The 60948-nt window shown below is 42.1% G+C and overlaps 1 protein-coding gene across 1 annotated transcript; it reads left to right on the plus strand.

The window, feature by feature from the left end:
• Nucleotides 1–23448: 23448 nt before the first annotated feature.
• Nucleotides 23449–59206, plus strand: NXPH2 (neurexophilin 2). The gene is made up of 2 exons (XM_063161581.1): nucleotides 23449–23574; nucleotides 56399–59206. The coding sequence occupies exons 1-2, from the start codon at nucleotides 23521–23523 to the stop codon at nucleotides 57140–57142; spliced, it is 798 nt and encodes a 265-aa protein (XP_063017651.1). The 5' UTR covers nucleotides 23449–23520; the 3' UTR covers nucleotides 57143–59206.
• Nucleotides 59207–60948: the final 1742 nt, after the last annotated feature.

Below are 60948 nucleotides of genomic sequence, written 5' to 3' on the forward strand. Positions count from 1 at the left end.
GCAAATGAAATTTAATTATTGTTTAGACAGAATCTGAACACATCCTCAAGCAAAACAGTACAACCAGCAATGGCACAACAATTTGACAGCTCCCTGCAGCAGTACACAGAATCCATCCAGAATTGGATTGTGTCCCAGCGTGCTGCAGAACTACACTTTGCTGCCTCTCCTTGTGCTATCAGACAAAGCCAAGCCAGCCAAAGGATGAAATGGGGCAGCTGTTGGTGGAATTCCTGTTTCTCCCTCAAAGGCAGCACTCACATACTCACAGTGCCTTAGGAGCAAGCCCAATTCCCTTCAGGGGCACACAGGGAGGAGGGTCTGTGTCCCTCCTCAGTGAGGGAGAACTGAATTACCTGCCAGAAGGAAAGCAGCACCTGCAGGATCAGAGGGAGGAGGGTCTGTGTCCCTCCTCAGTGAGGAAGAACTGAATTACCTGCCAGAAGGAAAGCAGAACCTGCAGGATCAGAGGGAGGAGGGTCTGTGTCCCTCCTCAGTGAGGGAGAACTGAATTACCTGCCAGAAGGAAAGCAGCACCTGCAGGATCAGTGGTTTGGTAGCAACCAGGACACCCCAACATCACAGGGCTTGTGCAATGCAGGTCACAACACCCAGCTGATGTTTCACACTGCCTGAGGACTCAGGTTGGTATCACAGCACCAGTTATGTCAAGATTAGGCTCAAAGTGGGGAAATCCACTTAATTTTGAGATGTTCTTCATGGCTCCTTTCAGAGGAAAGAAGAGTTCTTTCAAATTCACCAAACACTGTGCCCAGCCATGACATTTCTGTAAAGGTTGCAGGAGTACAAACAAGAGCTGGACTCAGCAGCTGCCTGCCATCTATGCCAGCTCTGGATGCCAGCATAGAAGACTGATTTAAAATTGCATGATGTGGTACATTTGAAATGTACATCAAAAACCTGAATTTATACAGGCTGGATTCATCCCTAATTTTATAAGTACATCGTGTCACATTTTCCAGGCAGCTTAACCTTTTGAAACTACTACCTATTAGTGGGCCAAAACCATCTTTTAGCTTTAGAAGGGGTTTTAAACTCAAAATATACTTGGCACTTCTGTTTCAAGTAAAGATTAAAAGCTGGTGGAAAAGAGTCTCACACTGAGCTAAACCCACCCCAGAATGGTGTTATAAATATGCAGAGGCTACAGGGAATAAAAACAAAAGAAGACCTTTATTTCAGCAAAGAAATCTGCTTCCTTCTCAGGATCAAATATGATCCAAGAGAAAATGGTGAAAACTATAAAAAATTACACAGAATGAGAGTCTGCAGCAAAATATAGAAATATTCTACAGTAATATGTAAGAGAACAAGGAAATAAGCATCAATTTATAATTCTAGATTGACACCCAAGTTAATCTCTGAATACTCACCAAGATGACCATACTCAAGGTATGAGTGAAGACATTGAACTGCAATGAGACTGAGGAATGGATACTACTGAACCCAAAGAGAAAGTAAAGCTTGATGTTCTCAATTCCAACATGTCCAAAGTCACCATTAATAAAATCTGATAGCATGATTTCTCTAACAAACCTAATTTAGGCTTGAAAAAATACACTGTGTGTGTTTTAAAAGGTTGAAAGGAGTCACTTGGGAGCTACAAATTCATGAGTATGACCTCAGTAGTTTGTGAATCTTTAGAACACAGCCTGAAAGGTTTGATTTAATGCAGGTAAATAGAGATAAAAAGGATGACCCTGTATAGTGACCAGAGGAGTTTTTACTTGTACCTTTTCTCAAGAGAGAAAATACAAAGGAAAAAAAAAAAAAAAAAAGACAAAGAGAAAGAAGAAAAAAGGAAACCAGAACAAGGCTCCAGCCATATTTACAGGCAAATGAGCATATGCAAGTGGAAGGCTGAGCCCTGGTGCTTTCTGTAATATTCCATGTGCAGCTGTGAATGCTTGCACTAATGCCAGTTGATCTGCAGAGCCATGGGCTGGGGGAAGGCAGAGTTGGCCACGGCACTGGAGCCATCTACTACTCTTCAAACACTGCAACCCAATCCTTCACATCCTCCTGGGCTCCACCAGCAGGGAGCAGATGGAGCCTCACTAAGCTGCTCATTCAAACACAAATGCATAATCAGGCAGTAAACATTGGGGTTTGACACAATACCAGAGCAGAGGAACAGCAAGAGTTTTGCTAAAAGTGCTTCTCACTCAAACCTTTCTCTGATGCTTTCAGCAGAGTGAGAGTTCATGGCTTAAACCAGGACTAGCAGCATACAATAAAATCTGAGTAAATAGATTTATATTGTTTATATTAAAAATATTTAAAACTAAAGAAAAGACCTTTTGCAATGGCACAGTCTGACTCTGCTTTTATGTGATGCACCAATTTCAAGCACCTCTGCAATTTGTTGTTTGCATCCTTGCAATTAAGGCTCATCCATGACATCCTGCACTAAGAGGATGCCTTTCAGCTTCCTTTTGGTTTTTTTGGTTTTTGTTTTTTGGGGTTTTTTTGTTTGTGGTTTTTTGGGGTTTTTTTGAAAGGTCTGACAATTTTCTCTTTCATTCCTACTCCAGATGAAATATGGAATTTTTTTTCTCTTTCTAGCAGTCAAAGTTTAGTGAACAAATAAAACGAGGATGAAAAGTTCTTCTTGGACAGCTTTTTAATTTAAAGGTCTTTCTTTTCTTTTCTTTTCTTTTCTTTTCTTTTCTTTTCTTTTCTTTTCTTTTCTTTTCTTTTCCTTTCCTTTCCTTTCCTTTCTTTTCTTTTCTTTTCTTTTCTTTTCTTTTCTTTTCTTTTCTTTTCTTTTCTTTTCTTTTCTTTTCTTTTCTTTTCTTTTCTTTTCTTTTCTTTTCTTTTCTTTTCTTTTCTTTCTTTCCTCATTGAAATCTTAGGATCAGTAGTAAATGTGCCATTCAAGTATCTGTTTTTCCTGAAACCACGGCAGAAACCATCCATCGCTTTGGGATAAACAAGCTGAAAGGAGACTTTCTTTTGTTCTCTTTCCCATGACTGAAGTGAAATTGCTTGCACCACTGGATATAACTTCATTTTAAAAGACTTTTCTTAATAAATGCAAAGTAGGATTCAGACTAGACAGAAAGATAGACTGGACAGAAAAGGATAAGGGATCCAAAAGAAGAAGAAACCTCAAAAGAGTTTTCTCCTGCTTTCTGGATATCTTAACCTAATTTTGATATCCTTCCTCCTACAAAGCAATTCCGACCTTTTCAAACCTTCTCTTTCGAGTTGAGGAACATTTTCCCATCATTTTGTGATCTGATGCATTCCAGCCACTCACATGTGGCCTTAGTGTTTTGTCAGGATGCATTCCTGTCTCATTTTATTATATCTTGAGGATAAGATTTGTTGCAATACAGTTGGGCAAAGAAGAGAATGTGAAACAAAGTCTTGATCCTGAATTCCCTGACCAATCTTGTCATTCAAATAGAAATAAAGAGTATGGAATAAATCCAAAGAGGAGAAGGAGAACACAGTTTTCTGTGCTTATTCAAAGGATAATGATGTCCTAGGGGAGACAATAAAAGAAAATGAAATTGTACAAAGGACACCTCCAGTGCATCTGGTAAACCTTGTAGGAAAACATAACAACAAAATCAATAATAAAAACCTATTTGTGAGGATGCTAAATAAAGCAAACCTGGAACAAGACCTCTTAAATGCATTTATTGTAAACTGAGTTCTAATACTTCAAAATAATTATTCCTAATCCAGGTTGAGATTCAATAAGGATATTTACCCAGTGCTTACCTCGTCTTTTGTGCAACCTGGCTTCCTATAAATGATCAGGAAAAGGGGAACATGGCAAAGCTCTTCAGCACAGTGCACACCATGTACTGTTCTGCTCAAAACAATGCCTGCATTTGCCCAGAAGTTGTGTGAGTGTTTAAGGAAGATCATCCTCGTGCTGGTTTGTTCTGCATGGATGGTTACTCCTGTTAAACCTTGCTGATTTTTATGTAAGAACAGCAAAATGAAAGTGCAGAATACCAGAGTCCCATGCTGCACTGTTTCTAAATATACTGGGTACACAAAGTCCAGCAGCATCCCAAAACCAACCTTTTGTAGCAGGTACAACAGTGTATTTTATAGATTCTCCTCATTTAAAAGGGATAATCAGATTTCCATCAGATTATAACAATCATCTCTTTGTGCTGAAACTAAGCACAATGAAAATAGTCTAAATGGATTTTGGAAAGAGTGGGATAAAGTCATTGAGTGAACTGGAGCAATGCTTGAGAGAATGCCAGGAAGGAATCTACAGGTTTGCTGTAAAGTATATGTATTAAAAAGAAAAGAAACCAACAAATCAACCTGAATACACACATACTTCTAGCCCAATACTTCAGCACATAAAACAACTTATATTCATTAATGATCACAATACACTCCTCTCAGTTTTAAGAGACAAGTTCCTAAATCCTTATGCAGTGCTTTGAACTCTGAAAGTCTTTTAATTGAAAGAGACCTGCACACTTCAGCAGTACTTAAATGTCTTCAGGTAATCCAAAATTCATCTGAAAGTTCAAAGAGATTAATTTATAGAGTATTGGCATTTCAAATGACCAACTCTTAGCCTGTCAAATGATATATCTTAAAAACTGCAGCAAAAATCTCTTTTTAGAACTTTGGTCTGGTCGTGCATTGCAGTTTATCAATAGCAGTAAAGCTTGGCAAATACAGAGGCTGTGGTTGAAGTTCATGTCAATATAGCACAAGGTCCAGGAAAGACTTGCTGTCTCACTAAAAGCTTTTCTAAAGATTTAACTAGAAAAATGTTAATGCTATTTAAGATTTCTCTGCACTGCACCCACATTCACCCTGCAAGAGCTTCCCGCACATGGTCACAGATATTAAGCATAAATGTAAGTAATGAATATAAAACAAAAAGTCCTTTTGCACTACTACAATAAGCACAGCATTTATATTTCAGGAACTGCTGAATGATAACAATCATAACTCTGAAATTATTTACTGTGAAATGTGGGCCACTGAAATAATTCTATATATGCAATTATCAAGTACAGGAAAAGTTCAAGGAGAAAAACCCTTAGTTCTTATTCTTGCATCATATATTATAAATTAAAAATTAGCTGTATCCAAGTCTTAGAACATTTAATAATTACATTTCCATCTTCTATTTTTCCCTTGAGGAGTGCTTCATTACACAGGTGCACAACTGAGTAGGGATGCTCTGACTGACCTCTCCGTTCTCTTAAAAGTCCAAGATGAATTCCTACTTACTATAAATGATCAAAGTTTTATGGACTAATGACAGTTTAAAATACTTTTTTCCCCCCACTTTTACTGCAGTCCTGTCATTAAGACTAACAATCTAAAGTAGCTAAGAGAATGAGTAAGCAAGATGATTTACACAGAAGATAGTGCAATGGTAAGAAGTGGGGAAAGTTCCTTTCAGATTTTTTTTTGTAGCTGACGCATTAAAAAGATTTACACCAAGGTCTTTAAGTGAAAAGAGAGCGTTGCCAAAGAGGTCTGGCAAGCTCTTCTATCAATAAAATACCCTGCCCCATAAATTTAGCCAAACTCTCAGCTTAAAACCTGATTAGCACTACAAAGAGCTTGCCTTGTCACCAGTTACCAGCCCAGTATCCAATCTGATAGAAACCCGACAAGCAACACTTCTACAAAATTTTCACCACCATGGCATCTCTCATACTTTTTTTCCCCCATGATGCCACATGCAAAAGCTGATGAAATATTTAGCACGAGAAAGCACAGGCTCTAATACAGAGCAAAGTCATCTTGAAATTACTTCAGGCCGGGCACAGCAGTAAAGTTTCTGTGCCTGGCTGATCTGTACCTCTAGAGCCAGACTTACAAGAATCATGGCATAGAACATCTTTCAGAATGTTCTTCAGTAAGAGGTCAGTGCAGACCAAGCTTTTATCTTTTTCATAATCCAACTCCTACTATTTTTGTTCATCAGAAATAGCCTGAATCAGATCTGAGTTTAGGTGTAAGGCAGATTCAGATCAAGGCTTAATTTTATGACTGTACCAGTACATGCATTTGACATTTGAAAGCAGCAGTATTTGATACATTTCACAACGAAATTTCAAGACAAAATCACAGAAAGAAAACATGAGGCTTGCTGTTGCTCAGTATAACATTATTTGTTTGGTGCTAAAAATGGGCTTAAGGTTGTAAGCCATGACTGTTTTGACAGTCCTTGCTTCCAGATCAGCTGTTCCTGACATTTCCATCAACTATCAACTTGGATTGCAGCCCATCCAGATCTAGAAAACAGGTGCCATCCACTTTTGGACTTCACCCAAAAAGAGCAGGGAAGATACTCATATGTCCTCACCCTCACCCTGAAAGTCTGAATAAAGTGATAAACTTTATATATAGGGAACTCCAACAGTCAGATCCTAGCAGGAAGAAAAGCAAGGGGCCAAAGGGGTGGGTACGCAAAAGGGTCTTTTTATATCACAGCAGTGGAGGCATCTCTGCTGAGGGCAGCAGGCTGCCCTCATTAAGACACCTCTGAGCCAAATTCTTTAACCCTCAAACAGATACAAACAAATACATAGAAATCCACTGAGATGGAAGCCAGGTTTGCCTTCTGAGCAGTCCACGTGTCCTGTGCAATTCTATTCTGAAACTGAATCAGGACACAGCCTTGGATAACTGGTCCATCCCAGTAGTCCTGAGTTTCTATGGGAAAGTTTGATATCATCCAGGAATTGTTGTGCTCCTTCAGCCAAACAAGGGTGGAAGAGAAAGCCATCAAAAAGGGAGGAACCTTCCATAACCAGCACCTTTCCCAGCTCACTGCTGTGCGTTGGCAGTCTACAGGCAGCCAGAAGTGTCAGGAATTTAAACAATTCTGGTTACACAAAGGTCACAAACCTTGCTGGCAGCATTTAAAAACACAGAAGGAGGCAGATCCCATTCCTCTTCCTGCTCAGCCTTTTTTCAACCAAACTTTGAGCACTTGCAGGTCCAATTTCCAATTCTCCAACTTTCACCCAGGTCTCAGACTACTACTGGACACTATCAACACCCAGTTGTAAAGGAGTGTCACAAAATCCAGGTATTAGCATGGTAAAATAACACCAAAATTTAATAGGGAGCAAACATGCATCAAAGGAAGGTGAGCCTACAAGTCTTATTCCTAATCTTTAATCTGCATCAAAGAATTTACTCCTCTATCCAACCACAGATATTATCTATGGCTGTCTAAAATACAGTCAGTATTTGTAATGGTATTCTGATTGAGATAAGGAAAAAAACACTGAAGGTTACTCATGAAAGTTCTTGCCAGTGTTCCTCATTGGTCAGAATTATAAGTTTTAGCAAATAAATTCACTGTTTCAATTATAGGAGAATCTGTGCCAGGATTGCATGTATTCATTCAAAAACATACATTCACATGTGCATAGGAAGCTCCAAAAAATGGATATGTCCTAAACAAGACACAGGACAGAATGTGACCTTCCTGGCAACAAATATTCAACTAAACACAGAGATTTTAAGCTGTTTTAGGAAAATGCTTGTTTCACATTCACCAATTTGGAGAGGGATTCCTCTTCTGCAAATGCAACTACATCAGCTCTCCAGTAGCAGATGGCAGGAGTGATCATAAACAGGATGATTTTACTTTCTGGTCAACATCCACTTGTCGGGATTTTTATATAGGTTCGTTTTTCATTGAAATGAAGGAAGAGCTGCATCTATTTCTTCATTCACATACAAAATATTTAGGAAAAATTAGCAGGAAAGTCTCATAGAAACACAGAATCTTCCCTCCCACTCCCTGCCTTAGAATCTTGTACAGCAGCCTGGGAAACCAAAGCAGGTCATGCATTAAAAACCAGTTTTCAGAACAATTCATTAAAAGCACTGAAGAGTGCTTGTTGCTTTCATGTTCTCCCCAGATGATGTGTTGACTGCATATCATGTTTGCAAGCCCTCATTCCTTGCAGACCTGCTCCCAAGAGAGAGTTAAAAGTGGGAAGACACATTACTCATCCAAGTATGAGAAGTTAAAATCGTTCAGAGGGGATTACAAATGTCATTTTTCCCACTGAATCTCTTCCACTCTAAGTCCTGTTAACTGCACACATTCTCACAACCATTCCCTTTGAACAATTGTAGATCCATCTCAAGCTCAAGTATCTTCCTTTAGGGAAATGCAGAACATTTCTCTTGTTTTCAGTGTGTTGGGAAAGACACGAAACTCATTCATAAAGAATTTGTTTCTTCTCACCCATATTTTTATTCGCACGTGAACTACAACTTTTACATCCTGCATATATAGGAGTTGTGTAGAATTGTGATTTATAGCCCTTGTTTCACCCATTTTCACTGCAGTGTTTTTTACTCCTTTTTTTTTGTTGTTGTTTTGTTTTGTTTTGTCCGTCTTTGTATTTACTGGGTTTATCTCCTACAGTGCATGAATTTAAAGAAGTTATGGAGTTCTGAGACGCTGTTGAAGAGGTCTGTTGTCAGTAGATGGCAGCATGTGGCTGCTTAGCACAGACTGCCAAAATTCTTACAGAGGAAACAAACTCCCAGGCAGAAACAGCTGGGTCTTTGTAAACCCCTATCCCTACATATCTTTCCCAGCAAAATACTGCAGTCATGTCTACACAAAATCCTTCAGGGCCTGAGTCAACTGTGAAGCTTTCTCTGATTCTGGCTTTGGTGTTTGGTTGAGATTTTATTTTTTTTTTTTCAAACAAAAGCACAGCAGAAATTAAAATATTTCTGTAAAGCAGAGATAATCTAGACAAGGTCTCTTGGTACAGATACTCAGAAAGGTTTGTAAATGTTTGGAATTCCAGCCCTGTATCTGAAGTTCAAGACATCAGTTCTGGCAACAAAATCGATTTTTGTGTCCCTGCCTCTTCACAGTTCTTGACTACACAGGGTACTTTCCTGTTATCAAACAATACACACACTTATACAATATTTTCTCTCTTTCCTATCCATATAAAAGGATGCAGCAGTGTATCCAGGAGGATACACCTAACAAAATTTAAAATAATGAATCCCAAAATATACTCCTCTCTCAGGTGGTTTTCATATGATAATTTAAATGGAAACAATTCCCAAGTTAGTATCATGAACATGTCTTATTCATTCTAAATTCATAATTCTTTACATTCCCAAAACCAAAATGGGCTTGAGAAAATGTACACCGCTATTTGCACTTCCAATCTACAGTTTGCTTCTCTGAGTAAGTAATTATATTAAATGCTGTGGGCAACATAAAAAGGTGTATTTCGGTATGCAAGGTTTATTTCCATTTATGTGATGTGGTTCTTTCAGGTTAGCAACTTTAGGGTGTATTTATAACAGAGTTTTCACAGTGGATAGAAACTTCCTCTCTTCTGGCTGGATATATCTCTTTCACTTTCTGACAGCATAGAAGCTTAACAGAGTATTTTTCTGAAAATTTTATACAAGTGCTGCAAGTCCACAAACAGCTCATGCATCTCTTTTGTCGTGTTGGTTCTACAGCCAGAATTACTTGGGCATTCCAAAATAAATGCTAAAGAAACAAGAACCTATTTTATGTTGCTGGTGTGTTTTTCTTACCTGACATGATTTCATTAGCCTCATTCTGTCCCTCAGAAACAGCCAAAATTCCACTTTTTCCTCGTTGCAAGTAGGAGCTGCCTCAGCACTGTGGGGAAAGAAAACCCTTTTGTCAAACAACACAGTGCTTTTAAATTGCAACATATCACACAATTGATCTTAATAAAACAAGGCCTCAGAAGGGCACTGCAGCACGTGAGAGCTCGTAGATGTTTTTAAAGCAGCAAGTCCATTTGTTTTGAGCCTGTGAGGACAGTGGCCATGGCTCCCATGCCAGAGGCAGAATAACTGGAGGGCACAGCGCTGATGGAAGCACTGCCTGTGAATCCTGGGCTCCTGGAGGGGCTCATGTGCTTGACCACAGGTTCCTTCAAGCCTCTGAGCTCTGGGCACTCAGATCAGGGCCTCTCCCCAGCCAGCCCTGCTGCCCCAGGACTCCCAGGCTCCCCCAAGCTTCCCCCAGTTATTTAATCTCCAAAAGTCCATCTGGCAAGGAACAGAATTTGAAACCAGCTGCTCATCCATGGAGAGCATCACTTTGGATTAGGCAGTTATTGCCACAGACTATCTCAGAAAGTCCAAATTTCAATATGCCTTTGAAATTTGGGGCGCTTTGAGTCGCAGCAGATGAGCTACAAAGAAGGCTGCAAAAATCCTTTGTATTTCTAAGCAGTATTAATGGAGTAAAATGATGATGGGATTTAAATATCCCAGGGTAATGACAATTAAAATGGCATCAATTATAGCAAAGAATGGCAGTAAAAGTTCTGCATCAACGTAACTCCATAAATACAGGGAAACACAGGACATTTTCCACTTCTCCAGGTTCTAATGCTTCCACATTACATCCTACTTGTAACTATTGCTTGGCAGTTTCTGAGCACACCTTATAGGCAACATGGCAACTGACAGCACAATTCTTTCTGTCTTTGATAGCCTTCCCACACTTCTATTTCTTTTTTATGACCTCTTTTTCCTTATTACCCTCACCATTAATCTCTATTTCCTCCCTGACTTCTCTCTCCAGGTGTTTTCTCCTGTATTTCTTCAGATCTTAATAAATTTGATGCATAACACTGGGGGGAAGGGAAGGATCTTCTCTGAAGCAGCATTTAACAAAGATAAGGTTAAAGGAGGGGCAACAGGATCTAATGTCATTATATATTTAAATAGTGCTAATAGTGCACGAGCAGGCATGCCAGAATTCACCAGCTGTCCCTAAAGGTACAAGCCAGCTTTCTGCCTCCTCACATGACAGCCCAGTTTAACCTCTGCTGGAAAATAGCACAAATAGATTGCAAAACCTCCTTCCCTACAACCAGTCTAATTTATCTGCCTTCGGGAATGTTCAGAGTTTTCTGTAGAGTTGGAAATTCAAATATTACACTCAAGGAAAATTAACACAGCAGAAGTTTAATAGTAGAGTTAAAGCAGAGTGGATAAAGTAGCATAACAGAAGTTTCTTCATAGATATCTATATGTATATGGAAGATATATCTCTGTATATATAATCTAAATATTATATATATATTTATATATATATACATACATATATATAAAATAAAACTGATATATAAATAATATTTTCTGTATGGACAAACTATGATACCATCAAAATAAGCAGAATTTGAATGGGAATTCATACATGGGAAAAAGTTCTGGACATAAAAACATGCAAGAAATTGAGGGACAATTTAGCAAAGGCAACAATATAATTGGGCTGTGTCCAGCTATAAGAATGGCCTTTGAGTTGTAGGTAATGATATCTGATCTAGACAGTTTCAAATGTTTAGGTTAATTGGCACCTAAATGCAGCTAGAAAACAACAGATCAAAATCTATGAGGAGCCATATTCTCACTCTCTGACCTCACCAATAAGAAGTAAATATAAGACCTATAAATGAGAAAGAGAATGAATATCCAGAGAAGTGCGTGAATAGGAAGAATATATTTAATTTTGGCAATGTTCATATGGATGTGCAACTTTTAGTGTTTTCTATCAACTTTTTCAGGCTACAACATGTAATTTTTTCTTGATTGAGTCTGTGTCTGGAAAGGATTTAGTCTTGTCTTGGATAACCTTCTGGGACAAAATGCTCTCTAGCAGGCTGCTGTGCCTGTATCTCCCAGTTTTCCTTCAGACCTCCAGCAAAAAAAAGTTTGTAAAAAAACATTCTCTTAAATTCTAAATTCAGACAAGCTGGTATTTAGTTAGGGCTTTTTCTACCCATGAGAAATTATATGACTGCTCACTTATAAGCACCCTTCAGCTTCAGAGGCCTTATAATTTGTTTAGGTTAATATCACATATCATGTATCACACCTTCAGTGAGCCTCCATTGCCATGCCAGATGCAGCAGTGGAAGATTTGGGCAATTAAGCACCCTCAGTTCAGCAATCCAGACACAATAGTGAGTGCTGTACTGTCCTGATGAAGTCTCTGTTACAGACACAGAAACCTCAGGCAAGATTTGACTTTGGAAAATTGTTGGAAACCTGGTTTGTGTGGCAGTGCTGGAGGTGGAAATGCACTTTATACTCCATACACTATATAGCCAACATTACCACAGCTAGAATGTTGGAGCTGCTCTACATCAGGAACAAAATACTTCACTCTTCTGTTTAAGCCTTCATAATTTTACTGTCAAATAAAATGTCTCAGGTTTCACCCAGTCTTTCATAGAGTATTTTCTGACACTGCCTGTATTAGGCAGCCCTTGTCCTTATGCAAGTTCCTGTACCTACAAAAATATTTCATTTAACTGTTTATAAAACAATTTCTCAGCTCTGACACCACCAGAAAAGTTTCAAATACAGCACCTGTCCCTCTTGTACTTTCCCTGCATCCACCAATGCTTTGGAAATGAAGCCACATCTCAAAAATCAGGCCTGGATTACACAGAGGCAGTGCAGCTGCAGAAGCCAGCAGGGCTGCACTGAGCTTCAAAAGCACAAAAAGTCTGAGATTATTTTTAATAACCTGGCCTCAACCTGAAGGAGAAATAGGAATTAAAAAGGAGAAAAAAAGATGAGGCATGAGATAATCAGCTTAGATAAAGCAAAGGCATGATTTGATCAGTTTTGCTCTGCAGTGAAATTATTTGGTACATAACACTCACATCCTGGGTCACTTTAGACAACTCCTAACAGGCACAAAGAGAAGCAGGGGACACTCCATGGAAAAGTACAAACCAGTTCATTACTGTCCAATACACAAAAACAATTGCTAGGAATAATGAGCTACCAATCCAACCCTTGAGAAGTTCACTGCTCCAGAGATGACTCCAGATGACTGCTCCAAACAATATTTGCCAGCCATGAAGATCATGTGAGGAGGCTTTTCTCTGTTTGTCCTTGGGATGGACACCTGATGTCACCCTGATATTTTCTGAAAAATCCCTTTGCCAGGATTTCTTCTCCTGGAAAGATGAGAAGCCTCAGCTTCTCCATGTTTTGCTGCTCTGGAATGTGGCCTGGAGATTCTTTGTCCAAACATGTGAATTGTTTTTTCTTACTGGCCAATCAGCAAGCTGTGTCCGGACTCTGGTCAGTCAGGGGTTTTTATTATTCATTCTTGTTAAGCCTTTTGATGTATCCTTTCTCTTTCTTTGGTATAGTTTTAGTATAGCATCATATCATATCATATCATATCATAATAAATCAGCCTTCTGAAAACATGGAGTCAGATTCTCATCTCTGACCTCGTCCTGGGGACCTCACACACACCACACCTTGGTGCTGCAAAGCTGCCATCTTAGTTCTTGTTTTCTTCTTAGGACTTTTCCATGGTTTTTCCATGTTTGTTTTTTTTCCATTTGAATCCTTGAGCTGCCAATTATGTCCTTTTCACCAACCTTATTTCTTCAGTTTCACTTTGTTTCTTTGCACAGCTCTGCTCTGTGTAGGCTTTTCCAGCTCTTGCCATCAGGTCAGCAGGTTTCTCAGAAGTCTGAGCTGGGGCTGCACAAACATTGCTGGATCCTGGATCACAGACACCTGAACCACTGGGAGGAGGTTACAGGGACAAGAAGCTATTCTGGGAAACTATTGTAGGAAGAGCCATTGTTTTCATTGTCACATCACATTTCTGTGAGGAAGCAGAGAGCAGCAACACACACTTAATAAAATAAAAGAACCTCTTTGCATCTCATTCAACCCTGACACAGCAGCGAGAGCAGCGGAGGATTCACACAAAAGCAGACAGAAGTACATCACAGAGCTCTTCATTTGCACTAAGAAGTTAAGCAACAATAAGCCTACTTAGGCCTGCAGATGGTTCAGTGCCTCTAATGCTTGGCTTGGGTTTTAATGCAGAAATATCAAAAGCTGTTAGTGGCAATGCTGAATGACCTCCTGCCTACAGTCAGTGATTTGCTTTTAATACCGAACACCATCTACAGAGTGACTGATCATATTTTGAGTCTCCTTAGGCAGTCACAAATGGGAGGGAAGAGGCACTAGCTAACTCTCTCTGCCCTGATGAGCAATAGCAGGATAAAGCACTGCCAGCCCTCACAGATCAGAGCCTGCACGCTCTGGGGATGCAGCAGCGAGAAAAGTTTGGTGTGTGCAAAGAGCCCAGGCAACATGTGCCAGATGTGACACTGCAGGAGAAGCACAGGAAATAAAAAAGTCATCACGGATGTAACAACCTCATCTCTGGCACTCTGTCTCTCTTGTGAGATGAAGAAATTTCCATATCCTAGCAGGCAATCACATCTAACTGCATGACCCCACTGCTTTGTTCAGTTGAACAGCTAAATAAGTGTTTTCCATCTTTTCTCATATGGAAGGCTCCTAAAATGTCACAACATTCCAATACTGTCAATGTTAACCAACTTATAAAAAGTATATTATCCAGGCTATTCTTCTTGACCCCTGAAAAGAATCCATAAACCTCTGGACAACAGGTCAGACAAACAGACCAGACACAAGTCTCCTCACTAAAACTATTTTTATCTCTTTTTAATGTCCCAGCACCCATCTACTCCTTATAGTAAGTCTTGCAAAACTTGTCTTGCAAAACTTATTCTGTTAAGCACTTGTATCAATTGATTTTATTCTGAATATTGGTTGTCATAGAAAATTAACCATGGTAATTGTTTCTAGAAAACTCTTACAAATGCTGTCAGCTTGTGGAAATTGCAATTACTAAACAAGGATCCCTGGTAACTTCAAAACTTTTGGACATAACTTTGAAGAAGTCTGTGTATGTCAGATTTCACCTGTCTATATTTATATCCACTATTGCCCTGAAATGACTGCAGCATCAGTACTGATGAGAAAGAACAGAGTATAAACTACCTGTTTATACCAATGGGTTTGATGCCTATGATGAATTTTGAAAACATTATTGAAAATTTCTACTTACTACACTTAAATATTTGCAATCTGGCTACAATGTGCCTTATGTGATGTGAGAATAAGGAGGGAATTATATGATGGCACAAAATCCCAATCTTTTTATAAATTACTTAATCCCACAAATCATGTTTTCCTTAATTCATTACTTTATTGACTGGCTGGCTGAAAAGTTATAGTAGCACTTGTTTCCACTAATCATCAGATCAAAGAAATCTGTTGAAGCTTTAATTTTGGGAACATTTCTGAAGAATGTCTTTTGTTTTAAGAAACCTAACTTTTCTCATCCACCTAGATATTTTCTTGTCTTCCCTCCTGACTCCACTCTCAAAAGAAAAGAAAAATTGATCTGTCAAATCTTTCTTTCTATAACTCTGAAACTTTTAAAATTGGCAGAGGCTTTCATGGGTCTTTTCAACTTAGTTTTACAACCGTAAAAAATTGACAGATGTCTGCAAGAAAAATGAGAGCATGATAGATTTGTCAAAGACTGAGTGGATAAAAATGAATGCAACAAGACACATATATGCCTCTTTCTGCTGTAAGTGAAAGGAAAGCTCTTCAGAGTCAGCAGCAGGAACACTCTGTTCCTCATGCCCCAGTCACACCAAGTTTACAGCTTTGTGTCCCCATGAGCAGAGGGGGGATGTCTCCTGCTCAGTCCAGCAGCACCAGGCCTGGTGATATTGGTGATACCCCAAGGTGCAATTTTGGACTCCTGTACTCTCAAGACCAACCTAGGCTGATTTCTGCCACCCCCTTTCCAGGGCTGAGGAAGCTTGTTCTGTTCCAGTTCTCTCAAAGGTTATGTAACTTTCCCTGCTGGGTTATAATTTTCATGCAGGTATCTACGCCCTGAGCTGGATGGTGAAGTCTGAGGTCAACACAGAACAAACTGGTGTGACCTTACACAGGAATTCAATAGGTCCCTCAAAAATCACTGCTGCTCTCCTTATCACTGCACCACTTTTAGACATCTTGCCCTTATTGAGATGGGTTTCAGAGCAAAAGGCAAAGCTAAGCAGCATTGACTGGAATACATGGCAAACTTAATTGCAAATTCACGCTCCTGTCCTGAGTTTATGGTCAAATAAAAAACCAAAACAATTCCTCCAAGGCAGGCTTCCTCAAACCCACATTTATTATTTTATTTCAAGCACCAGGTCTCTAGAGATGCAGACTTTTAAAAAAATATCCCAGCAAATGAAAACCAAAAGACAACACAAACCACCTTGTTTCAGGGAAGACTCCTGAGGCCCTCTGATTTATTCCAGTGCTGAACAAACAGAGCACCTTTGCAGCAGCTTTGCCAGTTCTCCAAAACAATTGTGCCAGAAACAAAAGTTTGCTTTTCTCATTCTCTTCATCCTTAGAGGGAAGCTGTTTCTCCAGAGGGTCAAAGCACTGCTTCCAAGTTCCAAGTTCCTCAGTGGTTCGGGTCTGGATTCTAAAGAAAAAGAGGCTTGTGCTGATTTCCCCACTACTGAACAAACCTTCTAAAGGCAATTCCTTCCTCCCTCAAGAGCTCTGACCCCACCTGGGTAGCAATGAAAGGGAAGGTGGAAGGAACTGTGCTTACTCTCCACCTCAGCCTCCTGGAGACAAGATTACAGGCAGCATCAGGGAAACACAAATTCCTTCAAAGTGGCCTGACATGAGAAAAGCTCAAAAAATTCCCTGTTTCTCTGGGGTACAAAACATCTTGTGAATAATTGCTTTGGCTTTGTGGAAGATGATAAGGAAAATCAAGAACTTGTGTCAATTTTCAAAAGTAACCAATTATGTATCTAACCTAAGAGCTCGTGCATTTTTCAACCTGCTCTAATTGTTCTGATAACAGAAGGCACGTCCGGGATGTTTTATGAACAATTTTATCTCTCAAGGCACCAAAGGCCACTGGGACATGTGCTGTGCTCTACCCTGGGTAGATTTAGAATAATAAAAAAAGAGTGACACAATCTGACATCTGCTGATAAACAGTGTGAAAAGAAACGCAGGGCACAACGTCCCCATCAGTGATTCAAGTCACTTATGCTGGAAATTATGTAAATAAAGACATCCTTATTTTGGCCAATTTGGCCAGAAAAATGATGGGTTTAAAAACCACAAGGGGCCTCTTTAAGGCATAATGTGATACATTTCTCTCTATCTCTGGCAAAGTTCACTTGGGCATGTTATCATCCCTTTAAGCTATTTATATCCCTACCTTGCTGAAACTCTTTTAAAAATATTATATTGGAGTTGTCTTTTAGAAATAGCCAGAGTTCACCTTGATATTAGTAATTGTACATTTTATATGGATATTTCCTTATCACTCCTCAGATGAAAGATGACAGTAAAAACAATGCATATTTTTATATAAAGGTTATGAATTAGAAATGTAATAAAATGAAAGGGAAGTGGATTTGGAAGCATCTGCTGAACAGCACTTTTTTTCAGTACTAAATTAATGCAACAGCAAATTTAATCTCCTGAGTCACAGACAAAATTTTAGCACAGCTCTGGGACTTTTTTCCCCATATTATAAAGTTGGATTTTTTATTTTTTTTTAATAGAAGTACACAGCAAATATTTTTGTCGTAATGCAGATTTGCATCTTTTTTCTGTTGGGTTAAATACAAAGCACACAGCACACATTTATGGTTTATACATATTCTATGGGAAAATAAATAGTTAAAAATCAGATTCTCAAAAAAACTCTGAAAACAAAAACAAAACTTAAAACTAAAGCAATTTTAGAACTAGAATCTTAGAGATAAATTAAACAGGGCAGCCACAGCATAAATGAATCTCACATGAGGGTTCATTATAAATGAGAAAATGTTCCTTTGCAAGAAATTAACTGATTAAATAATGTATCAATTTCTGATGAGCAAAACATATTAAAAATTTTGAAGGTAGGGAAAAACCCCCAAGGGTGTTAATGCAGTCACTCTGACCTCAAATGCTGTGATTGCTTTCTTTGAATATTTAGTTCTGCAATAACTCTAGCTACTATGACTTTTAAAAACAATTTTATTTAATAGCTCTCTTTAACCAGTTACAGACAAGCCATTTTTCTTGCAAGCAGATTTTCATCATTACTTTTTCTCTTTAATGTACCTTGCAAAATCTTTCCCATTTGCCTGTTTTGACATTTTTTAAATAGTTTGTAAACTCTAGAAGTTTAACTTGGCTTCTTGATGTCTCAGTGCCAACTGTGGTGGGACTATCTAGATAAAAAATAGCTTAGCATTTAAAGATAAGCACAGAACACCAAAATAAGGCAAAATATTGACAACAAATTTAATGGATTTATTAGAGGTCAGAAAATGTAATAAACTGAAAGCCATAAAAGATTACATGAAAAAGTAGCCAGGACTCTTCAGCCTCACCCAAAAGTACATGGAAAGGAAAAAACCCAAGGCATTCTCTCTTTGGAAGGAAATCAATCTCCCTCAAATTAACCTTCTACTTTAGCTTTCAATGTGAATGAATATCCTGAATCCTAGGGCAAATATTACTAATCAAAGGGCAGGAGAAAATGTTTGCAACACCCTGGGTAAAACAGAATTCCAAAGGCTGATGTGCTCAGACAAGCAGAGATGTGGAAGTGGACAACTCTCACTCCTGAATCTGAAATAACCAACGTGGGAAACCGCAAGTCAGAGAGAGCAGATCAGTAATAAAGCTGAGAAATCAGCAGTGGGGAACAGCAAATGGGGAACAGCAAATGCAAATCTAATTCCTAAGAATATGAAGAGAAACACAGTATCAGCAAATATGAGTTTTAGAAATATGCAAAGCTGTTGGAAGCCACCTGAATGAGGAGAAAAAAGGCTTGGAAACACAGAGAAATAGAATATGGAATAAATTCATCTGGGTTTTGGTTTGTTTTAAGTTTTTGGTTTGTTTTTTTTTTTTTTTTTCAGATTGTTCTAGGATGACAAATATTGCATTACCACCTGCCTTTGATTAGGTTACCAATTTTATAGACAAAAGAAATAGAGTCATTTATCAGCACTTCAACCAAAATATGATTGGATGTCATGGAGGGAAAAACAAATAGGCTGGAGAGGACGATTAGCAAAAAAGTTGTGAAGAGGATAAGGTATGGTTTAACAGAGTGTGTTCAAGGCCTGGGAGGAAATAACTAATAAGGTTCTTTAAAGATTGATCTTTAGGGCCACTGGTATTCAATAAATTAATTAGCTAGTCAATAAATTAATTAGCAATTCCAGCTAGGTAGGAATTGCCATTGAAATATGCTGCTCACATAGAAGCAGCGTGTGAAGGATCTGGATAACACATTGGAACAACTGGAGCAATCCTGAGAAAATATAATGGGGATGCAGTCTAGACAAGGAAAATACTGCCACATGGTGTATCAAATATTCTCTTTTCAACAGAGATAAATTAGGCATTAATGACATTCCACAAGACTCCAGCATTTAACTTCAAATGTTCACCCACGTTTTTTAAAAAATATATTTATTCCAATGGGAACAGATAAAAGAAAAGTTTTACTAGACTAATACAGGAAATTGAGTGCTATTGCCTGAGAGAGACTGCCTGGCTCACATGATTAATAAAATTTGAGAGGAAATCAGTGCCTTTTAAATTTTTTGGGCTACACATTATAATTAGGAAGAAGAGCTCATTAACATAAAGCAGTTGACTGTAAAAGGATCCAGCTATCAAACACAGCAAATTTGAAAATTAGAGGTTAAGAAGAGGTTTTCAAATGCCAGAGGTGTGAATTTTTGGAGCATGAAATTCCCCTACTCCTAACTAGCTAATTTTAAGGAGGATCTTGAAGACTTTCCAAAAACCCCACACTTCACAGTCTGCAGTGAAGGGAGATGGACTGAATGACACAGACAGCTGGTTTGTGTGGACAAATTACTTGATAAAGGAATAAAAGTTATTACTGACTTTGTGCACAAGCATTAGCAATCATGTATTAATCAGGTATTTTTCACTCTTTTGAAGCAGCCAAGATGGTTTAGCAGGATCCTGAGTTTTTAGTTTATTTTTTTCCACAGCTGGCTCATTAATCCATTTCTAGAGAGATCAGGATTACTTCCTGCAGTATACAACCATTATTTCCTGAGATGAACCAACTATCAGCCATTGTGCCTTAAAATTAGACCAGAAAATTTGCCCATCCCCATTTAAATGAGGTTTAAAGATCATGCTAACATGGCAAAGACATGAAATGCAAAGCACAGGCCTTCCATTCTCTTCTTAGCCAGCACTACTGTGACTTTTCTGGCAAATAATGCAGATAACAACAATACTTAGCACTTACTGTGCATGATGCTTCTCATCTTCAAAGCACTTTACAATTATTTACTGCCACTTAATCTGGAAAAAGCATGATTTCAGGCCGGCTTCTGGCAGCTTGTGTGACAAAGTTAATGTCATTTGAATCAACTCTGTTTGTATTTAATAGGATAGAACTGCAGTACTTCAGCTCCAACGCTATTATTCCATTAAAAGCCAATTACAGAAATTCAGCTTTCCCTGAACTTATAGAGCACAGATTTTTTTTTTTTTTAATTTATTTTTTTAAATACAGACGAGATCTATCAAAACACTTGATCCGAGTTTAGCCTTTCCAACTCCGACATTCGCGATTGCCCCGAGCGGGGCCGCGGTACCGCCTGCGGGCGGCAGAGGGCGCCCGAGATGTGTCCATCGGCCACCGCGCCCCGCGGCTGGGCGCAGAATCCGCGATTTGGGCCCCGCAGAAAGTGCCATTTGTCACTGCTAAACACACGCGGAGCAGCGCCTGACTGCTCTCCATCCGCGCCACTTTGGGGATTTAAACCCTAATGCTGGTAAATCCGAGCGTATTCTGTTCGGGCCGTTGTGTATTTAACAGGATGGCAAATGGCGGCGCTAAAATAAAGTCGGGGCAATGCCAAGCATAAGCGCAGGCTGGGTGGAGAAAGGATCGAAGGCACCCCCAAGGAGCTGATGAAAAGCTCAACATGAGCTCTGGCAGCACAGAAATTCTCCTGTGTCCTGGGCTGTCTCAAAAGCAGCAGATTGAGCAAGGGGATCCCCCCCCTTCCACTCTGGTACCTCACCTGGTGGAAGGGGGAGGATCACCTCACAACAGCCCTGTGTCCCCAAGGAACAAAGGACATGGAGGTGTTGGAGCAAGCCCAGAGAAGGTCACAAAGATGCTCTGAGGACTGGAGCAGCTCTGTGCTGGAGCCAGGCTGGCAGAGCTGAGGGTTGTGGTCTGGAGAAGAGATGGCTCTGGGGACACCTCAGAGCCCTTTCCAGGGCCTAAAGGGGCTTCAGAGAGCTGGAGAGGGACTTGGGACAAGAGGAAATGGCTTCAAACTGAGAGAGAGCAGAGCTAAGAGTAGAGATTAGGAAGAAATTCTTCTCTGTGAGAGTGGAGAGGCCCTGGCACAGGTTGCTTAGAAAAGCTGTGGCTGCCCCATCCCTGGAAGTGCTCAAGGCCAGGTTGGTTCGGAGCAACCTGGGATAGAGGGAAGTGTCCCTGTGCAAGCTGGAACAGTATGAACTTTAAGGTCCCTTCCAACACTCTCTTCTGAGAGTCTATGATTCTATGAAAAAAAAACTCTTGAACTTTTTCCACAAAAAGTAACTCTATTAAATTCATTATAGTACATTGACTCAGTGACCATCACTATTTCAGTCTTCTCCAAGTCTTTGAATCTACTGCAAATGAACTAATTTTAAGTTGTTCCCTTAATAAGTAGCTCCTTTTGCTATAGATAAAGCATTTTGTCCAAACTCAAATGAGTGATTGTGACTTTTGGCTCAATCACATCCACATGAAACCTTTTCAAGCCACCTTGCAGCAGAGCTAGGAAGGGAACAAGTGGGATGTAACCAAAAAACAACAATCACCACCTGGTAAAATCATGGCTGCTCTCAAGTGCCACAAGAGGGATTGCAAAGCTGTTTCCACTGACAAGGATTTTAGCAGTTGAATAAGGGTTGTCAAAATGTAACCTGAATACAGACCTAGTAAGCAGATGAGGCTGAGAATTAAGAGGAAAGTAATCTACAAATGGCAGGCAGGGTTTGCAAACTGAAACCACGACTTGCACTTCAGCCCAGTGGCAGAGAGCTCACATATCACATCATGGAATTATTGATGAGCAAACACAGGCGCTGCCAGGCCTGGCACAGGTGTACCTGCTGTGGTGGCACTGCTTCAGCCCAGGCTGTGTGTGGTACATGTGCTAAACCTGGCTGGGGTTCCACCTAGGCTTCCGCACCCAAAGCTTTATTTCCCCTTTCGAGGTTGCCACCTTTCACAGGTGTCACAAAAACAGAGGGACAACTTCAGCCTGCTCACGGCTATCTCAACAATGGATCTGATGAATATTCATTAAATTCTGTTGTTAAACGGATCTGACACCAGTGAATTCTTTGGAAATGGGTCCTGTGGTCTTCCAGGCGCCCCACAGGCTCGCACACCATTACCCAAACCCTGCAGCCCTGCACAAGGAGCCAAATTAAACACGACCCTGTGCCCGTTCGAGTGTGCACCAGCCCCAGGTGACAGGGGTGTGGTGTCCCCAGAGCGGGCCTCGGGACAGGTTCGGTGTCCCCGGGGCAGCTTTGGTGTCCTTGGGACACTCTGAGAGTCCCCGGGGCAAGTTCAGTGTCCCGGGGCAGGTTCGGTGTCCCCAGGGCAGGCCCAGTGTCCCCGGGACAGGTTGAGTGCCCCTGGGGCAGGTTTCGTGTCCCCAAGACACTCTGAGTGACCCCGGGGCAGGTTCGATGTCCCTGGGGCAGGTTCGGTGTCCCCGGGGCAGGTTCGGTGTCCCCAGGACACTCTGAGTGCCCCTGGGGCAGGTTCGGTGTCCCCGGGGCAGGTTCGGTGTCCCCTGGACACCCTGAGTGTCGCCGGGCCGCCCCACCGTGCCTGCTCACAGCACAAACACGTCGGGGTTCCCCACAAGCCCCGTAGCGGCCCAGCCGCCTGTGTGTGCCGGGGGCAGCCACCCCCGAAGGAAGGAGCGGTGACAGGAGTGCCCTATAAAGCCGGGACCAGGGCATGGCCGTCGAGTCTGTTCACCTTGCCTACAGCGGCGGGGCCGGGCAGCCCAGGGCGGCTCCCAGAAGCGCACCCAGGCTCGGCAGGGCGGCCGCGGGCGGAGGAGGGGCCGCCGCCTCTTTAAACTTGCCGTGAGGGCCGGGCCGCCCCGCCCGGGGCAGCGGGGTCCGCTCAGCGCCCGGCGGGGACGCGCCGCCCCCGGCACCGCTCCCCTCAGCCGCGGCCCGGGCGGGTCCCTCCGGCTCGGAGGACGGCGGGGCCCGGCCGCGGGCTGTGAGGGGGCCCCGCCGTGCCCCGCGGGGGGGGCCGGGCAGCGCCGCCGCCTCCCGCCCGCCTCAGCCCGCCTCCCGCCCGCCATGGCCGCCCGCGGAGCCGAGCGGCGCCGAGCCGAGCGCCGCGGCAGTGCCGGGGTCTGGCCGCTGCCTGGCAGCGCCCCGTGAGCGGGGACGGCGGGCGGCGTGTCCCTGCGCTCGGTCCTGCCCCCCGTCCTCCTCCCGGAGCGGCGATGAGCGAGACCCGCGCCGGGGGAGTCGCCGCCTAGACCGGCAGCCAGGATGGTGCCCCTGCAGCCCCTGCCCCTCGTCGTGGTCCAGGGCGTCCTCCAGCTCGTAAGTCTCCATCCCCGCGGCCCCCGGACTCTCACGGGGGGCTTGGCGGACACCGCTGCCTTCCTCCGGGAGTGCGGCGGGCGCGGTCTCCTCTGGAGCCCCGTTCCCCTAACCTGCCTCCCGCAGCCCCTAACATATTCTTGGTTTTCTCTTTCTTTTTTCCAATTTTTTTTCTTTTTTTCTTTAATTTTTTATTACTTGATTTTAATTAAGCGGGCTTGTCTCTGTTCGCCCCGTTTGGGAGTGCGGGACGCTCGCAGCCCGAGCCCAGCGCGGCCCCGGGGCCGGGATGCTCCGGGAGCCGCCGCGGAGCTGGAAAACACCGCGGGCAGGGATGGGAGGGATGGGGAAACGTGTTTGTGTGTGCCGAGCACCGCCGAGACTGCCCGCTCCCGGAAAGTTTTCTGCTGGCCACAAGCGCCTTTTTTTTTCGCGTGCAAGGCGTAGCAGGGCGCGCAGGTAGCGCTCGGGAAGCTCCCCCGTTAGTTCGGGCTTGCTGCAGCGCGCCCCGGGTGTTTCCTTAATTTTTTATCAGAAACTGTGGGACACGCCGGTGCTGCGGTGAATGTTGCTGTGCATGCGGTGGGGGAATGCGGGGACTGACGTGGCGGCAGGGTGAGGTGCAGGGTGCGAGATTTCGGGGCGCTGAATGGAGGGAGGGAGGCGATGCCAGGTGCGCGGTGAGACGGGCGAGGAGCGCAACTTCTCCAACCTAGTGCCTCATCCGTGGGGCGCTGATGGTGCAAATGGACTGATGCTCCTGTTCGTGAGAAAAAAAAAAAAACAAAAACGTGTTTGTAAAAGAGCTTGGCCATCTTCACTTTTATTTCGGAAAGATTTTAACCGCGCTTGCTGTTTTGGAGGGAGTTCTGGTGTTACTCTCACAAATACCTCCGCTGCAAAAGTTATGCCTGTCTTCCCCGGCTTGCCTTGGACGCGAAAGTTTGTCACGAAGTAGTCAATAGGGAGTGTGTAATAAACCCTGAAGGGATTAAACACCCTCCGTAAGAACTGGAGTCTAGTGTTACAGTGTGAGGTGATTGATTAGTTTTTGAGGAAGCTTATGTCAAATTCTAATCCGGTTTTGGATTGTGCTTGTCGTGTAATGTTTTTTGCTCCAGCACTTTATCATAGCAATGAAGTAGCGAGCTGCAGCCCTGCGATAAGGCGCACACTTCTTTCACACTCCCATCCTTTTGGACAATAAAAGGCTGTTTACATTCTTCACATTCTTGCAGCCCAGTTTCCAACTAAACAACGCGCAGGGGTGAGAGATGGGGAAAGGAGAGCAGCAAATGGATTACAAAGTTGCTGAGCAGGAGGGAACTAAATAAAAACTCCAACCTACAACCTCTCTCTCTCACTTGCACCATCCTTTTTTTCTTCCTTTATTTTTATTTTTTTTAGAACTACCAAAGGGATCAATTGGAGCTTGCACCGTCAGGGATGGGGTTTGTTGTGCTGTGTTTTATAGGTGATGTTGGGAAGTTGCTTGCTGTGAGTGTGTGAGTGAAGGCTGGCTAAATGAAGCAGAGCTGCTGCTTTGAATCAAACAAAAATCATAAATAGCCACTGCAGGTTCTCAGGTGGATGTGGCACTCAGCTCACCCAGGAGGATTCATTTTTTTTCTGCATTTTTTTAGATACAAACAGCAAGGTTTTGGAGTCAATTAGTTTTACACCTTTTGTAAGTTAGTTTAAATAATAAAGTAAAGCAAAATGAGAATGTGTGAGATTTTTGAGGCATTTTAGGTACCTTTTAACACTAACATACTACTAAAAAGTTGTGTAAATGTATTTTGGCATGCTCTTACCAGAACACCTGATTTAAGTTACAACTTATTATAAATTATGAAATATTTTATGTTGGTGGTAATGCATCGAATGCAAGTCTGTGCTATTCTTTGTGCTCTGGGCAGAATTTGGAGGGACTGGTGACTTCCTGGAATCTGATGAGCAGGTTTAGAAGAGAGGCATTGGTATTACTGATTCTTGACTTTTTCTTTCCTTTTTTAACCAAAAATCAGTGTGGATGATATTAATACTACAGTGAAGGCTCAGCATTTCAGCCAAGAAAAAAAAAAATCCTGGGTTTCAGTGATGCAATAGAGCAGCATTTCAGTAAGCCAGAAATGCTACCATCAAACCCTTCCTGCTGGGGCAGCCTTAATTTTTTATAAAATCAGAGTTCTTAGAATGGGAAATACTTTGGCACTGCCTTTCAGTGAAGGGAGAAGTGCTTTTTATTTTAATAGATTGAACTTCAAATGCTGTCTGTCCTTTCAGATATCAAAGTGTGCTGTCTACTTACCTACTTGTTAAAGATGCATAAATTAGGATGAAATCCGTGTGAAACTTCACAAATGTGAGGAGATTATGGCAGAGTGTCTCACTGAATTTCTGAAAGCAGTGTTAGGTGATTCTTTGTATGCTGCATCCACATTGCTCAGTCAGAAATTCATGTTTTATACTTTAAAGACAGCATAGATATATTTTTTAGCATGTTTCTAGGTTATTATTTGATTATTATATGGGGTACCAGTATGCATGCAGCAATTGCACATATAAATTTCCTAAAATATTCTGCATATTTGGATATGTTAAGCAGTAAGGAAGGCTGCTGTTGAATCGGGTTAAGGTGCTAACTTGCTCCTGTATAAATTCATTAATTTTTAAAGCCAGGTTTACCTTCTGTTGACAATATGGAGCAAAACAACAATTTGCAATGCACAGTCAGTGCATGTCTGGGCTGTTATTGATAAGAAGATGAAAAATTGCTGTGTTGTGTTATCATTAATAGGTGCTCTTGCTTTACTATTAATTTTCAGTAAGCTTTTCCAATTGTCACATAATTGCTGAATGCCCTGTTAGTTATCTCTTTGGAAGTAATGGAGTTCTACACGTTGAGAATTAAAGTGTGTGAAGCATTAGGATAATGCAGTTTACAGAATCCCTGTTGGTGTTTTGTTAAGTCAGCTTTAAATACCTCTAAGGAGGAGGGGGAGCTTCTTCTACTTCCCTGCAAATATGAGTTGTTATTTTAAAGAATGAGTTGTTATTTTAAAGAATTCTTGTTGGAACCAAAAAAAGCTGTCACTGTCCCTTTGTCTAGGCAAGGTGGAGTTTCAGGCACACACAGTCCCAGCCAGGCACTGGAACTCTTGGTTTATTCTCTCATCTCTGTGGTCTGAAATTGGGAACGGCTCACAGCAGCATTTTCCTGTGCTTATAGTCAAAGTTGCTTCAGTATTCTATCAATAAACTCTCTTTAACATTAGCATTGGGCAGAGTTGGTACTGCATTAGAAATTTAGGAATCAATCGTTTTACAAACCCTTAAAAGCAGCTGATTTTTTTTTCCTCCAGCACTGTTTATATAGATGAGAAATAATTAAGAAAAAAACCCAAAGGTTGTTAATTTAAAATTTTTCTCCACCAAGTTTAGCAGTATAGCATTTGACATGAGTGAAATTCAATGACAGATTGTTTGTATTGGAATTTCAAAGGCTGAAAATAACTATAACCAAAGTAGATTTTGACAATGAAACAAAAATTTTACAGAGGTTTTTTTTTTCTTTTTTTTTTAACAGAATTTAAGGCTCTTAGCAACTTGAGCTGAAAGAATATTTGCTATAGCACAAGGTACTGCTTCATAAGAAGAAATATATTAAAAGCTGAGCTAAAGCTGCCTTTCCATTTAAAATATGCATATCCTGTGAGGTGTAGAAACACAGAGATCTGTTCCTTCTGGCTACTTTAATTTTGTCTCCATAGCCTTGCAAATGTGGTCCAGGTAGCATGCCCTTGCAGTGAGAATCAGAAATAGGCGCCATGCAAGACTCTCAGCACCATTTCACAAAGGTAAATGCTTCCCTCTGGTCATCTGGAAGTGCACAGATGAAATTCCATCCCCCCTTAATTTCAGGGAGAACTTTGTCATAAAATGTATTGGACCCAACCTTTCATTTGGCTTCCTCTGGTAATTTTTTTTTTTTGATGCTGTAGCTTTATAAGCCTTGTGTAATAAAGTAATGTAGGTAACTCCAGAATTGCAGGTAATTTGGAGCTGGAGACAGATCAACAAACGCTGGTTTCAGCAGATTGAGAATTTATTGCCCTGAATAAGGAGTTGTGTTAAGGTGCATGGGGCCAGGTTTAGTTTGCACGGGAGGTTCCCAACTCAACCTGTCCTCACATCACATCTTTTGTCCCAGCTCCATGAAGCTGCTTCCATGATCCTTCTCAGTTTATTTGCAGGTTGACCGGGGCACAGAAAGATCACAGATCCTGTTTAAAATCTGTACTGCAAGACTTCTTTGATGTCCAGTAGGCCACAAGATACCCCAGGCTTGCCTAGGCAAAATCCATGTCTCAAACTTTCCATCTGTAACACACAGGGGATTTTTCTGCCATTGTAAAGCACTTGGAGAGATGTCAGAGCCGTGCTGGAAGTGTAACAGACAGGGAAGTGAAATGGAAAGATTGGTGGAGCCCCAGTGCTAAAATAGGATGCTCTCACCACTCCCACCTTTGTGGTTTTCCTCCTGCGAGAGGGGAACTCGGGAATGGGAGCTGAAAGGGAGCAGCAGAAACCACTCACTGACCTGGACATTGAGAGCATCAGAGAGCTGCAATTCTACCCTAGGCACACCAAATTCCTCTACACTATTAAAATTTTTTACCTTCAGTCAACACTTTACAAACAAAACGGTACAAGGAGAAGCAAGAGCTGCTTGGGGAGTTTGCACTGAGGTGCCAGCAAGCTGCTTGTGGTCCGTGGGTGAGGTGCTGACCTTTATTCGCTCCAGGTGTTGGGTAAGATGTGGTAATTCCGGGGCACTCACTCCGGTAAAGAGCTGCGGTACGCAAAGGTCAGCGCTGCTCTGCGCTGAATGGTTTTAATACAAAAGCTGGGATTCCATGGGTGGGGATTGCCTCAACAGTGAGCTGTTGTGGTGGTCAGGGAAGCCTGTGGCTTTGGATCTTTCACACCTACTTGTCAATGTGTCAAAGCCGGAGACGGCGATGAAAAAGGAAGGGTTTTTTCCGGGTTTATGCAATGCAGGACAGTCCATTGGCTCTGCTAATCTGTTTTCGTGTTCTGATTTTTGCCCACATTAACACACCGCTTCACTATACCCATTACAAAACACACACACCAGCTGTAAAATCTTTGCTAGAGCACATCTAGCAGAACTGGAAAGCAGGAAGGTGGAAGTTCCCATTCACGTGGCTGTTACAAATTCATCCTGAACCTGACTTCCAAAAACATCCTATTCTGAGGCAGCTTTAGCCTTTCACTTCGAATCTTAAATATGTTTGTATTTATTTCCCCAACCCCATTCCTCCTTCCTATTGTGTTTCCATCCCTTCAATTTCCCGCTGGGTGTGTAGCTGTAGTTTCTGTAGTGTGTTTAGGTGCTTAAAGGATCAATCAGAGTGAAAATAAGGGGTGACCTGCTGGCAGTTTTTGCTTCCAGCAGAGCATCACTGCTGTGAAGTAAGTCCAGTTGCAGGTCAGGACTTGGAAAACATCGCTAATTCTTTGGTATTCCCTGTCGGTTCTGAGCTCAGTCACACTTAACAGAGAGATTCAAGGAAACAAATTAGGAGTGGGGAGGAAATGAAGGGCTGTGAAGTTGGGTCAGCAGTTAAGACTGAGTGGTTTTGTCTTTGCAGCAGGGATTTCGGTGCTGGTGTGATGCTCTGCTCTCCCTGAAAAGGCAGAGCTTACTGTAAATATAGAATTGGAACGATTGACTATAATTTAAGGTAGATTTAAAGAGCTGTAAGAGCTGTAGTTCTTGAGATAGGTTTTCTCTTTGTTCCAAATGACTGGTAGTAATAGAAGCTATTATTAGCTGGGAAGTGGAAATGAAAGAATAAGGAGAAATAAAAAAATGGAGTGAAGAATCTAATGTCTCTAAAATCGGGCTTTATGTGCATTGGGGCCAATTATGGTTATTGTATCATTACAGTACAGATCTGAGGCTACTCCAAAAGCTCTCATTCTGCTTCTCCAGATCCAGCATGTTTGGTTTATGTTTACAATCAGTTGTGAATTTCGTGACATTATAGCACTTGTTTTAGGGGATGACTAGGTGTTTCTAATATCATCAGTCACCAATATAAACACTACCTTAATTTCATCTTCCTTTACCCATTATCTAGGAAAATAAAACACTGTGCATAGAAGTGCCCCTGTACTTGTTCTGCTATTAAATAGATTTAAGGGGGTTTAGTGGAGAAGGAGCTGACTGTGCTTGAGGCTGACCTGGAGGAAAAAAAAAGCCCTGGGACTTTGCTGAGGGAATAAGAAGTGAATATGAGAGAGAGAGAAAGATGATGGATGTAAAACAGCCCTGTGGGCAGGAGTGGAGTGAGCGTGAGAAGTTACTGCAGGCAGAGAAGGACAGACAGACTGACACTAATGAGGAATATTCCCACAGTAACAGAGTTCTATTTGTGCATCAAACCCAGGTGTGTGAAATATCAGACATTGAAGTTTTTTGTCATTTAATGCTGCCTGTCTCTCTTTTCCTTGCAAGCACCTGCTTGTTGATTCTGTTGCTCCCAACATGTTTGGAAAGTTGGAATTCCCGTTCCCAGTGGGGGTTTAAGGGTCTCATTGGCAGTGGTTTGTTCTCAATCCTTTGAGAACATTCAAAGGGGTTTGTTTTCAATCCTTACCTGTTACTAGTGAGTGTGTTTCTTTGCCATTGGGAGCCTAAACACAGGCAAGGTGTTCTCAAGTTGAATTTTCTCCTTACTCCAGGCAGTTGGGTGATTGCTGGAAGAAAACTTCTGAAATTGTATGCACATAACAGTAATTTTATAGTGCACTGTGACTGGAGTTCATGGCACCTTAGAGTCAAGGTGTGTTACATGTGTGTCATCATTATTTGGAGAAACTAAAGAAATAAAATAGAGGCAAATTTCTTATCTCCAGCCCAGTAGACCAGGAGAATATTTTGCATAACTTTGTTCTTCCCTGGCCCATCTCCATCCAAAGGCAAAGAGCTGCTGAATCTGATGTGAACTGGCTGACAACAGGGGCATTTTTGGAGTGATGGCATTTGGATCAAGGCAGGAGTGAAGCCCAGTCCTTCAATTTCTCGAGCAAACAGAGTGCCAGGGAGAGGGCTAAAGCCTGTCTTGTTTTCCACTCATTAAACTAACAAAATGCTAATCAGCTTTGTGGAAAGATTGGCAGTAGATAATGTTGCTGTGGCACCACTGTCTGATCGGGTGTGTTAGCCTGGGCTGCTCTAAATGGGGTGATTGAAACACCTCAGTGTTTTTTGAAACTGATTCAATTTTGCCCAGTGACTGCTTTCAGTTCTGTCTGTCACCATTCTAGGCAAGGAAAACACCGGTGCTGAATTCCTTGTGGGGCTGGGACAAATCCTGTGCTGCAGCTGCTGCTGTGTGCCAGCCTCACTGCTGCCTGCTGCTGAGCTGCTGTGTCGATTTCCAGGCATTGAATTAATCTTCCAGTGCTGGAAACATCCATTTTTTAGTTCATTCTGAGTCAAGCTGCACTGTCTTCTATTGCCGAATGACAAATCCATCAGTCTTCCTCGCCTTCCCCTGGCTTGGGTCTGCTCACTGCTGTGAAGAAGTTTCTGGTTCTCCAGGGAGCTTTTCTAAGCTGCATTCTGCTGGGAGCTGCCTGCTTGCTCCCTCTGTTTCTCTCTCCCTCTGTGCTCCATCTTCCTGAAGTTTTTTTCCAGGCAGAGGATGCTCAGCTCCTCTGGGAGAACCTGCAGCTTCCTTGCTTTACTCTTCCTCCTGGAGATGCCCCTCCATCCAAAGTACAGCAGCCCAAGAGCAGGTAGAAAGCCTGCCTTCCTTTCTACTACTCAGCTTCAAATATTTCATTTCAATATTTAAAACATATTTTTAGAAACATTTTATTTTATTATTTTTGCAGGAAACAAATTTTTATAGCTACCTTTCCAGAATCTGTTAATGGTCATCTGTTCACTCCTTGCTGATGTCTTCTGTCCAAGCTGTCTGGTAGCAAATCAATCCAAAGGTTTATCAGATTTGGGTCTTTCATTGTATGATGTATTTCCAGAGTGTTTCCATGTCAAATTGTCTATTTTTAAACTCATTTGTCACGACTCCAAGTCTGAGTGGATATCCCCTTTTAAAGCACCTGATTGGAATATGATGTGAGGATTGGTTTTTAAGGAGCAAGTTTTATAGAACTCTAGATGTTGTAGATTCTGCTCTAAAAAGCATCTGTTTCTAAAAAACATTTTTCCCCTCTGTGTAGGGACACCCTCTGCCTGTCAAAGTCTTATTGTGGCAGTGAGCTGTGTTGTATAAAACTTCTATCCAGACCAAGAGATGCAACAAATTGCATTTCTACCACATTACTTTCCTGGGGCACAGAAGGTTTTTAATTTCTCTACTCTTTCTCTCCTTCTCCCTAGAACCCATAATCCCAGATTTTTTTTTTTTACATCAGTTTTGGTGAAATCACAGTTAATGCCTTTCCTTAAAGTTCTTAAAGAGTGGGAAAGCCATTCTCATCCATCTCACTCTTCAAGTCTTTTCTCATTTTTCTTCTGACCAGAATTCAGTATCCAGCTGGCACCAAGCTAAGCTAGCTTAAAATAATACCAATGTCTTGAGTGTCTGACAGGGGAATAAATGCATTGTTGAGTTAGGACCTATTTGATTTAAATTAAATAAAATGCCTCTAAATGTAAGGATGAAGAAACGTGACATACCTCATACTCAGATCCATTTTATGGTGTTCACCCCATAATCCTTTTATTCAGACATGTGTGACCTATGTGTTATCAGCAATGGGCAGCCCAACACTGCAGTAACCAGGGAATTTAAACTCCATATTTTATTCAACAAAACCTTTTTGTGAGTGTTGGATGAGATCTCTTGCTTGCTTAGACTGAGGGTTCTGTGTTGCTGTTTTTAATACTTGATGTTGAACAATGGAGAAAAGAATGAATTGAAAATAGCAAAATTTGTATTTATGCTGGCTAAGGACACCATTCTGCAGAAATTTGCCTTCTGGTGAGTTTGCAACATTCTTTCAATGAACAGCACAGTTGTATTTTTGGTGGAATAATAAGATTAATATGGGGACAAATAAGTATAATGGCTATTGTATCTTTCTTGTGTTTTAATGGATTGGATTATCTTGTCCATCCAGAATAACTATTAGATTTATCTTTAATTTTTTTTTCAATAACACCTGTTACTGTAAGGGAGATGGAACTTTTTTCTGTTTAAGTGTTGAAACTGTAGTCCTGAAAATACAACTCAGTAGTCACTGACTGACTTGTCCTACACCAGTGAAATCCTTTCATGTTTTCAGGGAGTATTGAGATAAACTCAGTCTGTGATCAGTTATTAATAAAGCCTGCTGAGCATGTGCCCTGTGTCCCCATTTCTGTCTCATCCACTACAATTATCTAACAGAAATTTAATTATCCTTGAGATCACCAGCTCTGATCCAACTGAAGTGCACAGAATGATTGGACAGTTCTTTCAGTGATGGGCAGCAGCATCACAGGAAGCTTGATTTTCTTAGGAAATGGGCTAAAATAGTATTTGAAACAGAAACAAGTTTGAAAGCCAAAACACACCTGCATGGCAATCAGAAGTTCACCAGGATTTCCTGGGTAGCCACATTTTGGTGTTTTGGACAGACATGCAGAGGCTGCAAAAGAGCTTTTAATCTTGCCTTTAATAGAAACACGTGCTGTTGCATGATCTGTTTGGTTCTGACTCCTCAAAATACTCACCTGGAAAAGGACTAGTGATCCATTTCAGTGGGGCAAGAAAACCTGCATAAATTCAGTTGGTTTGTTTGGTTTATCTTCCTGTTTTCTTCAGTTTGAGAATAGTGATCCATTTCAGTGGGGCAAGAAAACCTACATAAATTCAGTTGGTTTGTTTGGTTTATCTTCCTTGTTTCCTCAGTTTGAGAATAACATCTTGACTAAATGTGGTCAGGAGTTTTCTACACACACTTCTGGCAAATTCAGCCATTAAAAGATAATGCAGAGGTTATCAATATCATGACTTTGAATTAAACACCTGCAGATTGTGTGTGGTACCTGAGAATGAGATTCAGCCAGAAGGAAAGTCCAGAACAGGGATTGCAGGGGTGCTGCTTCCACTTGCACTGGCAGACTTTTTAAATGTTGGCTTAAGGTGGAACAGCTTTTAATGACTGATGGACAAACAGGTGGCATCTCCATTCTCTCTGTACAAATAAGCCAGTGCTTATCCCCTGGTTAGGATGGCAGAAGGGAAAATGAGCCTGGATCTCTCAAGACAGTATCGAGCTTATCAGAGGAGACAGCATTCTACAGCAGGGTGCTCAGTCCCTGCCCTCACCAAGAATGAAACCTGCTTGGACCTGCCTTGAAGAGGTACAATAGGTACAAACATGTTCATTTATTTTGGTGGGAGGTGGAATATGTACAAATTCAGTGGGAGCAGGAAAGTGACTTTTCCTGCACCTACCTGAGAATGTTCTTGCTCCTGCAAAGAGACACTAGAAAATAAAACACGGTAGGAGCATCCCTGCAAGCATTTTTTCCTGTTTTTGCAACCTAAGTCAAAGGTATGTGAAAACCACATCCTGGATTGGATCCTTTGACAGAAATCAAGGAAGGAATGTCTGGATTGTATCCTGGCAGAGCCCATCCAGGGATTAGCAGCTTGGATGCTTGGTGAGGTGTGCTCTTAAACTAAGGGGAATTTGCAGCCTTAAAATGTAAGGACCACTTGGGTCATGTGTCTTACTGTGGGATTTTAGAGATTATAGATTTAGGCACCAGTTATGAAACTGGGGAGGAACTGCATTTGCTCTCTGTCAAACTCTCCCTACTTTTGTCATTCTCCTTGTCAGATGGATACCTGGAAAAATACCCAATGCCTTCCTGTGATGTAGCATTGCTGATGCAAAACACTTCCTAGAATTCTTCCTTAGTGTTTTTTTTAGAGGGTCCCATGATGATCCCTAGCTGATGGTATCATATTGTTTAGTTTTTCCTAATACTATGCACAAAGTTTTCTTATTTCCTTCCCTTTATGCTTAGCTATCTTCTTTTCTATCACTCTTGAGACACTTTGTTCACACTGCATTATTTGCCTGTTCCTGGGCACCTTTTCCTCAGAGATCTGCAACATTAGCACTGTGAGTCACAGCAAGCTTTACCTCTTTATTGATCTTCTGATTCTGGGTGTTTGGAGTAATTTACTTTTTTTTTTTTTTCTTACCTCTTTCCTGTTGGCTTTCACAGAACATCTAACTGGAAAGATATGTGCTGACAGACAGTATCTTTTAACCCTGACACAGAGTAGTCTTGGAGAATATGGCAATTTCTCAGATTTAGAAAATGGGCTAGATTGAGGAGGAATACATTATATTCTGAATAATTATTTTGGAATATTTTTGCTACTTCAAATTGATGCTTTTACTGCCTATACATTTTTATTTTTTTTTTAATGGGCATGTGATGTAGACAGGTTGGGTTTTTCCTGGCCATCTGCAGCCAGCCCATGAGGATGGGACACTGTGTGTGCTCTGTGGATACTCTGAAGATGTGAACTACGTGACTGTGTTAGCACCATGCATGAGCTCACAGGCACAGCCACAAAAAGGAGAATGAGTACAGCTGGGAGGGTTTGGTCAGCTCAGAGCTCAGGGAGAACATCCTTGTATCTACCAGAAACATCACCAGTCTCATTTCCAATGAAGTTTTTCCATTGCAAGCTCTTCAGGAGTGTCAGTGTCTGGGTAAAATTGATAGTGTCTGAAAAGAAAAATACCAGCAGGAAATACAGATAAACAGATTGTGCTCCTAAGTGTTTTGCTCAGACCTTAATTTCCTATTAAAGAAATATCCCAGCCATTCCCAAGGGACACATTTCTTTGCAAGCAGTGACAACCCTTGTAGCTGGCAGTGTGTAAGAAAAGCTTCTGTTGAAAGAGGCTGTTAAAGGATCACATGTTCTGTTGATATAAACCTGATATTGCTTCAGATTTCCTATTACTGAAAGAAATGCATTTAGAGCAGTCTGTAAAATAGTCCTTTTGCCTGGAACCACCACCTTTTCTCATACAAGTCATCATCTTTAATAGATAAGCTTTCCATTAAGAGCTAGAGAAGGTGCTAGTTTTTCTTTCAGCAGTTAGAAATAAGAACAATAAATGTGTGGGGGAAATGCATCAATTTGGTTAGGAACATCAAAGTGTGTTCCTATCTGAAATATAGACAAATCAGTTCAGAGAAGGCTCCAAGTGTGGAATTATTGACCCTGGAGGATAAGATACAGAATAACCTTCCTACGCTGTGCTTTGTCAATTTTAAATAGTGTTTGCAAGGTGAATAGTTTAACAGTCTCAACCCCCCCTCAGCAAAATATTAATAGTAGATTGCATCACAGCTTTTCCTAAAAGTTTTTTGCCCATTATAAATTACACTGCTGTAAAAGTATATTAATGTTCTATATATCTATTAATCTTCTGTAAGATAAAATGAATAAATCCAAGTGATTGATGTAACTCATAAAAGCCCATAATTGTCTCTTTCTTTCTGCTCTGGTTGCTAATTTCATGATGTGGTCTCAATTCTGGGTTCAACTGGTTGAGCCCTCTCTGTGGTGTGTCAGAATCCTGAAAGCAGTGGGGTATGCAGGTGTTATATCCAAGTGAAGGGTGAAAGATTAAACCAGGAGATCACAGGGTTAAAAATCACTTTTATAAACTCCTTAAATATACATACAAAACTCATAAATTAACATTTGATATTAAATTCTTCTTTTGCATGGAAGAATTTAATCTTTTACGTGCTAAGTCTTTGTCTGCTCCGTGATATTTTGAAAACCACCAGGCAAAAAAAAAAAAAAAATCTGTTTTATTCAAAATGCTTTTGAGCATTCAAGAAATGCACTGTCTTCCTGACAGCTCAAATAGGAAACAGTCCTGGATGTATTGCCTAGCAAGGAAGAACTGCTCATCCTGTGACATACTCTGTATGTATATGCAAGACAACATCCTGGGAAGTTAGCAGGTAAATTCTGTCCTTTAAGTTTTACAACACAAATATGACTTGTTTCAAGGAATATGTACATTAGAAACAAATGGAAAAAATGGCTGAGTTCAATTAAATGTTGGCCATCAAAGCCTGGAGCTTATATAATCACCTTTGGTCCAACATCAACAACTGTCAACAGTATACTTTGAAAATAACTTTTTAATGAAATCTGAAGCAAACAAGATTGTTTAAATCATCTTTGGGAAGATTAGTTTCCAGGGTGGGTTATTCTGTTGTGCTGTGATTTCAGTAACTACGTCAAATCTCCTCAGTGGTGATGGTGATTATGGACAGAGTGATTCCAAGTCCATTTGTGAATTCAGGCTGCAGTCTTGCAGGAGAACCAGAACCCCCTTGCTCCTGCTGTCTGCTCAGAGTGTGCCTCGTTAACCACTGCCTTCTGAGCCTCATCCAGTGCTTTTCACTCAGTGGTCCCCTCATCAAGGCAGCAACATCCCACCTTGGGGGCAGAAGTGCTTGGGAGGCTGTGTCAAAAACTTGGATAAAGTAGGTGACATCGCTCTGCTCTCTCCTCATCCACAGATCTGGTTTTTTGATAAATATTTGTCAACCAGTTTAGTCAATCATGGTAAATTTAGTAAATCCATGGTAAATCTACTCTTCCTATTCCCAGCCATCATCTTGCCCTTCCTTAGCACGTCAGACTTTCGAAAGAATGTGATCCATGATTTCCCAGGGGGCTGAAGAGATTCTGAGCAGCTGGTCACCTCCCAGACTGTTTTTAGCCTTTTTAAAAACAGTTGCTGTATTTGGGGTCTTTCCTGGTGGTCAGAGCCCTCTCCCAGTCTTCAAAACCTTTCAAACATGGTAGTGAAAAGCCTCACAATAACATCAGCTGGCTCTTTCAGAACACTTGAATGACACCCACCCTCTGGGCCACGCCTGGGTTCAGATTGCTCAGGGAACCCCAATTCCCTGCTCTCTCTGACTGATACTAGGGATTGTGTAGGGGATAGAAGAAAAACTTCAGAGGACTTGAACTAGTTGTGCAAGAGCCAAGTGGATTCCTTGGAGTTCAATATATCACTGAGACAAGCACCATTGGTTTTGTCTAGTGATGGATGCTAAATGATCACCAAGCCAAAATTTAAATAATCATCTGCAAAGGAATAGCTTTAATTGACAGTTTTGTCTCTAAATTAGCTAGAAGGATGTGGATGGTTCATTTCAGATCTCTTCAGGAGATCTAAGCTTTACTTGGGGAGAAGGTCTTGAGTTTGGTCTTGCAATATCAACAGAGAATTGTCCCACAGAGGCAGAAAGTGTTCCTTGAGTCGAAGGTGGGGCAGAAATGGGCACCTGCTTGGTGACTGGAGCAGTCCTGTAAGAGCTGCTTCATTCCCCACCTTTCCCTACAGTATTAACTTGGGACACTGTTCTACGTTAACATTGCATGAGATTCAACAAACTTTTGGAGAACACCATTAGGGTGGATTAGCCCCATTTATTTTTTCTGATTGAAAAAACAAGAATGGTTTTCTTAAAATGCTGATTATTAAATTCTTTGCTGTATTACATTTTAGCAATGCCTATGGATGCAGAAATAATACATGAAAGAAGATGTGTGATTCCTTGTAACTCTCATCCTTCTGAATTCAGTCAGAGTTTAATGAGAGCAAGCACAGAGGTAAAGCTCCAGCCTGGTCTTTGACTCAGACTAACAACTTTTGCTCCTGCAAAAATGATTCACGTTTTTAATGTTAGTTTGTGTCCTATACATTGAGGGCTTGTAGAAAAATAATATGAGAAATTCTAGATAGGCAAATGAACCTCAAAGCAGTTATAACACCTGAAAGATTTATCAAATGTAGGGATATTTTTCAGCTATGGACAGAAATTATCATTAACCACAGTTGAGCACTTGCAGTTTTCTGCCATACAGGAACTTCATTCTCCCCTCAGTCTGTGAGCTGATGTAGTGACAAGCTGCAGAGAGATGACAGATTTCGCTAAGGATTTGGAGTCTGAACACCTGTGCAGTGTCATGCATTTAAAAATAGAATGTGACAGCAAAACACATCAACCTTCTAATGTCCAAATGGAAACCACGGGGTTTTTTTCTTCAGCTTTTATCCAGAGAAATCACTTTCAATCATCACTGGCCAAGTGAAAATACAAAGCAAGGCTGTTTTGTTGTGGTCCAAAATAAACGGGAGCAAATCAGAATGGTAAGCACAGGTGCACAGAAAATATTCAGTAATGCCCATTTCTTTCTCCTCAATGCTGTTGTGCATCTCTGAGGGTGCAGGTTATTAATGGTCCAGAGTGATTTCTTCAGGAAACCCTCCTGAAGAGGTGGGTTAGGAGAGGGCTGCCAACCAAAGCTGCTCTGCACACCTTGGCTTCTGCGGGAGTCACTCAACCCTCCAGTGAATGCATCAGAAAAAAACAGCCAACACAGGTTTTTTGTTTCCTGTAATCTTCTCTCTGGGAGAAAAAGAAGCATTAACCAAGGGCAAAAAGATAAAAAGAGGCTTGCTTGATTGCAGGGTTAGATGTGTGCGTTCTGCTCTCCTCTGGAGGAGCCTGCGTCACTGGCAGTGTTGGAAGGGAACATCTCTGCTGCCCATCTCCCTTAATAGTATCCTTGAAACGTTAATCAAATCCAAAGCACATAATCTTTTCTCTTTTTTTTACAGAGGGAATGAGACTTCCCAGTGTGCCAGAGCCTCTGAGCCCTCTGCCAGGCTGCTCTGCTCTGCTCTAAGGTTGAACTGGGCAGCACCATGGGCTGCCCAGGACCCCAGTCCATCCCATTTTTCCCATTGCACGATGCTAACCTTTCAGCAAGTGCTCTTTCTTCAGCAAAACTTTTGTTTTCAGAGATCAGATGTTTTTTCTTTATATTGACTACAATAATTTTGAGAAGTGGTTTTGGCCTCTTTTCCATTGCAATCCTATTAGCTGTGTTTAGAAGGACATTTATTCCGTGTTTTGGGACAAGATTTTTATGTGATTGTGTGATGGGGAATTAAAGAGGGTCCAGATTTAGCTCTTCTGTGCTCTCATTTGTGGATGAGAAAGACAGAAACCTACTTTAAACTCAGAGGAGAATTAGCATTTTGGATGACAAAAGCTATCACACATGAATGGGTTGCTTCTTAAAATCAACAAAATAAATTAGACTCCCTGTTTAGGAGCATCTGGCACCCTTAGAACCTAGTTCATATAATGATGTCTCTGTTTGTTAAAAAGAATTATGTAACAATGTGGTTGATTTATTTCAAGATGATTGGCTTAGCAACTTAATTGGACTATGCAGTATACCAAAGCACACACACAAAAATAATTTAATTAGCTCATTTGTTTGTGGATGACTGCAAGCACTGCTCATCAGGCTGGGCTCCTTTAGAGGTGAGCAGCCGTTTGATCCTGTGAGGAACCAACCCTTGTCATGTTCACAGCCAGGGAACAGCAGCACCACTCTGGTGTTCAGGTGTTGGGAAAACCCACAGGAACCTTCCTTGGACTCCAAGGAGAGCTCTGTGACTCCTGGCAGGCTTGGAAACCTTCCTGGAAAAACAGCAAGGCAAAAATGTGCCTTGAAGATTAAAACTCGTTTTCTCCCTCTGTGGCCTCTCTTTTTTTCTTGAGCTGATATTCCACCTTCCATCTCCCAAATATTACTAACATCCCAGAAAATTAGCATGTGGATCCAGGTTTTAGATTCATCCTGGTGCAAAGTTTTATGTCCTCTGTTTCCAGGATGGCTACTCATACATGAATAACAGGCATTTGCAACACCATTGGACTCCTTCATGAGGTCACCACCTCCCACCTGAAACAGAAAAGTACTATTATTATTATCATCATTATCATTATGGTTATTTTTGTTATAAGAATAAAAATAAACCTCCTAGTAACATAAGGGTAACATCTATTGTAATGTGTTCAAATTACTAAATATCCAAGTAGTATTTTCAGAATAGCATTTGACAGTGGTTCAAATAACTTTCAGGATCTCTCCATTTTATTTCAGTTCCAGAGGCAGCCAAGAGATTGCTGACTTGTGGGAAAATTCCACTTAAGTGTTTATTAAGTTGTTTCTATACTCTAATTTTACACCAATTGAAATAAAATTAGAGGTGTGGATGTTGATTTCTCTTGTGTTGTTACGTTAAAATACTCTGTGTCCCACGTGATTTCCTTTTTCCATTTCTATAATTGAACAGCAAACTCCCCCCTTCTCTCCCACCCCACAAAGCACACAAAAAAACAAGAAAAAAAACCTAAATTAAAATCAGAATAAGGATTTTACTTAAAACATAAAAGAAGAAATAGGGCTGAAATTCCTTACTTATTGCACCCTGTAGTTCCTAGATACAGCTGCACATCTGGTGTGCGAGATAATGCGCTGTTTAGAGACCATGGTAGAACACAGAAAATTGGAAATGAGTTTCAAGTCTTAACACTACATTTCTTCACTGCTGGGAGCAAGTAAGGCCCTGCTTTTCACTCTTTTTGTAGGTTGTGTGATTTGATTCCCTCTGGTTTTTTGCTCTGTAAATAATATATGCGTGAAGGAAATCAGAAAAGGAATCATTCTGTAAGAAGTATTTTGTGCAGAACAGCTGAGAAGATTTTTTATCAGTACTCAGACTATATACCAAAGTTTAGTTGTGATATTAGCCACAGGATAAAAAAAAATAAGAAATGCTTAGTTGAGGACATGGGTGGAGCAAGAAAAATAGCATGTGTATCTTGTTCATTCACTTACCACATAATATAAATCATTAAAGCCAAAGGCACAGGGGGTTTGCCATTCTCTGCAGCAGAGGATATTCTCTCAGGGCTGGCTGGTGCTACAATTCACTTTTGCCACAATCACACCTCTCAGTTATCTGCATGTTCCCAGCCTGTAGCTGTCAGACAGAAGTTAAACCTGCAGCCAAGTGCTTCCCTGTTACCTCCTGCTGAAACTCGTGGCTGTTTGCTCAGGTCTGACTTTAAAGGATATTTTCCTTGTACAGTCATGCAAAATGTAAGACTGTTTTACAAAAATATGACCCAGGTGTAGTGCATTAACTTTGGATTACTGTACAGAAAATCAAGTACATCTCTAAATGTAGAACATCACACCTGATCTGACCTTTTAGTATTTCCACACACTGGTAAGAGCATCACAACCTGGCTGTGAGGCAGGGAAGCAGCATCCCAAACCAGAGAGAGGAGCAAACTGGGGGCATTGGGACCCTTCCTCTCCCTCCAGCCTGTTTATCCCATGTGCTGACTGTGGAGAAGGAGAAAAGCAGCCAATTGAAGCCCGTTGTTGGCACTCCAGAGAAGATATCTCCTCCCAAGTATTCAGCAGCAATGAACATCAGAAGTTTTTGGACATTTTGATCCGTATTCAGCTCTCTGGATTTTTGCAGAATTTTGAGCAAATTCTGCCAAAATTCTGCAAATTTTTGCAGAATTCTGCAGATTTTTGCAGAATTTTGAACTAGAGCTTATCTTACAAGAAATAAAACTAATAAGCACTAATGAGGTGTTGCACTTTGCTGGCTGGACAGAGATCTGCTGAGATCCTTCTTTTCTGGAGCATGAGATGGAAATACTAACTCTGTTCAGTGAAGTAACACAATCAAGCTCCTTGTTCCCTGAAGGTGGGTGATAGCAATCCTTGTTTCTCACTGAGTGCAGCCATCCTGCCCTCCTCCATGCAGGGCTTGTGCACAGAAGAAGCTGCTGTGCCTCAAACAGGTGCTGGAAGATTCCCAGCCTCAAAGCCAGCTAAGAAGAATGGGGAAACCAGATTTATTTACTAATTTCTGAGCCATAATCTGTAGCAGACTACCTTGCATGTACTCTGGTGACTGGTCTGGATTAAGTTTGTACCAGTGGGTGATCCAGGCACACAGGGCTGTGCTCCATTTATCCTCATCCCTGCAGCATCACAGGCAGGCAGGACAGGCAGACAAGCCCTTCCTGAAATGGTTCATCACAAGAACTGGCACTCCTGGAGGTACCAGAAGCTGCAATGTAATTTGATGTAACAAGTTTATTGGCCTGATCATGGAGACTCAGAGACTTATAAAATCACATTTTTATTACCGATTCAGTCACGCACATACATATTTATAGCTTTGTAATTGATCACATAGGGCAACACATTAAATTTTAATACAGGGAATTACTTCCCCTCCCTGTAGAACCACCTTTTGTATCCACAGGAGACAGTTTAAAACATTTACAGCGGAGTTGCTTTTATGTCTGTCATACACTTATTACCAGCTTTGGTCTAGGCAGTTACATTTAGATTTGTTTCCTTCTTTGATCTTCACAATCTGTGGGAAAACATGCATTAGGAACAAGAAGGACTGCGTGACTTTTGAAGCCTGGCATCACTTACACATCACCAGCTCTTGTAGCTTCTCTTTATCAGCTCACATCTCACATCTCTTGTTCCAAAAATCTGCTCTTCCTAAGCCCTGAATGTTTGGGGTTTGAAATTACTCAGGGCACTTGTTAACATTCATCCCCAAACCTACTCATGACCAGGGCTTAGGTTTCTTGTACAGACTCAGAATTTAATGAAAAACACCTCACTTTGTCCAGTTTAGTCAGTGTGTGAATTAAGCAGTGACTATAAGTCTTATTAGCAATTTTGGGTCTTTATGAACTGGTTTATTCAACTTCTTAAATAGTAGTGAGAACTGGTTACTGCAAATTGGTATTTTTCAGAGTAAGTCTTTGTGACAGGGGTCTTAGGATGAGGGAAGAGATGAAGATCTGACTCCATGTTTCAGAAGGCTTGATTTATTATTTTATGACATATATTACATTAAAAATATACTAAAAGAATAGAAGAAAGGATTCATCAGAAGGCCAGCTAAGAACAGAAAAAGAAGGAATGATAACAAAAGCTTTTGTCTCTGACAGAGAGTCTGAGCCAGCTGACTGTGATTGGCCATTAATTAAAAACATCCAACATGGGCCAATCACAGATGCACCTGTTGCATTCCACAGCAGCAGATAACCATTGTTTGCATTTTGTTCCTGAGGCCTCTCAGCTTCTCAGGAGGAAAAGTCCTAAGGAAAGGATTTTTCATAAAAGATGTCTGTGACAAGTCTTAAATTAGCAAAGTCTGCTTTGTAAGTTGATTCATTATTTGCCAGGGAGGTCAAGACTGTGGTCAGCTGAAAAAAAGAATAACCACCAAAGAAATCTGTAAACTGAGGTGTTTAAGGAACACTTTGGTTTTGTTACCCTGCACGGCCAAGTTCTGGAGCAGGGAAAAGTCAAAGGGATTGTTGGGGGAATAGAGATAGGAGTATCCATGGAACCTTCCTGGCTGAAGGTGTCCCTGCCCATGGCTGGGGGTTGGAAAAAGATCTTTAAAATCTTTTCCAATCCAAACCATTCTGTGATTCTATGATTATCTGAACTTTGAGGAGGGGAAAAAAGCCTGCTGTAAGTGAAGAGAGACAAGCCAACAGAGCTGAGATTTCTCACTGAGGGTTTATCTAAACTGACTTCAGGCCTTTGAGGGCTTTGCAAGGTTTGGGATCCAGCTGGCTGGATCCACTAATCCACTGATATTTGCATTATTTGTGCTAACACAGGAAAGATTTTTTCAGGTTATGCTTTTATGCAGCCTTTCCTGTAAAACACCACTGGTGAGCCTCTGAAGAGAACACTTCCCCCTGCCCTGTTGCTAGGATTGTACATTTTCTGGGGTGTGTGTTTCAGACATGTGTGCCTTAAAAGCCACATGCTAGAGCACCATTCCCCTCGCCCCCAGCTCCCCTGGATGATTTATCTGCTGTCAGGGCTTGTTTCACCAACTGCAAGCACCCTGCTAGTACAGTTCTTTTGCACAACCTGGAAATGTTATTCTTTATATGCCAATTGGAATACATCAAATGCATAGTGAAATGGGACCAAATTAACACTTGGGGTTATGTGCACTGTAATTCACAGTAAAAGAAAGACTGGAAGATGTAAAGATGTGTTGAATGTGCTCCCTTCTTGTTTGATACAGATGTGGAGCAAATAGGTTTGAAATTATATTTTTGCATGCAAATGACAGAAATTTGTATTAACTCCTATTGTGCTAGAATGTAACATTTTCATCTGATCTGAGCCTTTCTGTCTTCAGATCCTCTTTCTGTTCTTACAGTGCATTTACAACAATCTTAGATAATAATTATCTTGGTAAATTCCTGCAAGGGAACAAACCAAGCACATGTTGTGACATTCTTCCAGGCAATCTAGGTGTCAAACTCATCTCCCTTTGTTAAACACAAGTCGTGGATTTATTATATCAGGGCAGATGACTGAGCAACTTCTAATTAAGCCCTGTTAAAACTTATATGGTGACTGGATTTCAAATTTGAACTTTGTTGTTTTCAAATCATCTTAAACCTGTCATTTTGGTTTTTCCGAAAAGGAATTCTGATTTTCCTATTCTTGGAGACATAAAAAATGCCTGAATAAATTAAAAGAGATTAAAATTGGGTTTCAATAGGACCTCACAGCATGAAGTCACTGTTAGTACACCATTATGAAGAGCACAATGACTGCAGGCGTGGCTGGCTCATGCCAGGCAAAAGCTAATATTGTTTCACCTTAAAACTTAATAATCAGGCAGCCTCAGTCAATGATTTTCTCTTTTCTTTAAGAGAGTAATTCATTTAGGAAAGCAGCATGCATGCATGTGTGTAGGCAGCAATGAAATACCTCCAAGTGCCCCAGCGTGCTGTCTCAAGCTAAGTGCTTTGAAAAGGGAAAAGAATTTTAATTTAATTTAGAAAATTTCTGTGCCCTTCCACGCTTTGAGCAGGGAGGGCACAAGCTGTGAGCAGGCATGGGGACAGGCAGCTCCAGCACAGCCCCAGCTTCCACACTGGCTGCATGGTGGGGAGGAGGACAACCCTCAGCCTGGCCTTCATCCCAAACCCTCAGCCTGGCCTTCATCCCAAACCCTCAGCCTGGCCTTCATTCCAAACCTGTGCTGTCTGAGCACGTGGGGAAAGGCAGTGACAGGGGCTTGCCCAGCCAGGGACAGGTTTTGGTGCAGTCCTGGGGTGGTGCTCAGCACCAGGCTTTTCCTGGGCCTCCACCTTACTGGAAGGATGTCAGTAGAGGAGTTTCTCCCCAGTCTGTGACCCTGACATCCCCAGGCTGCATTTCCAAAGCAGCCTGTGCCTGTGGTTTGCCCTGCTGCACTCCCTGATCTCACTGCTTGTGCCTCTGTGCCTCAATCCAGCTGCTCCTGCACTTCCCACGTGCTTCTGTCACAAAGCTCTGAAGCAGAAATATTTTTCTTAGGGAGATGCCACGAATGCAGAGAGCAGCTCCCAGAGCTTGGTCTGACTGTGCTGCTCAGGGTGCGTTAATGACAGCACTCATGGGCAGCAAGGTTTCCAGGAAGAAACACCTTCCCTGAAGAAAACAACAAAAGTGTTCTCTGGAAAAGAGCTTTTAACCTGACAGAATTATTAGTCAAAGTCAATCTCCCCTGTCCCTGCACGGCTGATGGACTCTTGGATACATCCACACACTTCCTTCAAACAGCAGGAGGATTCAGGAGTGTGACAGTGTTCACAGGGGTCTTAGCACGAGGGAAGAGACGAGGATGTGACTCCATATTCCAGAAGGCTGATTTATTATTTTATTATATATATTGTATTAAAACTATACTGAAAGAATAGAAGAAAGGATTTCATCAGAAGGCTGGCTAAGAATAGAAAAGGAAAAGAATGATAACAAAGGTTTGTGCCTGACTGAGACAGTCCAGACAGCCAGACTGTGATTGGCCATTAATTAGAAACAACCACATGGACCAATCACAGAATCACCTGTTGCATTCCACAGCAGCAGATAATCATTGTTTACATTTTGTTCCTGAGGCCTCTCAGCTTCTCAGAAGAAAAAATCCTTAGGGAAGGATTTTTCAGAAAATATCATGGCTGCACAGGAGGAATTCAAGAGTCACTGGATAACCCCAGTTAACTGGTTCTGTAGCAGGAGCCTGCCAGGTACTTGGGGTTTTCCTGAGGTATCAGTGCCAAAAGCACTTAGTGCAGCTCTTTTCCACTGGGAGCTTTCCACACTGAGCTCTGTGGTGATCCTGCCTGAGCCAAGAGTGGTGCCAGAAAAACACCTTGTAATGCTTTAAACAGAGCCTCTCCTTCCTAACCCAGCTGAGAGTTAGCAAGGAAGTGCACGCTCTGACAAGATGCACTAAACTGTGAAAGCTGGGCCAAAGTCCAGAAACTTGGTATTTGTTTCTGCTCACTCTCCCCTGGCTGCAGTTGTCTCTCATTAGAGGCAGTGGAGTTTGGAAGCACACAGGCTGTTCTCCAGGAATGGGATCTTTATCTCCATCACTTCACCGGCAGGTTGTTAGGAAATGCAGCCTGCAGTGAAGCAACACAAAAAATCTTATGCTTGATTTAAATAATGGTGTTCATTGCCTATTAAAATGTAACTTCTTGCTTTAAAAAAAGATTAATTAAAATGTACAAGAATGCAATTCAGTTACATTTAATGCTTCAGCCCAGTGCTCACTTTTCATCACTCATTCCCAGAAGTAGTATTCAGGGAAGCAAGGCATTCTCAGTTCTGCCATTAAAAGCACAAATGACTATCAAACCTGTTCTTTTCAAAAGCCTGGCTCGAGTATCACCATTGTTAGATTTTTCATAACGTATTACTTTGGTCATTACTGTTTTGCAAGATAATTGTATCAGTGATCTAACTTTTGACAGGATCCAAAGTGGCTGAAAATAGTTCACTGCAGCACCTTTGTCTTTTAAAGGCCATTTGGGGCTTGTTATTTTAATCCTTGTGCAGCCTGATTTATCACTTCAAACATCTGTCAGCTGTGCTTTGTCTTGAAATTGATAGTGATAGTGTTACTGATTTTTCAAGAGCAGCTGGTAGAGGTTCATTAGTTAAGCTCTCAAAGGGAGTAGATAACTGTAATATTTTTCTTTGTTAATCATCTCTTACGTCTTGTAATAATACAGAGCTTGAAATCTGCTAGGAATGCACAGCTTCTCTTTGTTTCTAACTCGTCAGAAGCATCCTTTCATTCTTTTAATCTGGTTTGATTATTAAAACTCGCCTCTGCATAATGCAGCAAAAAATTGAATAATTGCACATGAGTGGGAAGAGAGAAAAACCGGCCTTTGCTGTGTTGCATTTCACACTGAGAGAGGTCATCGGGGTCTCAGAGTTAACATCCAAACACAAAAAAACTCCAGAGAGGAGATTAAGGCCTCTTCCATAATTGATTTTTAATTTAAACTTCACAAGGCATAAAAACCCCTCATGACAACTTCAGTAAAATCAGGTTTGTTTCTAACAGATACAGCAGTTTTCCATTCACCTGCTTTCCCTGCCACACAAAGCAGCCTTTGTGGTGAACTGTGATTCTGAAAACATTTCCCCCCCTGAGATCTTGGCCAGCCAGGCTCCAGCTGAGCACCAGGGTGGCTCCTGAGCTTCCAGGGACTGGAGCATGTGGGAAGTCTCCTGCCCTGAGTTTCCAGGGCTGGAGCAGCTAGAAAGTCTCCTGCCCTGAGTTTCCAGGGCTGGAGCAGCTGGGAAGTCTCCTGCCCTGAGTTTCCATTGCTGGAGCATCTGGGAAGTCTCCTGCCCTGAGCTTCCAGGGCTGGAGCATCTGGGAAGTCTCCTGCCCTGAGTTTCCAGGACTGGAGCATTTGGGAAGTCTCCTGCCCTGAGTTTCCAGGGCTGGAGCAGCTGGGAAGTCTCCCACAGCTGGGAGTGTGTCAGCGCTAGCGCCGCTTCCACGGGCAGCAGCACTCACACACAGATAATTACTGCTTGAAATTAGGATTTTAATGAACTGGTCCTGAAACGTGGAGTGAAATCTCCCAGGCATTAAGGAAATGAGCAGGAGGGGAAATCATTAACTGTGCAGTTCAGCAGAGGGCTGGTGGGCAGGTGCTGGCTTGGCAGAGGGGCTGAGTGTCCCTGTTCCCTTTGCTGGGCTTTGGTCCTGCGAGCTGCCGTGGGTTTTAGGGACAGGGTTTGTGGGACAGGGTTTAGTGATCTTGGCAGTGCCAGATCAGTGCTTGGACTCGGTGTTTTTTACAGCCCTTTCCAACCTAAATGACTCCACAAGCTGCACCTGCAAGCAGCACAACTTCAGCGTAGATTGAAAACACCTGGCACATCTCACAGGATTTCCAGGTGGATAGGATTGTCTTCTAAATGGCCCTAAAAGTGACTTAATGCCAGATCTCCACCATAAAAGCACATCTCAGTCTCATAGGAGTGTACATGTGTCTACAGTAGCAGCAAAGCTCAGTGCAAAATAGATTGTGAGAATGCAGCCTGAATACTGAAAATATACACAGAGTGATGAAAAAGCCACTTAAGAATCAGTGGGGGTTATTTGGTGCTAATATAATGATAATAATCTAAGTTTTCTGTACCTACTGTATCTCAATTTGATATTTTTATACAAGACTTTTTCAGATCCTTCACAGAAAGGTTTACATTTCTGTTACTTCCCCACCCTTCCAGAATGCCTCATATATAGTGAAGAACTAAAACTACTTAGTGATATCTAAGAAAAAAAGTTTTCCCCAACACACATACAAATAAGATTTAATTTTTATCTCAGAGATCTCTAATTTAGATTTAAGGCAGGGGGAGGGGAACCCAAAGAGTCAAATCTTCAAGAAGAGAATTGGTGCAGATTTTTTGGCAAGAAACATTTCTCAGAACAAATTTTCTGTTCTCTCAGCAAAAAGGTAGATCAATTCAATGCATGGATATAATTTAAAAGCAATCTATGCTCTAAGCAATTTATCCGATTGCAGCTGGAGGGAACACTTCAGATAACCTAAAACTACTTGTCAGGGTTGTGAAAGAGGCACATTTTTGAAATAGGAAATCTTTGCAGGCTTTATTTTTAATTTTCACTCTTTTCTTCTGCTGCTTCTTCCTCCCAGTTTTGTTTCTTTACTGAAGTGCTGTTTTAGTAAAATACTATTTTGCTTGCTTGCACAAATTGGAGAATTTTCAAGTGGTTGGTTTTTTTTTTTTTTTCCTGTAAAATATGATACCGAGTTTGAAGTTTCAATTTTGTTTAAAAAATATGTAATGAAATTGTGTCAGGAACGGCGTGGCCAGCAGGACATGGGACTGGGCACACCTTGAGTGCTGTGTCCAGTTCTGGCCCCTCAGTTCAGGGAAGGACAGTGAGGGGCTGAAGCACGTTCAGAGAAAAATCTGGAGCCCCAGGAGTGGCTGAGAGGTCGTGGTCTGAGCTGTGCCAGGGGGAGAGTAGGTTGGACATTAGGAGGATTTTCTTCACAGAAATGGTGATTAGACACTGGAGTGGGCTGACTGAAATGGTGCTTGGTCACTGGTTGTACTCTGTGCTCTCTGAGGGCTTTTCCAGCCTCAGTGATTCAATGATTCTGTTTACAAGCAGAAAAATCTAATGGGCTGCAAGGTTCAATCGTGAAGGCTTTCTTTTCTGCTGAAGCATCTTCTCATTGTGTTTTTAACTACACAAAGCTGGGTAAAATTGCTAAAATAATCCAATTCTGTTAGTTATTGAACAGGGGATTTCTGGCTACCTTTCCTGAGTGAAAGAAGGTTGCAATAGCATTTAAAGATTTCTAAATTGTAACCTCCCTGACTTGTCTGGGGGTTTTGAGAAGCCTGAGTACTCTGCCACTGTCCAACTGGGGATCAGTCCCCCTGACTCCCAGCTCTGCAGTTTCCCCCCATGATGGATATCCTTGCTGGATTTGGCACACTGAACCCCACAGTCCCTCTGTGTCAGCAGATTCAAAATGAAACAGAAATCAAGCAATTGAACTCTGAATTTGTGACTTAATTTCATCTTTGCACCAGAGTGTTTTGAAGAGCCAGTCATTGCCCCAGAAGAGAGAAAACCAAGCACAAGAACCTGCTTATTTACCTACAGTTTAGCAAGGACGAGGCTGTAGAACCTGGAAAGGCATTTTGGGTGCCTGAGGAGTGAGGGCACACTCATCCACAAGGTTCAACCTCTCTTCTGGATATTCACATCCCATCATCAGCTTGGTGGATTAGAGAACCACAGAAGGGTTTGGGTTGGAAGGGATCTTAAAGCTCATCTTATTCCAGCCCCATGCCATGGTGGGCAGGGGCACCTCCCACCAGACCAGATTGTTCCAACTCTGCCTTTTTGCTTCATTGCAGAGCAGCTCCCCTGCATCCTGAAAAATGAAGCTGTGGCTGGATGCAACAAGCATGGCACTCTCACACAGTCCTGCTGAAAGATGTTGCCTAGCTCCCAAATCCCTCACAGCATTCCTGACAGCAATCACATCTGCAGCCATAAAACCCTCCACAGCCTCTGTCTTTGAAAAAAAAAATTTAATAATCAGTAAAGTTCAAGCTCAGCTTGTTGTGATGAATTATTGGAGCCCATCATCATTTTCTTGGGGGGAAAAAAGGACTAAAAGACTATAATGGAACACAATTTTATGGTTTTTTCCATTTAATTGATGACGGGCTGAGTTTTTATTAATATTTCTGGGCTCCAGTGTAAGATGCTGAAAAAGCTAATATGAGATCATTGTATCTGGTTAATGTGTGTGCTTTGCAAAATTGATAAGCCCTGTCAAGACATAAATTATTTAAAATTTGATAAATGTGTTGAAATCACTGGATTTTCAAACCGATAAAGCAGAGTTATTTCTCTTCCCTGCCACACACCCCCCTTCAAACTGGGGCTTTTGTGCAGCCACTCGATGGGGCCACGTTACCTCATGGCTGTGAGGATCCAAAATCAGCAGAGGGAACCCAGAGAGGTGTCCTGTGCTGCTGCAGAGGGCACACAAGTGCAAACCCATGTTACACTTGGGCATGGAAGCAGCAGAGAGTGGGGAGACAATGGAATTCTCCCCCAGTATGAGTTTTTCACTGGTGAAACTGGGACCTAGAGCAGTGGTGGTACCCCCTCCTCTCCAGCAGTGGGATAAAAAGCTCCCAGTGAGCAGCAGAATGGTGCTTCAGAGCTGTTTATTCCAACAGAACCAATTCATTCCAGCTAATTGCTGAGAGTTTTTAAATGATTCCTGGCAGGGGTGAAACTAAAGGAATGATTGCTGGTGATTGATGAATAACCTGGATAAAATTCCCAAAGCACCACAACTATTAACTCTTGCATGGGGACACCTGCTTTTATTTAGTGCCTTGCCCACAGAGAAAGGCACTGGAGTGAGTTCCAGATGAACCCAAATTTGGGCAAATGGAGAAAACAGAGCATTTACTGCTACCAGTGTTTCATCAGTGTCAGCTCATTTCTCAAAAATAGCTCACAGGGAATGTCATTTAACCCTGTGCTGCTCTGATCAGGATCGTGCATGGAAGGGGGAGAGTGTGAAGAGCAGTCACCGTCTTTTAGAGGAAGAACCAAAGGTTTGAAGTTAAAACTCCATAAATATAAACCACACTGCACTGATTTGAGCTGTTCTCGTCGTTTATGCAGTGAAGGAAAACAGCGAGACGCGCTGTGCATGGGGCCAAGGTTGTGTTTCTTACTGGAAAATATCTACAGGCAAATGGGAATTTTAGGGTAACTGGGTGCCATTTTACAGCCTCTGTAATCAGGAAAAAGATTAGGTGATTTCTGTTTGGAAATGGATGGTTTGGAGGGAATGGGAAAACACTGATGCAGCAGAGGAGAACTCCAGCAATAGCCATCTGTTTAAATGGATACACTAACTTCCCTAAGCTGGTATTTTTCAAATACCCTACCAGCAATATTTTTCACTATAGTGATGCATTATAGTGAAATGGAAAGATGCTGAGGAAGTAGTTTTTTCCAGCATGTGCTGCATTCTTTTAATACAGATTTTTTTATTGCCCGGAAATTGCTAACCAATGTGAATAAACAGCTGAACAAAGCCATGGGCCCTTCCTCACTAACAGCAAAATGCAGCCAGTGAGGGAAGGGCCTTGGGAAAAAACAAGTGTTAGAGTTGGGTTCTCTTATTCTGCAGAAAGCTTTATTCAAAACAGGAAAAAAATCTGCACTCCACAAAGGTTTTACATTACAAAAGCACAAACACCATTCACATCTCTGAGCAGTGTCCCCTCGTTCCTGCTGCTGAGGCAGGCACTGAGCACAACCAGGCAGTTCTTTGTTAAGCTCCTTTTTTAACTGAATATTTGCAAAACACAACCAGTTTACCCCCCTGAGCCATGAGGGCTTCCCTGCAGCCCTCTGAGCAAACAGGAATTCTGTCAGCTCCTGAATCTCACCCCTGTAATGAAATTAGTGGAACAAGACAGCACTAGGATGGAGCAGAGTCAAGAATTAAGGCTGTGCAAGACTGGAGAATCCCACAGCCTTGCAAAATACTTCAAAAAAAGAGGAGGAAAAAAATACTCAATCAAAGTAAGTTTGAGTAAGCTCCAGCTGTATGTAAGGTACAGCTTTCTGCAGACACTAGGGATTGCAGTCTGGGCCTTAAACAGGGGTATTACATCCTTGTATTTCAATTTATCAATGATTTCACACTCCTGTGTTGTGAAAGCTGTTCTGTTACCACATGAAATAGCCCAGGTCACTGCAGCTTCAGGGGTGTGTTTCGTTACCCCATGAGTAAACCTCATTTGGTGTAACAACTACATAAATAAAAGTAGCAGTAGTCTAGCAAGGTGCAATTCTGTGATTTCACCATCATGGTCTTGAAACACTTGTGTCCTGATACGTTATTGATGTGGCAAACCTGCCTGGCTTCAGCATGTGTTAATGTTTCCCGCCCTTCAGCCATCCCCAGCCCTATACCCACATATTTCTTCCTTTCCTATCAGAGCCTTCAGCAAGGCACCCCTGGGAAAGCAGCACTCTGCCATCTCATCTGGTGTGAGAGCCCCCAGAAGAGACATACACCGAGCTCACGGCTCCATGTCCTCTGCATCTCCTCATAAAAGGCCAGGGGAGAGAAGCCAAAGAGCCATTGCAGGGTTTCAATAAGCACTGCAGAAGACAAGGAGCCCTGAAGGATGTTTGAGGGTGTTCCTGTGCCCTTGCCAGAGGACACTCAGAGCTGGGTGCAGGCACCAGCAAAGCCAGAATCCCCTGTGAACCAAACAGCTTCCTTTCCATAAATTTCACCTTAAAATATCCAAGCCCTTTTCCCTCTGACTCAGTTGCTAACAGCAATACCAGCTGTAGGTGCCCATGGTTTGAGTGGTCATTAGCATTTTAAATTGCATTTCATTTAGCTGTGCAAATGAGGAAAGTTTCTGGTGTTCCAGCACTGCCAGGCCCCTGGGCCCAGCTGTAATCTAAAAAAGCAGCAGCAAAGTCTCTTTTTTGTGCTTCTCAAGGCCCCAGGTCAAGTTGGGGATGGGTGAAATGTGTGCAGCACTTCTTGCTTGGTGTGAGCAGAGTCATTCTCTGCAGCAGGGGAGTGATTTCCCTGCCAGAGGGGATGGCCAGCGATCTCAGCATCTCACAGCTGATCCTGGGCTGCTGACAGACTTAGCAGTGGCTGAAGAGCCTCTCATAAACATGACAGAGCTTCACCAGGAGCTTTCCATCACAGCACAAGTGATGTTTCCCCCAGCATCATTATGACAGTGCTATTTGGGCTGGTACAGATCAGCATCTGTCACTGTTTCCATTAGAATCTCCTATTTCCTCGGGTTCCTAGCTCAGCCATAAAAAAAAATATAAGATAGAGGCAGAAAGTTGACATACAAGGTCTAGGGATGAGAGTGATCGCTGTTGTCTTTTCTTCCCCCACTTTTAATCTGAAGAAGGAAATAAGGTATTTTTGCAGAGACACACCTGGCCCACTGCATTTCCACCCAGCCATGGATTTATTTCTAGTGAAAAATAAGTGATAGGACAAGTGGAATGGCCTTAAGCTGAAGGAGCTTTAGATTAGTTATTAGGAAGAAATTTTTTACTGTGAGGGCGATGAGGCACTGCAACAGGTTCCTGAAATTGTTCAAGGCAGGCTGGAAGGTGGGGTTTGGAAATGAATGATCTTTAAGATCCCTTCCAGCCCAGACCATTCTGTGATTTCATGATTTAGCAATAATGATGGTCACCTTTCAACATTCAAGCTGTGAATGTTGCTGCTGTTCCACATTTCATAATCAGTGCATTAGGGGTGATCAGGAAGGACATGTGGTGGTGGGTTTGGGCTCTGGTTTGGAGCCTATTGCTGCAGAACAGGCCCCACTGAAGATTAAGGGCTTTGGAGTTTCTAATCTTTGGCAGATGATGAAATGAAAAATTGCAATTTATAGAAATAACAGCTGGATATTGTAAAAGCAGAGCCCTGTGAGGAACCAGAGGTGCAGGAGACCCTTTGGGATCAGGAGCAGAGGGAAAAGCAAGCCCAACACTGAGGTTTCCCTCGTGAGACACGAAGCACAAAATTCCATCCTACACATTCCACGTCTGGATTCTGTATTTTGGCTGCTTTAGGCAAACTTCCACCCTGTAATGTCGCTGCTGGAGAGTGAAAACCCCATCCCTGCATTAGTTATACTGGGATCCACCTGGATCCTGGCACTGTGGGATCAGTGATGGAGCAAGAGCAGCATTTGGCCAGCAGCAGTTTGTCACTGGGGACACAGGCAGGACAACAGTGTCCTTTCTTCTTCCCATTTTAAACATCTCTTTGTTCTGTTCACACATTTTGTAGAAATAGATGCAGCTGAAAAAGTTTTTCTTTTGTACATTAGGAGGACTGTGGAAGGCAGTTCTAAACAGAACAGACCCTAAAAGCACCTTCTCCAAAGGCATTCTACAAAAAGCTCTCCAAAGATTTACTCAAGATTTAAAGGACCTAAAAAGTCAGATGATCATTTCTATCCTGTTGAAACACAGATCTTCCTTCTGACCTTTGGATCATATACTGGAGTTCTGCATTTCCAACAGGACTTGTCTGCCAGAGAGAGCAGGGAAACACCTGGGATATGTGTGTCTGCACTGAGTTGGAAATTTTACTGAGACCTGTGTGTTGGACTCTGAAACCTTAAGGCCATTCTGTCACTACCAGAAGGAAGTTTTGCTTTCTGATTGCAGACTCAGCCTGGCCTTGTCATGGATCTTAAAACTGAGCTGTGCTGTGTGGCTGGGAGTGCTCAGCACTGCTGGAAGGCTGGGCCTTGGTAAGCACAGGCAGCTGTGCAGCTGAAACCAGCACACCAAAACAGGGCCATGGTCACTGTGTCAAATTAGGGGCACAAACGTGCAAACTGGGTTTGGATCAAATGGAAAAAGCAGCACCAGAAAAGATAAATGTACAATAAATGGTTTAGGAGACACTTGCACCAACAGAACAGGATTTTAAGCCGAAACCTGCTGGAAGATTGTGGGGAGAAAAAGGAAGGGAGTGGAAATTTGTGCTGTTCTATTTCACTCCATCTTTTAGCAGAGGGGTCTTCAGGATTTCCACTTTCCCCAGTCAGGTGTTCATCTAACAAATTGTGAGCATGGGGCACCTGCTCTTGCACACCACAGCCATCATCCTGTCCAAAGGTTGGACAAGAGTCCCCATGGATGTTTCCTGTTGAGATTTTTGCATCTTCCATAAGCTGTTTTGAGTTAAATCCTTGAACTCTCATAGAGCAGTAGAAATTCCTCATTACAGTGGTCCAGGTGACCAATTCAGACCCTATGGGTATAAAACTAAATATCAATGTCTCCTTCTGTGCCTTGGCTGTTTCATCCCCCCCTTGACCCTGCTCTGTGTTTCTGTTTGGAGCAGGTGTTCTGTGACACCGGCCGGGTGGTGCAGGCCGCGGAGGTGCTGGACTGGGAGGACAAGGATGCTGCAGAGACACTGGTTGACAACGTGGTCCACTCCAGGATCATCAACCCCCTCCGGCTCTTTGTCAAACCATCCCCAGTGCTGAAACACGGCCAGGTGTCCTACTCGGACAGCATAGAAAACTTTTGGGATTGGTTGTCCAACATCACGGAGGTTCAGGAATCTCTGGCACGAACTAAGCGCAGACCTATAGTGAAAACTGGGAAATTCAAGAAAATGTTTGGGTGGGGTGACTTCCACTCCAACATCAAAACTGTAAAGCTGAACCTGCTGATCACGGGGAAAATCGTCGATCACGGCAACGGAACCTTCAGCGTTTATTTCCGACACAACTCCACGGGCCTGGGGAATGTTTCTGTCAGCCTGGTGCCGCCCTCCAAGGTGGTGGAGTTTGAGCCATCCCCACAGTCCACGCTGGAGACCAAGGAGTCCAAGTCCTTCAACTGCCGCATCGAGTACGAGAAAACAGACCGCGCCAAAAAGACTGCGCTGTGCAACTTTGACCCTTCCAAGATCTGCTACCAAGAGCAGACCCAAAGCCATGTCTCCTGGTTGTGTTCCAAACCCTTCAAAGTCATCTGCATTTACATCGCGTTCTACAGCGTAGATTACAAACTGGTGCAGAAGGTCTGTCCCGACTACAACTACCACAGCGAGACGCCCTACCTGTCCTCCGGCTGAGCCGGCCTGGGGATCCCAATCCCACAGAAACGAGCATTCCCATCCACCTTCTGGGGAGGAATGTGGTTTCCTATCAGGTTCAAAAGTCTCTAAAAACCATAGCTGTGTTCGTGCTGTATCGTAACTAATCCAGCTGTTTATGTAACAATCGTTTTCCTTTGAGGCCGTCGCGTTTCAGCTCTCTCATCGTCCGCAAGGGAACTGCCAGGCAGGCACGTGGCAAGAATCAAACTAAATTATGTCTGGAATGAACATTGAGCTTAAAAATCACTTTTTTTTGAGCAACTCCACAGCAGAGAGGTTATGTTTTACTTGAATTGGACAGCGCTTACCAGGTCCTGTTTCTCATTGGGAACTTTAGGTGACAATAGAATGAACAAGTGTTGGAGCAGCCTCAAAGCTGCTCGTACCCAAACTTCAAATAAACAGCTCTCCCACTGCTTTCATAAAGAATGTTACACAGAGGGCTCAAGTAGTCCAGTCCAAATACTAAGAGGAAGTGCTAATTCTTTGATAAAAAAGGAGAGAAATCTGCATTTTTATGAGTTGTAGTAGCTGTAGGTGTTCATTGAAGTGAAGAGTGAGTAGTTCTTCCTTCAGACTCCCTACCCATGGATATGCAATGATGTAATTAGACCTCAATGAGCTTCAGTTTATTAGACCCCACAGGTGTGCACATGTGGTATACATCCCTTCCTCCCATGCCCACTACTGGGTTTGATTCCTCTCACACATTCACACAAGCACACACCCTCCAGTATTAATTTTGCAGCAGCAGAGAATCTATAAATACCTAGAGGAAAGATAATCTCTGTTTAAGTCAACCTGGTCTAGTGGAAGGTGCCTCTTCCCATGGCAGGGGGTTGGAACTGGATGATCTTTAAAGATTCATTCCAACCCAAACCATTCTGTGATTCGCTGAACTGTAGCAGGGGCTGGCTTCCAGGAAAAAGAAACAATTATTTTGCTATCCAGCCCTTGAGCATTGAAGTGCAGCAAGGAAAACACATCACAGCACAAGGATGATACCTGAACCAGCAGCTTTCTCCTTCTTGGCACCAGATGTTCTCTTAGCACTGCACTGCACTTACTAAGTCAAAGTATCAGCCATGACAAAGAGAGAGAACAAAAATCTATGCACCTTCACCTCATAAAGCAGGTTTGAAATTTTAATATAAATACCCAGCCAGGCTTTCCCCTAGAGCAGCAGCAGCTCCCTGCACTGCAGCTGCAGCAAGGGAGGGTCCAGCTGTGGCTGTGCTCCACCAGCTGTGGTCCGTGGCTGGCTCTGGCCATGCAGCTCCAGCATCACCCCTGTGCTTGCTCTGGGTGTTGATCTGCTGCCAGTTTGCTCTGCTGCCCCTTGGGGACAGCTCCATGTCACAGGTCCTGTGGAAGGAGCTGGCTGGGGAAGTGCTGATTGCCTCAGTCAGGCTCGCACACAGGGTTCAAGGAGTTACACACAGCTTAAATAAAGCACTATTGAAATACTCTTTGGTGATGTGCACACACACAAGTGACTGTGGCAGCTCAGAAGGACTCACTCATGAGATTAATTCTGATTTCCTTGGTAAAGACTCACACAAAAAAAATTACTCTGTTAAAAATATACGAGTAACTGGGTGATTTGTTTTTCTCTTTAGGTGACAAATTTAAATGTGTGGTTTAGTTTGATCAATAATCTAAATGTTTTCCTTCATCTTATTTCATACAGAGTCTCTCCTGGTCTATAATGATGTTTTTTAGTTTGCCTAATCCTGTCAATTCCTACAAGTTGGTCTCTTTGTATTCTGTATAGCGTGTCCTCACCCCAGCTGTACATGAGCTTGGATTTATTGCTACGAGTTCAGTGCTTGGTGCTTTTGTAACTTAGCTGTAAGCCATGATTTTATTGCCATGTATTTTTACTCAGCACTGTAGGCAATTAAAAGAAAACCCTACATGCTATTTATTGTAGAGTATGTGGAAACCATGTATGTATATACACTTAAATATGTGTACATATACAGAACATATGTGTACATGTATTTGTATGTAAATAAAGAGAGTTTATTAAATCTGGCACTTGCTTGTGGCCCGTGTGATGTTTGGTTTTAAATGTTGCATGTATGAAGAGACAAAGTAAAACTAAGGAACAGCAATATCTCACTGCACATTTCTGCCCAGATAGATTTTGTTTTTCTAGGAGATATTTAAATGTGTGCTATAGTGAACTGTGCACAAGCCCAGGCAGAGTAGTTCAGCAGCATTCCATGAGATTTGAGAAATGAAGCACATGTTTTGACTAAGACAACCCTTAACTGTTCAATAATTGCACCAGGTACATTAAAATGAAGAGGAAAGTTGAAATTGGACAACATTCCCAAGCAGGAACGTGCTGGGAGAGAAGGCAGCTCCCTGCTGATTCAGCCCTTGCTCAGTTCCTCATCAAAAGGGGAGCTGGATTCTCCTCCTCCCTGGCTGTGGCACTTCCCAGCTGAGGTTTCCAGGCTCAGGAAGAGAAACCATGGGAGAAAAACTCACCCCAGTCTCCTCCAGGCAGCCCTGGCACAGGGAAGCAGCCTGGAGAAGAGGGAGGGAGCTGTGGTACCAAACCCATCACGCCCAACAAGCCCCCACCACTCTGCTCCAACCACAATAATCTATGAATCAGCCTAAAAGCAGTGGGTGGTTTTCCTTCCAGGTTAATTTTGAAAACATCACAGCAAAAACAACAAAAAAAAAAAGGCAGTTTCATTCTTACTGCAGTCAAAATCTGCTTAAGAAGAAATGATTTACACCCAGCAGGGTAAGCAAAACACAATGCAATGATGACAGGCTTGATTAGGTCAGATGTCATGCTGCCCATGTAAACAGAAATAAATGTGATTTCATTTCACACAGGACAGGCAAGAGTTTTTAAAAACATTTTCCTGTGTAGCAGGTGAGTGTTTCAGACAAGTTTCAAAATGTTGCTATTATGGATCTTATTCAAAGGATTTTGAAACTTGAATGATTAAATACCAGATTTAAAAAGTGTCCTGAGTGGGCAATGACAATTTATGACTGCAGCAACTTAATCTAGAAGTTTTTAATATACAGCCTTTATTTAATCCCAGTCTCCACAGGACAGTTTTGCACACATTTATATCAGTGAAAATGTCACAGAATCATGGAATATCCTGAGGTGGAAGGGTCCCACAGGGATCATTGAGTCCAGCTCCTGGCCCTGCACAGGACACCCCAAAAATCCCCCCTTGTGCCTGAAGCACTTCCTGGACTCCGGCAGGTTTGGGGCTGTGACCACATTCCTGGGGAGTTCATATTAAATATATAAACTTCTTGCTAAATGCCTTTCCTATTGTTCTTCCCACCCAATGGGGAGAACATTAAAAATTTCCAAAAAAAGCTCATTCATACAAACATAAAAAGCCTCAGCTTTTTCTTTGGCCAGCACTCTGTGCAGAGCTGCAGGAACCATGCACATCCATGTTTTTATAATCATTCCAACTTAAGGAAGGAAGTAACAACTTGAGGGTTTTTTCTTCTCTTCACCCTGAAGAATTTTGTCCTCTGGACCTTCAGGTTTCTGAGGTTACACATTTGCTTTTTAGGGTGAATCTGCAAATGAGCAAGCCCCTGGATGATCCTGATGCAACTGGAAAAACTCTCACAGCAACCAAGCTTCCATGCAGATCAGCATCCTGTGCTGCTTTTCTTTTTAAATTGTAATTCAAGGACATTAGAATTTGCTATTTGTTTTATGCTCTGTTGACCAGCATAATCTGGATAATGTTTTATTTATAGTATAATAATGATTCGTCATT

Source organism: Melospiza melodia, chromosome 8 (assembly GCF_035770615.1).
Source record: "Melospiza melodia melodia isolate bMelMel2 chromosome 8, bMelMel2.pri, whole genome shotgun sequence".
Taxonomy (NCBI): domain Eukaryota; kingdom Metazoa; phylum Chordata; class Aves; order Passeriformes; family Passerellidae; genus Melospiza; species Melospiza melodia.

Coding starts and splice junctions, on each gene's coding strand:
- NXPH2 (XM_063161581.1), top strand. CDS start 23,521: ATGGTGCCCCTGCAGCCCCTGCCCCTCGTCGTGGTCCAGGGCGTCCTC. Junction 23,575..56,398: donor TCCAGGGCGTCCTCCAGCTC/GTAAGTCTCCAT, acceptor TGTTTGGAGCAG/GTGTTCTGTGACACCGGCCG.